Source organism: Oryx dammah, unplaced genomic scaffold (genome assembly GCF_014754425.2).
Source record: "Oryx dammah isolate SB20612 unplaced genomic scaffold, SCBI_Odam_1.1 HiC_scaffold_2, whole genome shotgun sequence".
Lineage (NCBI taxonomy): Eukaryota > Metazoa > Chordata > Mammalia > Artiodactyla > Bovidae > Oryx > Oryx dammah.
This window is the reverse complement of record NW_024070186.1, coordinates 119,223,471-119,295,559: the sequence shown is the minus strand read 5'-3', so window position 1 is coordinate 119,295,559 and position 72,089 is coordinate 119,223,471. Positions and strand designations below refer to the sequence as shown.

General features: G+C 36.4%; 1 protein-coding gene across 1 annotated transcript; it reads left to right on the top strand.

Annotated features, from left to right (window-relative positions):
* Window positions 1-13,566: 13,566 nt before the first annotated feature.
* LOC120882056 (ephrin type-A receptor 3-like) lies at window positions 13,567-69,397 on the top strand. Its single transcript, XM_040265812.1, has 4 exons — window positions 13,567-13,741; window positions 20,711-20,775; window positions 62,015-62,675; window positions 69,378-69,397. Exons 1-4 carry the CDS (start codon window positions 13,567-13,569, stop codon window positions 69,395-69,397), a joined length of 921 nt encoding a protein of 306 aa, XP_040121746.1.
* Window positions 69,398-72,089: the final 2,692 nt, after the last annotated feature.

The window sequence follows — 72,089 nt, the reverse complement described above, 5'->3', positions numbered from 1 at the left end:
TATTTTTGTATATGGTGTTAGAGAATGCTCTAATTTCATTCTTTTACATGGAGCAGTCCAGCTTCCCAGCAACACTTAGAAGAAGAAGAAATAAAACCCAGAGTTAATAGAGGGAAAGAAATAAAATCAGAGCAGAAATTAAGGAAATAGAGACTAATAAATAATAGAAAAGTTCAATAAAACTAAAAGCTGGTTCTTTGAAAAGCAAAATTGATAAATCTTTAGCAAGATTCATCAGTAAAAAAGAGAAATGGCCCAAACAAATAAAAAATGAACAAAGAGAAATTATACCACCACAAGAATACCAAGAATGATAAGAGACTACTATCAACAACTATATGTCAATAAAATGGACAACCTAGAAGAAATTGATAAATTCAGTACAATCTCCCAAGACTGAAGCAGGAAGAAATAGAAAATGTTAAGAGACTAATTACCAGTAATGAAATTTAATCAGTAATTTAAAAACTCCCAACAAATTCTAGCACCAGATGAATTCATATGTAAATTATACCCAACATTTAGAGAAGAGATAACACCTATCCTTCTGAAGGTATTATGAAAAATCCCAGAGGAAAAGAACAAACTGGAATTATTTTACTAAAGCAGGCACTGTTTTATGTCTCAACACCCTTGTTAGCATCAGAAACTCACTCAGGCTGATTTAGTCAGAAAAAGAATTTACTAAAGGAATATCAGCAGGAACTAAGTAAGAGTTAGAACTGGACATGGAACAACAGACTGGTTCCAAATAGGAAAAGGAATATGTCAAGGTTGTATATTGTCACTCTGCTTATTTAACTTATATGCAGAGTACATCATGCGAAACTCTAGGCTGGAAGAAGCACAAGCTGGAATCAAGATTGCCGGGAAAAATATCAGTAACCTCAGATATGCAGATGACACCACCCTTATGGCAGAAAGTGAAGAGGAACTAAAAAGCCTCTTGATGAAAGTGAAAGAGGAGAGTGAAAAAGTTGGCTTTAAGTTCAACGTTCAGAAAACTAAGATTATGGCATCCAGTCCTATCACTTCATGGGAAATAGATGGGGAAACATTGGCTGGATTATTTTGGGGGCTCCAAAATCACTGCCAAAGGTGACTGCAGCCAGAAACTTAAAAAGTGCTTACTCCTTGGAAGGAAAGTTATGACCAACCTAGACAGCATATTAAAAAGCAGAGATATTACTTTGTCAACAAAGGTCCATCTAGTCAAGGCTATGGTTTTTCCAGTAGTAGTGTATGGATGTGAGAGTTGGACTATAAAGAAGGCTGAGTGCTGAAGAATTGATGCTTTTGAATTATAAAGAAGTATGAGCCCTGAAGGACTGATGCTTTTGAACTGAGAAGACTCTTAAGAGTCCCTTGGACTGCAAGGAGATCCAACCAGTCCATCCTACAGGAGATCAGTCCTGGGTGTTCACTGGAAGGACTGATGTTGAAGCTGAAATTTTAGTACTTTAGCCTCCATATGCAAAGAGCTGATTCATTTGAAAAGACCCTGATGCTGGGAAAGATTGGGGGCAGGAGGAGATGGGGACGACAGTGGATGAGATGGTTTGATGGCATCACCGACTCAACAGACATGAGTTTGGGTAAACTCTGGGAGTTGGTGATGGACAGGGAGGCCTGGCGTGCTGCAGTTCATGGGATTGCAAAGAGTTGGACATGACTGAGCAACTGAATTGAACTGATTCAAATATAGGAAGGTGGTTCAGTTCCTGGAAATCCAAGGTGGATAAATATCTTTGTTGACTTAATAATATTATTATTATTGTTATTACCTCAATCATTTTAATTGTTATGTTGGATTATGCTCATTGTAATTAATAAAATATTAATTCTACATGGTGAGTTGTGAAATTTGATGTTGGTACATAAGCATGGTTCTTAAGATGTGGGCCTTTGGTGCCTTTTCCTCTCCCTCATGTCCTCTTTTCTTCTTTTTTTCTTCCTTCCTTTTTTCCTTTCTCTTTCTTTTTTTCATTCACTTCTTCCTTCCTCCTTTTCTTCTTTCTCTCTTCTTTCCTTATCTTTTTCTTTTTTGGTAACTTCTCCAAAAATAGAAACATCATACTGGATTTCTGTGTATATAAATGTATATTTGGTGGTAACACTGACATCTTAGACCTCTGTCCTAACACTGTATACACTCTAGCAGTTGGAATAAAAAATATTAAGCATCAGATTTATTGTATTCTTTCAAGAGAGACAGGTTGCAAACACAGCAAAGGAGTATAATGTATAATATATTGGAAGTTGGTAATGTTATGGAGTGATTCAAATGGATCTTACATTCATCTGGAGGTAGATAGACAACAGATATACTAAATAAGTAAATTGTCTAATCTGTTAATGTTTAATGATATTGTAACAACAATGCAGAGTATCTTGTAAGTATCAAATTCTTACATGAAATGATGGTAATATTCAGGCTGTTTCCCTTTCAATTGTTAGAAGGATAAAATGAGACTTCCATGTGAAGGCCCTATGAAATGTTTTTAGAATTATAAAATTATCAATATTTATAACTAAATAACTGTAAATAAATATCATCAGTAAATAACTCCCTATATAGAGCACTCAGAAAAGCAGCATTTGAATTGGGCATATTTTTTCCCTATACACTTTTTTTCCCTATACACATCTTTTAACTTAGAATCATGTTGCATAAGCAAGCATGTATCCTGTTTATTCCCACCCCTAATTTTGTAGCTTAAGCTTTCTTTAGTATTGTTATAAACTTGACATATCTCTTTGCCAAATATTTTCCAAGCTTTTTATACCAGATCCATCAGTGAAATTGTTTTACTTTTTGTTCTCCTCAGCTCACTAATTGCTTCCATCTCACAGCCTCAAATGTCTCTACACTACAATTTTTTTCCTTTTTTTAATTTCCTGTATCAGAGTGGTTCTTCTACATTTTTGGCCTCAGGACCCCTTGATACCCTTAAAAATTACTGAGGTTTTGTTTTTATGGGTTATGTCCATCAATAATTACCCTAATGAAAATTAAACTGAGAAATTCAAGGAAATTACTAATCCATCTAAAAATAATAGTAAGTTCACTAGATGTTAACTTAAGAGATATAATGATTGACACTCATCGAGGTTCTGGTAAATGCCTCTGAACTCTAGAGATTCAATTCAAGTGAAAAGGCAAATGCCACCTTATTATTATGAAAATCATTTTGACCTTCTTGAACCAAAGTTTGAGATCCATAACATATCAGAAATCTAGATTCAAAAGGAAAGTTTCAAATAGGCAATATATTGATATGGTTCACTCATCTCTGCTAGCAGTTTATCTAACCTTTCCAGAGGTCATTCATATTATTAGTATATTTATATGTGGACAAGAATTATGTCATAGTATATAATTTAAATCAAATGGAAGTTTTCAATTATTTTTTTTTTAACAGCCTAGTTTTTTTGAAACCTAACAATGTGTTTTTGGGATCTTTCATAAAGAGAGCTTCCTTTTTCAAAATGTTTACTTTTGCATGGTACCACATAGTATGGATGTGCCATAGTCTATGTGGTTTCCTACTGACAACGAGGCATTCATTTTTCTTTCTCGTTTCCCCCTAACACAAATGTGGCTGCAGTGAATAACCCGATATATCATTTCACAACTAGATAAATAGATCTCTGTTAAATGTTAGAATAACAGTTGCTGGGCAAATTTGTGTGCATATTAATATTTTATAAATATTTTCAAATATCCTTCAGTAGAGCTTGTACCAGTTTACTCTCTTGCTAACAATCCGTGCAGGCACAGGTTTCTGCACCCTCTTGCCTATACATACCAGTGTTAAGCTTATAGATCTTTGGCAGATCCTTAATTTATTATAATTTGTATTATTTTAAACCTGCTGTGCTTAATGCTTTGCTTAATGACCCTTTTTATCCAAGAGACACAAATCACTTAAAATCACAACAAGTAGAAGATATGCACAAGATCTGGGAATTGGTTGGATGAACATATAATGATCATCCCTGTAAGGAGGCTTGAGACTGAAGACAGGCACTACTGATAATTAAAATGAGACAACAGGTATGAATGAGATTGCTCTAGGCATTCTGGGATATCTGATATCCTAGGAGATATGCATTATGGAGACAGGAAAAACAGGAGTAAATATATGAACATGCCGTCTATAGGAGAAGTTAGATCACAAAGAATAAACCAATGAATTAAATAATTTTAGCTACAAAGAATGACCATGTTAATTTTATGGAGAACAAAACACAGTGAAGTGCATTGTTTTTTATGATCTAACTTCTGCTCAACATGTGCAGCGGTGCTTTCTTCACTGTCACTGTTCTTACTTCTGTCTTGCCTAAAACCACATGCCCAGCCTCTCCGTCTTTCTCCATTATTGTGAGTTGGGTTTCCCCAGAAGCAGACTCTGACCAGTTATGAAGAAGCACCTTGGTGATCTGCCCCTGGGGAAGGAAGAAGTGGAATCTTGAAGTCAGAAGGAGAAGTGGAGCTGGGAGACAGGCCCACCCAGCTTGCATGACCCAAAATGATCCTTTAGAATTATCTTGAATTGGGCTAAGATGACAAGGCCTTTTCATTCCTGCATGTTCAGTCTTTGGATGCATCACATTGGGAAGGGCTTGAATTCTGGAGCAAAACTCTCTGGAACACAGGCAGCCTCTGAAGGGGCTGCGAGCTGCTGCTGCCTGCTGGCAACACATCCAGCAGCCAAGGTACCAAGTCCTTCAGTGACGAAGGGCCTGGATGGCATGCTACAATGTCAGCTCTATGTATCAGGAGTCACTCAGCAATAGTTACTTACACTGTTAAGTGAACAAAACTAGAGTGCTTATAGCCTTGGAATCAGGCTGACCTAAACTTGACTTCTGCCATTGCTTCTTATTCACTATAAATTTCATTTTCTCCATCCCCAAGGTAAAAGAGTTGCTATTTATTTCATGGAGCTACTGCACAAATTAAATGTTACAGTTTTTATATATAAAGAGTTTAACTCACTACCAGGTGCATGGTGTGCATTCAGCAGTGATGACTCATATTTTAAAAGGATAAAAATAACATTGATTAAATTTTAGTTTCAAATATAATACTTTGATTTGGGGGAGCAAAAAGGGGAAGGGGGAGGGATAGGATAGAAAACTTTCACAGAATACCTCATTTTTATGGCTCTTGATTCATTAGGCTATCTCTTTCACTGTTATATTTTATTAGCATTGTAATGCCAAATCTGATACATTTGTGATTTTAAAATTAAATGTAGAATTTGTAAGAGTTCCTTAACTATATAATGTGTGCTTCTAGGGAAAGATGAGAATGAAACACTCTAAATACCCTAAATGGATGCTAACTGTGGGTATTTGAAATCTATTCCTGAACATTGGGAGACCCCAATTTTTCTTGGTTTCTATCATGGGCTCTGGATCTCTACTACTGTTGTAGGAAAAATGGGGTGTGAGAAAAGGGTCATGTTACAGGTATTGTGTGAGTCCCTGGAATGAGCCACCAAGTGAAGGTCCTTGATTTCTCACAGGACGGAATTCAAGAGTGAGTGCTACTAAAGTGAAAGCAGGTTTATTCACAGAGACACATACTCCAGAGACAGTGTGGTCCATCTCAAAAGAAAAGAGTGCCCTGAGGTGTGGGTGGTTATTTTTTATGGGCTGGGTAATTTCACAGGCTCACTAGTAGGTGGGAAGTCCATCTTGAAGGAAGGGTAAGGACTTTCAGGACTTGGTCCACCACTCACATTTTGACCTTTTATGGTGCGCCTCCTAAATGTCATGATCCCTGTGGGTGAGTAATTTAGCATGCTAATGCATTATCAGTTCAGTTCAGCTCAGTCGCTCAGTCGTGTCCGACTCTTTGCGATCCCATGAATTGCAGCACGCCAGACCTCCCTGTCCGTCACCCACTCCCGGAGTTCACTCAGACTCACGTCCATCGAGTCGGTGATACCATCCATCCTCTGTCGTCCCCTTCTCCTCCTGCCCCCAATCCCTCCCAGCATCAGAGTCTTTTCCAATGAGTCAACTCTTCGCATGAGGTGGCCAAAGTACTGGAGCTTCAGCTTTAGCATCATTCCTTCCAAAGAAATCCCAGGGCTGATCTCCTTCAGAATGGACTGGTTGGATCTCCTTGCAGTCCAAGGGACTCTCAAGAGTCTTCTCCAACACCACAGTTCAAACGCATCAATTCTTCAGCGCTCAGCCTTCTTCACAGTCCAACTCTCACATCCATACATGACTGCTGGAAAAACCATAGCCTTGACTAGACAGACCTTTGTCGGCAAAGTAATGCCTCTGCTTTTGAGTATGCTATCTAGGTTGGTCATAACTTTCCTTCCAAGGAGTAAGCATCTTTTAATTTCATGGCTGCAATCACCATATGCAGTGATTTTGGAGCCCAAAAAAGTAAAGTCAGCCACTATTTCCACTGTTTCCCCATCTATTTCCCATGAAGTGATGGGACTGGATGCCATGATCTTAGTTTTCTGAACGTTGAGCTTTAAGCCAACTTTTTCACTCTCCTCTTTCACTTTCATCAAGAGGCTTTTTAGTTCCTCTTCACTTTCTGCCATAAGGGTGGTGTCATCTGCATATCTGAGGTTACTGATATTTCTCCCGGCAATCTTGATTCCAGCTTGTGCTTCTTCCAGCCCAGCGTTTCGCATGATGTACTCTGCATAGAAGTTAAATAAGCAGGGTGACAATATACAGCCTTGATGTACTCCTTTTCCTATTTGGAACCAGTCTGTTGTTCCATGTCCAGTTCTAACTGTTGTTTCCTGACCTGCATACAAGTTTCTCAAGAGGCAGGCAGGTCTTTTATAATGAGCATCTAATGAGACTCAAAGTCTACTGGAAGTCAAATCTTCTGCCATCTTGGGCCTAATAGGTTCTAACCAGTTTTTGTAGTATTCTGTTCTTCTTAATGGTTGTGTCCTTCTATTAGTTGTGCCCTGCTTCCTTCCTTCCTGTCTCACTACAGCCATGTGACAGAAAAATACACCATTCCTGGACAAATTAGAATCAACTGAGAGGATGAAACTTACAAAGTTTAATCCCCAGAGTGATGGACTGGGGAAGGAAAAGAAGACAATTCTTTTTGAAAATGTTGAAAGGCCCCTATATATGGTCAATACAAGAAGTCTGGTTGGTTTATGCAGAACTAGAGTCAGATTAGAGAATGGGGTCTTTCAGCATCTGACTGTGCCTAGTTTGGGGAGAGAAGTCAGCAGCTAAGAGCAAACCAGTGTAGAAAATGATATCAAGTTGTATTAAACAAATAGAAATGACTGGAATTATTCCAGTATTAGTTGTGAATTGTTCAGAGAGAAGTAAGATTTCAGACAGAAAGGAGCAGAGAAAAGTAATCGATCTAGAGAAGCATGAACCTGCCAAGCAGCCTAGACAAAATCCAGCCTAAAATTAACGCCTCAAGACTTTTATATAATGGATGTCTTTGCTTGAATCAACTGGGAAATCTTTGTTGGGGGACATTTCCCAAAACTTATTCCACACTTCATCTATCCTGATTCTTGGCATTTACAGCTACCCACTGGGTCTGTTACCTCCCATATTCTCTTTGGGGTGAAACCTATTAGGATATCCTGAGTTCCTCTGACCTATCAGAAATTTTTCAACACAGATTTCTAGATGCCTCAAAGATTCTTTTCTTTCATGGAAAACAAATAAGTAGGTGATGGAAACGATCTCCAGATTATACAATGAAAACATGTGCTTTTCTTCCCATTTGTTCTTCTGTGACCATCAAATTTATGGTAATAGATATGATGGTATGCTAATGCCTTATAATACCCAGTAGAATAGCCATGAACCATATCTTAGGAACTAGATGAACTTATTTAATAGAATAAATGAAATAAACTGAGGGTAATTTAATAGAATAGAATGGAATAAACTGAAGATAATCAAGATACTATAAGTGAAATTTTATTTACACAACTACACAGAGATCATTGATAATATTACTCAAAAAGTTTCTTGAGTACAGCATTGCTAATTTGGAATTCTCATACATTTAATACTTTAAAAACTTATATTTTAGAAGTTTGTTTTCTAAAGATTACAGGAGCTCTGTATTGTTTTTCTGTCACTTCTAATCAGTGTGGGATTAGGAGCATAAAACAGACTCATAAAGGAGACATGCTGTATGTGATTCTGATTCAACATTCTATACAATCCCACAGAGGCCCATGGGAAAAGCCAGCCTAGTATTCTTTCTAGCAACAGTGAGAAAGTTGGAAGAGAAAACAAAGAAACTTCATTTAAGAATAAGACAATTTGCCAGTGCTGATCCTCAGAAATTGATCTTGAAAGTTAAAACTTCGTTAGTGTACAACCCACCCAATAAGTATTATCTGCATATAAAACTTCTCAAAAGAAATAACATATTTTGTAAAAATGATTTTTTAAATAAATGCAATATAATGTAAACACATTTCAAATTGGTCAAATTCTTTCCATCCCAGTGCTGCCACCATGGACCAGACCACCATCTCTTACCTGGTCTCCTGCATTAATACAAATGTTGCTGCCATTCCAGCTAACTCTCCCTTTAAAATCTCCACACTGCAGTCAAAGTCATCTATTTGAAAACATCCACTATATGTTAATTGTTTAATTTTTAATTTTGTTTCAGAAAAAGATGATCTTTTCCACATTGTTCCTTTCTACCCTCCATTATCTTGAACGCTGACATATACATCTTCTGAAGGAAAAGCAAACATCAGCTTTTGTACAACAAAGTCCAGCATTCTTTCCAAGGTTGAGTAGGCTTTAGGCGGTATAGCTCCTGCTGTGCTTCTCTTGAACTTCATCCCTGCCAGATCATGCTGTGGTCACACTGGCCAAGTTTCAATTTCTCAGAAGCACCAAATGCTTTCACTCATTAGGTTTCTTATTCTTGTGTTTTCATTTGCCAGGAACACTATTCCCAGTCTCTTCTATGGTTTAGAGTCTATCATCATCTTTGCTTTACAGATAATGAAACTGAAGCCAGAGAGATTAAGTTACTTGCCCAAAGGCTAATTAGCAGCAAATAAGTTGCACAACTAAAATCCCAGTGATCTAACGCCAGATCTTGGTTGGGTTCTTCATCACCTCATACGATACCTCTATCGTATCACCCTACTGGTCTACTTCTCAGCTTAAATGCCAGGCTTTCTCTGATCCATACTCTAAACTCAACCTAACAACTATCCTTGTTATCTTTTATTTTCTTCCCTTATCTTCTCCATTATGTAATTTATCACAATTTCTAATTATTTGTTATGGTAACTTGTTCATTTTTTAAAAAGTGTTCACTAAATTAAAAGATTTCAGGGAACAAGAGTGAAATATACCCAATACATGGATTCTCCTTTTGACATAAACACTGGTGACAGTTTTGCTTGAAGTAGCTGAGGCCCACCAGGAGGCCAGGTGGGTGCTGGATATGCCTGTTAACTCTTGAAATAACACAAAGTCATTTATGATATAATAACTGCTGTTTTCTGATTTTCATTCTGGCACCGTCATAACAGCCATACTACAAGGTCCTCTTTCATGCAAAAAGACTGACAACAGCAAAAACAAGCAGTAGAATTCTTCAAAATATTGAAGATGAATCAGTTATCTGCTGTCTTTAGCTTTTATCCTTTTCTTTCCCAAATTCATCTGCTTCCCTCAATTTGCGTTCTTTTTCTGTGTGTGCTTCTTGGCACCGTCCACTACCAGTTTCTGAAGCAGTGTTTCAGCAGAATCTTCAGGCTCAAAATAGTTTGGAATGATGCTTAGAGAGGATCTGAATAGCAATCACTCTAAGTAAATTGACCTGGCACTGTTGAAGGGATTCCTCAAGCAGATGACTCTCAAAAACCATCAATTAATAAAAGGCATAGAAGCATAAGCACAGAAACATAACAAGTCTGAGGTGTTATTAAAAGGAATGGAGTGGGAACATTTATCTGACTGGTCATAGCCAGGAAAAACATTCCTGAAGACTGGCCCATTTCTCCTCAGAATGTCTGAGATGAAATGGAGCATCGTTTGTTTTATATAAAGAAAATAATTCAGAAGGATGACAGTTTAGTGATACATGTCTTCGTGGCCTAAAATTCAAAGGCCTTAAAAAGAGGTTAAAATTCAAGTAAAATGAAGGACAGATAATGTAAGATATCACATTTATTTTTTCTTTAGTTCATCTTTTCTCTTCTTTCAACAAGAAGATAAAGTATAACTACAAGATAGAGCATGGGTAGGGCAAAGGGAAGAAATGAAGGGGATAATTAAGTTTGTCTATAACCTTTTCTTCATATGGGAAGAAATAACACTGAAGAGGGTAAAAAGAAATCAAAATGCTTTGCTTTCAGTTTAGTGTCATACTTTACTGCTTATTTGGAAATATTTATAGTTATTAGAAATCCTGATGTCTGTGGTAAAAGAAATGGGTATCTCAGTTTTTGTGCTAAATGAAGGTCCAAGTCAGATTGCTTTGTTGACTTTCTGGTAAATAGCAGAAAGTCAAGGTTCCGTTCTTTAAGAAAGTATAGTGATTGTCTAAGAACTGACTCTTAGGAGAAATATTGGCACATTTCTAAAACTCTTTCTTCTTTCTCAGCACAGTAGAATACCCATAAGTAGGCCATTACCTTATTTTGACTTCTAACCTCTCATCATTTTACTTTTGTGAACATATTTGAGCATTACAAAAAGTGAGCACGATATTTTCTCCACTAATTTCCATTTTTCATTTAATGTATGCATTCTTTACAAAATTCTGATGACACTTTATTTGAAGTGTTCAAACTACCAGAAAGTCCCTAGGAAGAGGGTTTGAAGTTGGCACTGGATAAAAAGACAACCTTGAACTAATTTTAAAGTTTGCAATTAGCAGAGATCACAGTGTGGCAAGTAAAAGTTTTAATGATAGACTGGCCTAGGCCTTGAGGTAAATTATGCATAATTATTCATAACTGCTATTTTTGGCTTGCCTGATTTGTCCTAGACCTCTGGCTGAGGAAACAATTTGAAATAATTAGAGTACTAGGGCATTGACAATGATGAATGAATTGAATACTTCTTTTGCCAAACATGGGTCTTGATAGGAAGCAGATAACTTTGGCAACTGTGGTATTTTGTTATTGGATCTCTGAAAGTAGAAAGTTTGTGTTTTTTCTGTATGTGTCTGTGTGTGATTTTTATAGGTTGTTTTTAAGTCGTTCTCTAAAAACTTCAGTCATCAAGGAACCTACGACTAAAACCAAACCAAAAACAAAGTTTTAAAAAATTATTTCTATAAAATTTCTAAAGTGTTTATTTATATCTAATTTTTGCATGCTTATTGTTGAGAGTTGGAACAATGGTAAATAAAGCTTATTGTTGAGAGCTGGAAATATGGTCAATATAAAGTAAATATAATGTCACATTAATTAATAAAATCCTTTAAATTTTAATCTTATGGGAAATTTTTAGTGTTTAGTATATTATACCATAATGGTAGTTAAGAAAAAGATATAATGAGTTAAATACAGTGCCTTTTGAAGTAGAAAACTTTTAAATAATTAATGCATAAAAATACTATGTAAGTTCTGCATATTCTTTTATGAAGTAAAAACAAAATGGATATTTGCTGTATGCTAAATTATTACCATTAAGTAAAGACAGCTTATCTTTATATATAATGATATTCAAATGTTTGTAATAATAATTTTCAGTAATTGTAATAGATAAATGTCTTGAAATAGGAAATGCTAAGTAGTTCTGGTGCACCATCAGATGCACTAGAGAGAAATTAAAGCAAAGGAGTCTTAGAAACCTATCATTTTTATTCATTGTCCATAAATTGTACAAAGCTCCTTTCTTAATTAAGCAAATTCAGAAACACAACATATTCACATTTTTCAGTAGAATAAACACCGACAATTGTCTCTGTCAGGAGACAATTGCCTCTTCACTGGAGATTTGGACAAACAGCCAGACAATCTTTGTTTTAATGAAAAAGCCTCAGCCCATTTAGGTCACATGAATGCAAAATTAAACTTCATTTTTTTAAAACCATAAAGTAATTTAAAAGTAGAAAAAGATTGAATATCTAAACAAACTTTGACATCTATACTAGTTGAATTTTATCACTCTACTAATTACACATATTATATTCTCTATTTTAAAATAGTTTCTTAAGACACTCAAGTTTGCAGTAAAAACAGCATAATTTTTACAGGTTGAAAATATGCATTTTTATATTGTACACAGTCCTTACACCTTAGCTTTGCTTCTTAAATACTAAGTCTAATCCGGTTTTATTACTTTTAACCATGGTGACATTATTTAAATGATCGTAACTCTTACATATAGTATAAACTACAATCTTAAATAATTTACATGTAAAATATATCTTGTTGTTGTTCAGTCCCTAAGTCATGTCTAACTCTTTGCAACCCCATGGACTGCAGGCACACAACGTTCCTCTGGCTTCCACTGTCTCCTGGAGTTTGTTCAAATTCATGTCCATTGAGGCAGTGATACTATCCAAGAACAACAAATTATGTCTACTTCTTTGCTTATTGTTGTAAATAATAAAACCATTCTGTGTAATTCTTATCCCAAATGAAGAGGAAAGATGCGTATATGTCACCATACAGTTTTTTTTTTTGTGTATTATCAGATATCATGTGTTTCAGAATGCTGTGTCCCTGAACTTGGAAAAGCAATTTTTTTGCAGAGTCATTGAGCTTTCCTGGTGGCTCAAACAGTTAAGAATCTGCCTGCAATAAGGGAGGTTGGGTTCAATCCCTGGGTCAGGACGATCTTCTGGAGAAGGGAACGGCAATCCACTCCAGCATTCTTGCCTGAAGAATTCCAAGGACAGAGGAGCCTGGCAGGCTACAGTCCAAGGCCAGAAAGAGTTGCAATGACTGAGCGACCAACATTACTGGGCCTTAAAGAAAGAGTTTTTTATTAGTCCTTTTGACAATTTGTTCTTTAGGTTACAACCCAAATGTAATACAGCTTGTTTAACTGAGATATAAATGGCTACTTCACAGTTTTCACTTTGGTTTTTGACCCACATTTTCAGATAGAAATTGTAGTATTGAGCCTGCTTTCACTGAAGAACTTTATTAGAGTATCCTATAAAGTTACTTACTGATGGATAGAAAAATAGTCAAGTGAGTGATTTTGGAAATCAGTAAACTTTAATGTTGAGATTTATATGATCTGAAGAGACACCAGAGTATATATATCAGTATACTGATGCTGAAGCTAAAGCTCCAATACTTTGGCCACCTGATGCAAAGAACTGACTCATTGGAAAAGACTCTGATGCTGGGAAAGATTGAGGGCAGGAGGAGAAGGGGACGACAGATGGTTGGATGGCATCATTGACTTGATAGACGTGAATCTGAGCCAGCTCTGGGAGTTGGTGATGGACAGGGAAGCCTGGCGTGCTGCAGTCCATGAGGTTGCAAAGAGTTGGACATAGCTGAGCAACTGACTGAATGTTGAGACTAGCCTCAAAAAAGGAAGATTTCATGACAGAAGTAGAAATGCTGAAGTTTAGGCATGGGGGTCCTTGACTTGGCCTATCTTATTTTCTTCATAAGTAGCTTATTATATTTGATTATAATAAGGAAACTAAAAGGACACCTCACTCTGGCTCTCCATCCTGATGGAAATGAAGCAGCGGTACCCGGCAGTGGAGGTGTCCCACGGTCCTTTGAATACAGCTTACCACATGGTAAAATGTGGCCAAGGAGCTGATGGCATTGCAACTACTGTTTTCTGCTGTTTCCTTCTCTGTCCCCCAGGACACCTCCCTCTCTAAAGACAGAGCAAGAGGATAGACAATGAGACTCTGAGGCCAAGTAGAAATAGTAAATGAATCCTAAATCTGAATTAAAATAAAAGACTTGAAAAATAATACATAAATCCACGTTGCTATTGTTATTATTGTTATTGTTACCTAGAATTAAGTTCAGTAGTTCACTTGCCTAATGTGTCATTAAAAATAAATGATGCTTACAGCATGAAAACAAATGTTTACTCTTCATAACCTTGTTTTCAAGGATTACATTCTGATATTTTTCTCAGCTGCTTAGGGAAGCAAAGCCTTTAACAGATTTGACTCTACAAAAAAGGGTTCCTGTTTAGTATCCTATTTGCAGACTGGTACAAATTGGACTGTTCATTACATGAAGATTTTGATGCTCCAAATTTATGAGTTGTTTCAAAACCTGTATAAGAAGGAAGCATTTTACCCTCTAAAATAAAGTGAAATATTATACCGTTTACCTATTCCTGTTAAGTTCCTTGTGACAGGATTTTAAAAAGCATATCATATTTACCAAACCCCTTCTCTCATTGGAAGTCAGGAAGATTCAATTTCATGGCAGCAGCCCAAAATTGAATTCTATGAGAACAGTAATTTTTCAAATTGATTGACTATCACTAATCAGCACTAAAGAAAGAATTGCTGTGTTTTTGTAAGGCAGAAGCAATGAATTTTGACATACAATGTGGCAGGTGGTGAATATGATAGTTTTCTCCTTATGATAACATAAAATGACTTTTAATTCTGAGACGTACATTGAATGAATATGGTGGGATTTAAAACTCCACCTCACATTTGTTTTATTCTAAGAAAATGGCAAATGATAACACAAAGGGCAAGAAAATGTGTTTATAACCTATTTCCTTCACTCATTTCTTAATTGCTTCATGCTACAACCTCAGGCAGGGCCTGTTTCTAAAATGGCATAATTTCTTCTTGAGATATGATTTTTCAGACTCCTGAAACATGTTTGTTAATTGGGCAGATGGTAAAGGTTCTACCTAGAATACTGTAGAAATTCTCCCAAAAGAGAGAGATGAGGGAAGGGTAACACACACCCTCAAAACCAAAAGTCCATAGTTGCACTGAAAAATAGTCTGCCACCTCCTGATCACAACAGTCATGTTTAAATGCAAGTCTCATGGAGATGTGCATGTCATTGATAATGTTTCCCTCGGGGCACAGTGTGAGCCTGAGTGTAATCTTTCTACAGACAGAAGCCCTCTGTTTGGGTGGAAGGCATTATAAGTAGTTTACTGTGAGATAGACTGCAATCTCTCCCATTTGCTTTTTGTTTCTTCCTCCTCCCTAACCAACTGCCCCTTCATTTCTCCTCTCCCATCGTCCCCTTTAAGTTTTGAAGGCATCAATTCATGTATTTAAATGTCCTTGGAAACTGAATGTAATCTAGAAGGTTATTAGCATATTGTTATCCATGTTAATGGCCTGACACCAAGGATGGGCTTTTTTCTTTTGTGTGTGTTGTTGTGAACATTACCAGCTTAAATGGGGAAAATCTTCCCCATTCAGAGTGTCACCATGGCCCTTCATTCACTTGTCAGGAGCCCATTGTGTGCCCAAACCTTGTCAGGGGCTTCTAGAGGGTTAGTGGCAGCAGCTTGCCATTGAGATCTGGGAAGAGAGCTGTTGTGGATGGGGGACAGACTGGCCTAGGCAGCCAGGTGGTGGCCAACTGGTCAGTAACTGACAGACAATTTAACCTAACTAGGCTGTACAGTCAGGCCTGTGTTACAAAAGGCCCACATGTGTCCTTAGCAAGCTTCATTAACTCTTTTGGCTAGGGCTATACTCCTCTGACATATTAATTAGTTGTAATGCTTTCTCTTATTCCAACTTAACCTTTCCATTGGACACTCAAGTGGATCCCTGGGAAGCTATTAGAATAATATGTATGCAAAATTACTGGGAAAAAACAACTGTAAGAGCAAGAAATATTCGCTACCACTAGACTGATTTTATACAGGAAAAAAAAGTGTAAAAGGAAAACCTGTGTTCTTCAATATTTTACTCAGAAAGGTGATCTATACCATATTGTTAATAAAAATAAGACATCAATTTACTATATAATTATGTGCTAATAGGTATAAAATTGTCATGCTTTTTTTCTGTCTTTGTAGTGAAAAGAAAGGAAAATATTATAAAACAATATTTTGAGGAATTTTAGACTGTCTTAGTGACTAGAGTAATCTGACCTTGGGATTATAAATTGATTCAAGGTTTTGAATAATTTTTGCAAGTTATAAAAGTCTTAATAAAGGAAAGTTATAGAAACTGTTTTTTAAATTATAAAAAGTTTAGAGCATTCAGGATCTGTAAAAATGTTTCATATATATAGAGGTAGATATAGATATATGTATAAATATATTTGTTGACAAAAAAGTGATGAGTTTTTGTGTCTGTATTTAGCCCTGGCTATTTTATATTACATAAACAAGTACCATATGATGTGAACTATGATAACATAGATGCATCAGGTATTGAATTTAATGATAGATGAGCCTAATTAGTATTTTTTCTTTGTTTTGCTTATAGAACACTTCTTGGCAGAGATAGTCTTATAGATATAAATTAATTTAGAAAAGTCCACAGGCCAAAGATGCATTTTATATCTCTGCTCTTGGTAAGCAATAAATCTTCAGTGATATAATACTTTTAACTCCTCACAGCAAATTAGTCACTTGTCAAGTCCATTGAGAGAGTAAATTCAGCCTTGTTTCATCATTTTATACCTTGTGATTTTTTTTTACAACTTAAGCAAAGTTTCATATTGTAGTTAATATTCTACAGAAAATAAAAATATACAAAGAAACAAGTACAATGTGTTATTTGTGTACTTGTTGTTAAATATATGAGTTTTCATATATTGCTAAGCTTTGTTAAACATATGAGTTTCCTGCCAAGCTCCCCTATCCATGGAATTCTCCAGGCCAGAATACTGGATTATGTAGCCATTCCCTTCTCCAGGAGATCTTCCCAAACCAGGGATTGAACCCAGGTCTCCTGCATTGCAAGCAGATGTTTTACCCTCTGAGCCACCAGGGAAGTAAATTTGCATTAGCTGTGTGTTAATCACTCAGTCATGTCCGACTCTTTGTGACACCATGGACTGTAGCCCACCAGGCTCCTCTGTCCATGGAATTCTCCATCAAAAATCCGAGAATGGGTTGCCATTTCCTTCTCCAGGGCATATTCCCAACGCAGGGATTGAACCCACGTCTCTTATACCTCCTACCCCGGCAGGCATGTTCTTTACCATCTGAGCCACCAGGAATGCCCATTAGCTGTGTAAAACTAGTAATTCTAAAAGTAAATTTTGCCATCCTTTTAAGTTGCATTGCTAGGGAGGGAGAAGCTATGTTCAAAATCTGGTTATGAGAACTGCCCCTGTCACTTTTCAGTCAGCGTAGTTATGTTACTCGCAGCAATAGTTACTATGACTATTATTCAGGTGGATTCTAAAATAATCATAGTCTAGGCTACTCTTGAGGTCTAAACCTAGATTATTTTTAAACTGTATGATAATTAAGTGTTTTTACAATTTAAGGAAAAACAATGTTTCCTCTCAAATATTCACTGATATTTCCTAAACAGTGCTCAGTAAAAATACCGAGTGACTTCAGAAAATGGTGGTAAGTACAGGCAGTCTGGGGGTGTCTGATTCTCAGGTGACATCACATGTATGTTTTGAGGTGTATGTTTTGGAGGAAAAGGTTTGATACAGCAGGTAGAAACAAGAAAACATTCTCCAGTTATCACAGAGAACAAACTCAAGAAGAATATTTGTAGGAAAAAATGAGTAACAGAGATGAATTATTGTCATAGTTTACATTTCAATTTATGTTTATATTTGGTAAGTGGTCAAAAATTATGTTTGCTGCTGCTGCTGCTAAGTCGCTTCAGTCGTGTCCGACTCTGTGCGACCCCATAGACAGCAGCCCACCAGGCTCCACCGTCCCTGGGATTCTCCAGGCAAGAACACTGGAGTGGGTTGCCATTTCCTTCTCCAATGCATGAAAGTGAAAAGTGAAAGGGAAGTCGTTCAGTCGTGTCAGACTCTGTGCGACCCCATAGATGGCAGCCCACCAGGCTCCCCCGTCCCTGGGATTCTCCACGCAAGAACGCTGGAGTGGGTTGCCATTTCCTCCTCCAGGGGATCTACCTGGCCCAGGCTTTTAATCCATTTTCAAGCAGTATGTTCATATATAATTTGTTCATCACTTCAGGAAATAAGATTATGGAAAAATTGGTGAGAGTATCTTTGCATAATGTTCTCACAAGTCTGTGGTTTTTCTAAGAGTGCCTATCTTGAATGTAAATTAGAATTTATCGGTCCCCTTAATTTTCAAGTTATAAGCTAGCACAAATAGTCTTGGAAATATTTATTTTGATGAAGTTCTTCTTTCTTAGGCATCATCAGATGAAACTATGAAACAAATATCAGAGTATGGTATCAATACAGGTGATAATAATTTATAAAAACAGACAATTTGGAGAGAACTTACACTAGACAATTCAATCAAAGGCTAATAATTATAAGATTTTTTTGGCCCTGCATGTTTAAAAAATCAAATCAAACTTTGTAAATCTCACAACAGCATTTGCAAAGGAAAAAAAAAAATGACAGCAGTTTGTGATACTGGTTTTGTTGTCTCAGTTTAATTAGAGGCATATAATAATAACATTCTCTAGTGCTGCCTAATTCTTTTTCAGTTAAACCAACGTTTGAAAATCTGATGACAATAGGTTTTGTGAAGGGAAAAACAGTGATAGTATTTTTAAAATTTGACCCTGAACGTTTCACCTGAAGAAATAAACATGAGTTGGTTGTATTTGGCAGTAGAATGTTGTCTTTGAAAATATGCCCTTTTTATTTGATGTGATCCAAAATAACGCTTAAACAAATTGGGTCACAAGTGCCAACACTTGATAATTTAAAGTGTTGTAGAAATGATTGGTGTTTACAAGTACAATTTGCTCCAGGAAACTTGGCTCTCCTTGGAAACGTGGAAACGTGTCAATATTTTATGATATATTTTGTACCAGTCATACTCAGGCTGCAAGATCTGTTCTAAGTACAAGCTCTAGACCTTTTGAAACTATTTATTCAAAGTTGTGATTTACAGGTGCAGTATAGTTACTGGCCATTTATTAAAGCACAATATTTTAAAATACTAAAACAAATGGGCAAATATATATACATACATATATATGTATATATATAGAGAGAGGCACTTATTTTGAACCATATTGAAATATTAATTTTTAAGATCTTTTAGTAAAATAGTAAAGTTTTGTTTTCTTCTAATGGGTTTTTATAATCACTGTTCCTAAATATTAGTTTGCAAAATTATTCCATTTTAATATTGTATCCCTACAAATTTGTTCAAATATTTTCCTTAGAGGAAAGGCTGTTTTCTAAAAATTTCCTATGGTTTCTGAACCATGCATATGATTTTATTCTGGTTCTCTTATACACTGACATTAAAAAAAGAAGAGTAGGAAAGAAGGAAAGCGGAAAGAGGGAGAGAAGGAAGGAGGAAGAGGAGGCTTAGGAGGGCATGATTTTCCACTCTCCAGGACTTAATTTTTCCTTTTAACTAGATTTAATCCTTTTTAAACTTGTTTTTGGTTTGGTCAGTACCACCTCCAATTTTTGCTAAAATGAAGGCAATTTTTTTTCTTATTTTATATGCAAGTTCCATATTAGTTTTGAGAGATATTTTAAATATTCTAACACAGAGACTAACTCTTTTAGTATTATTGCATTTCTGTGCCTGTGATGAAAATCTCAATACAATCCAGTTTAGGATCAGTAGCATGGCACAGTAGAAAGATTATGAGTTTCCAAGATAATGAACTTGACCTGGAGATATCTTTTATCCACTAGCTCTTTATTCTTGTCCTAGTCATTCAATCTTTCTAACTCTTAGTAAATTCACTTGTAGAATGAAAGTAATAACACATCTCACAGAGTTGTACGTGACAGTAGTTTGTAAAACACTTTATGTGTATTAGCTGTCTTAAATATTGCTTAGACCAAGAAGTGTTATAAATGTACTTATCTATAAGTGTATATATATATACGCATAATAAAATATTTTCACTGTCAGAATTTGTTGTATAAGTTATCTGGAATTTGTTTGGAATGTACTGTAGGAAAAATAATTGCTGCTAAGTCGCTTCAGTCATGTCCGACTCTGTGCGACTCCATAGACAGCAGCCCACCAGGCTCCCCCGTCCCTGGGATTTTCCAGGCAAGAACACTGGAGTGAGTTGCCATTTCCTTCTACAATGTATGAAAGCGAAAAGTGAAAGTGAAGTCGCTCAGTCGTATCCGACTCAGTCGTATCCCACTCCCAGCGACCCCATGGACTGCAGCCCACCAGGCTCCCCTGTCCCTGGGATTCTCCAGGCAAGAGTACTGGAATGGGGTGCCATTGCCTTCTCCAAAAAATGATTGAGGGGAATAAAAATCCAAAAATGACTTTCAGAATGTGTAATTTTGGATTTATGTGACTAATGAAATACAAATTGTGTTTTTAATTGTTTAGACACTCATGCAAGCAACAAATAGACACAAAACGCAGATGCAGGTATCTACACACATACACACTCAAGAGTTTTCAAGACATCGATGAATAATTAATTTACAAAATCAAAACATTTGCCTATATGTAGCATGGACATGACTGAAGTGACTTAGCTGCAGCAGCAGCATAGCATAAAGAGTTCCTGTGTATGTGTGTGTATGCATTTGTGTGCCTCAGGTCTACCACTTCTCATGATCATTTGGAATTTTCCTAAATATAGTGAGGGTATTTTTCTTCTTACATCTGATTCCATATCTTCTAACAGACATTTTTACCTCTAAGCATGTGCAGAATACCAGCCAGCTAGCTGCCAGCAATTCTCTGCCGCAGGTCTGTAGCAGACACTTGTCTGGGTGTTGTGCATGCCTTGGTGTGCCCTGACAACTGAGTGCTGAAATCTCAGGGGAGCTTTCAGGACCGACTGCAAGTCTGACGCCTTGGATTGCCTGTCAGCATTTGGAACTCCAACAATAAAAAATGATTTATCTCTCATGCATCTGCCTTCTCTCTTCTGACTTGATGCTCTCTCTCCCATTGGTAAGATTTCAGTCAGCAACTTCAAAGACTGACACAGGCTGACAGCACACTGCAGATGGGTAGGGTTACCTTTCTCCCTTTCTACTTTGGATTTCATTTTTCCCATCATTTTTGGGAATTGTCAATTAGGTCTAAGACTTACTTTGTTACAAAAGAGCTTTGAAAAACCACTCAAAGTGCCAGAAAATGTAGGGGGGAAAAGCAAATATTCAAGTGTTAATTCAAATGAGTAATTCCAAATTAAATGCACTCTTTTATCATGGCACCCTGTACATCTCCCTGTGGGTAACTTAAAGTGTGGTGTTGTTCACAACAGTCCACATGTTCTATATTTGTATTCTGTTTTCCACTGCTTACTTTGGTTTCTGTTTTTCCACTTTTATTTTGCTTATTAATTTTATTTTTCTCCCATTTATGAATTGTGCTATTCAAAGAAATGTTACTAATTGATTAATTTGTTCTACTCAGAATTTTCCAAATAAACTTGAGGCATAAAGAAGAAAAAAATACAATTTTTAAAGATTATGAAAACAATATTCCCCCAAAGGAGAAAAAGTGTTGAAGGAAAAGTCCAGAAGTGGAACTAGATTAATATCTAAATATTTAATCAAGTATATTTCTGTTTTGAATTTTACCACAATGTTAAAACCAATATTTTACCAACATTGAAACTTCATCTTGTATAAGGATGGTCTTGAAATATTGAGAACAATCATTTTATTAAACCACCTCAAAATGTAGTTCCTTTAGCATTATGATTGATAAATTGCTTTTAATAAGATGTGAACAATAATTTGAGGGCTTATAATAAAATGGCATGTGTAGCCTTTTTTAATTTCAATTCATTTTAAGTTATTTATTACAATTGTAAATATGTTTTATTTCTATCTGGATGTTCCATTTTTTCATTTATAGAAAGACAGGACTAATATATATGAAAGAATGCTATAAATAACTCATAATTTTCACATATACTATCATTGATAGGAATTATAAATTAAAACCTGTCTGTGGAGTCATATGTCTTTGCAAAGACACATCAGTTGTTTTGAAAGGAATTCTTATTTTGAACTTTTAGGCCTTCGAAAATAATGGCTCCAGTGAATCTATTATTTATTACTTTAGATGTTACATTATCTATGAAGTTCATGGATTAGGTCTTGCTTTAGTTTTTTTAGATGTATTGAAAAATATATTTTAAAGATTTTTGTGTTGTATTATTATTTTAATAATATAATTTAATACTTGACATAATAACTTTTAAGACTATTACATCTTAAAGGATCCACATTTTAAAAAGCATTTGAATACCTAAACTTTTATTTGCTGAGATGAATAATAATTTCATATTTAGGGATAAGAAGAATAAAGGATGTATTTTATATTAATTGTTGCTTATCAGTATCATCTGAATCTTGAGACTAAAACTTCCTCTGTATGCCTAAGGTGATAATTTTATTGCTTTCAGTCATGTGCATCATACCATAATAAGAGAGTCAATAAATGTTTATGGTATAGAAACTATAAATGTAATGTATTACATGTGATGCTGTTCAAAAATCTAAGGCTACAAAGTATAGTTTATATTTTATTATAAAATTAATTTGCATTCTCCCTTTCTTTTAACCTGAAGAAAAAATGTCTTTATCCTCTATAACTTACCATTTTAGAAATGTTATTCTGATTTCTTCCAGTGTTAAGTTATTTCATATGCATTTTCATGTTTTACCAAATATCCAAACAAAAATTGTGAAATGACATTGGAAAGAGAAGTGACTTGAGAGTCTGATTAATATGTCTCTAGTATTTTTCCTAGTATAATACTAATCTCTCGTCTCCATACCGCTGATGCTTCTCTCAATTATCACATTGGAGTGAGGTGCAGACAAGGTGATCAAAGAAGAGATTTTAAAGAGGTCTAATTAAAGAAAAAGGAGGAGAGCTTTAAGAATGAGTTACTGTCTGACTTTATTTCTGAAATAATAGAACACATACTCCATTATCTAAGAAGAAAGAATTCATATGATCCATACTGAGACTCTTTATGATCTTCAGTCCAGGCTGGTCCAAGGGGAATGTAAAAGTAAAAACTTTGAATCTTCTCTCATCTTTTGTTGTTGTTGTTGTTGTTTGGATTGAAGTCACTGATGGGTTGGAGCAGCGAACTGTGTGGTTAACCGTAGTGAAGACAGCCTTTGAGCCAATGCTAAATGTTATGTTCAAATGCTGCCAATATTTTTAAACTCTAACTCCAAAAGAGAGAGGAAAAAACAAAAAAAAACTTCAAAAAAGGTGGACAATGAAATCCTTGTCTAGCTCCTTTTTTTTTTTTACTTTTTCCTATTAACACGTAGAGTCACCAACCCGTGTTACCAAGTCAAACACACTCACACTTGTAGATACATGTTCCCAGCAGGGTTTCATTTGTGCTTAGCGCTGCAGTTTGGTGAAAAATCCTCTCATGTGTGTAGCTGTTTTCATTTTTGAGCTTGTCACAGCATGAAATCAGTGTCTCACTGAGACCGCTTTTTCTTTTTTTTAAATACCCTGAGACTTAGAGGCTAAGTGATTTGAATGTCTGAATAAGGGGAAATACAGCTCAAGTGTGGTTTATTTCTATCAATTCCTATTTCCAAAACTAGAAGAGTTACAGTAAAACAATGTGATATGTAGTTCAGGATGTTTGGGAAACCCTGTTCTTTTTGTATCCTTGTTTTTCTAGATCAGAGTGAATAATTTCTTCCTTTAAAAAATGTACAAATGCATGGTAAACCAATGATAAGATATCAAAACAGCTACACCTTGAAAAACTAGTCTCAAAATTACAGCCCTCCTGCTTCCTCCCTAGATCTAAAATATCAGCTAGGTCAGGTTGAATGTGAAAATGTTTTTAGGCATTGTCATTTATACAATTCCAATCCTGGTATTTCCTTTCTTCTGTAAGTTTTCCATTCTACCAGAAACTGAGTCAGGATTTAATTTCTCTTGATTTTCGAAGCTGTACGTCCAATTCCCCAAAGAGAAAGATGAGACTATACCCTTAAATTTATAATGTGTATATTAATATTTGCTGACTGGCATGCGACAGGAGCTTTGGTTAGAAAGTCAGAGCTCTATGTTGCTTTGGGTCAAATGTTGTTTTGACATTATGCTTACTTTGCAGTAATCAGCATATTAAACTGAGGAGAGTTTGCTCATATATGCAAAATGCAGAGTATGAAAAGCATCAGTTTAGTAGCATTATAGGGCCAATCAAGGTTAAGGTTTGCTTGCTTTGTGGAGCAGCTGATAAAACAACTGGACTGTTTCCAACATTCCTCGACTCCAGCTTTGTCATTTGTTTTTCTCTGTCATGATTTTTTAAGTGAGGGGAAGACTTATTTCCATGAAACTCTGAGGTAGTAAACCTGTACTTTACGTGAAAGAAAAACAACTTTTTTGCAAGTAAAATTCATATGGAAATACTTCAACAAGTTCAATTTGTGTAATTTGTTAAGACTTATTTATATAGGAGGAGCTAAAATAATTTCTATAGTTTTTTTTTTAATAAGGAAGAAAAGAGATTTTCTCAATACTAAGATGTGGACAAATCAAGTGAATGGTTAACCACTTTAAACAGAATATTTTTCATACTCTGTGTGTGTTCTCAGTCCCTCAGTCATGTCTGACTCTTTGCAACCCCATGGACTGTAACCCTCCAGGCTCCTCTCTCCCTGGAATTTTCCAGGCAAGAATACTGGAGAAGGTTGCCATTTCCTATTCCAGGGGATCTTCCTAACGTAGGGATTGAACTCACGTCTGTCTCTTCTATCTCCTGTGTTGTCAGACAGATTCTTTACCACTGCACCACCTCGGATGCCCCTTCCATACTCTCTTGCTTTCATAGTTTTGAAGATACTTCTTTGTATTAAACACAAATGCTCTTATATTATAATCATGCAATTTGTGCTTGAAAGACTTGAAACAATATCCTAGTTTTGTTATCTGAACTGTTCCCTTAATCTATCTCTTTTTGTTTATACTGCAGTTTATTCTTTTTTTGACTTTTAATGAATTTACATGTATTTGTTTGTGTCTATCTTGCTCAGACGGTAAAGCATCTGCCTCCAATATGGGAGACCCAGGTTCAGTCCCTGGGTCAGGAAGATCCCCTGGAGAAGGAAATGGCACCCCACTCCAGTACTTTTGCCTGGAAAAGAGGAGCCTGGTAGGCTACAGTCCATGGGGTCGCAAAGAGTCGGACACGACTGAGCAACTTCACTTCACTTCATTTCACCTTGTCCTCAAAATTGAAGGATGTATTCTGAAGAACACAGATAAATTCTGAGGAGTTTACATCTAGCTTATTAAATATAACAAAGATATATTAAATAAATAAATAATGTTATGCTGTCAGGATCTTTTGATTTTTCCTGAAGAATTTTTTTCTTACAGCAAAAGGTAGCAATTATAGACTATGACATATAGTTCAGCTTAATACACTGATTGAAATTTCTGAGGAGACAGACAAATGAATCTGCTTGATAGGTTATCAATACTCATCTCAGAAGAGGATACAATCAGATAAACTAGAAAGAAAGAATTAAAATACAAGGTGATAGAGATAGTGGAGAGGGACCTTGAAACACTTAATACTGTGTGTTGTTTTTAAGCCTGTTTGAGTTTCTAAGATTTTAGTGCCTCAGTCAATAAATATGCCTTAAATGTTGTTCTCTGGTATTATGAGGTATCAGTGCTAGTGATGTAATGTAAGAAGTACAGGGCATAAAGAAAATTCCATGTTCAAAAATTATGAACTATTTTAAATTGATGCCAGCAGGGCATTAAACTGAATGCAGACCCCTTTAAGTACAGAGGTCAATGCAGCTGCACTGGTCATGTGTCCCAAAAGCCCACCCTGAAATCATGGGAGAGTGACAGGCTCCAAAGCAAGACCTGATTTTCAAATCTTCACATTATTATTCCTTGGCAAAATATTAGTACCTTCTTTAAGGGTTGCTGGGAAGATTGGTCAAATACTGAATTTACACTATTTAAGCAGGCATGGGCATTTAGAGACCATTTGAAAAATGATAATTCTTGTTTCTGTTCTTATGTGAGCTTTATTGCACTATAATTTTTCTCTTATTTACTGACCATAGAATCCTAAATTTCTCTTCTCTTCTACTCCTTTCCTCCACTTTTCTTTTCCATGATTTAAATCAGCTTCCCCCAACTCCTCCCTACTTTGACTGAAAAACAAATACTGGTCTCGCGCCAGCCTTTATTTCCCATAGCAAGGGTGTACTCCATGCTGGTACTTGACTGTCCCAATCACATCTCCATCCTGAGAACATTTTTTCATCAAATTCTCTTGACATCTGTGAAAGATCAGTTCAGGAATGTATAATTGCTAGCGACGCAGTCTGTGCAGAACAGAAAATATGGCTGTTCATATTGGAAATTAGCCCAATCACTGAAGTTTGAATATATCAGGGTGTTCTTTAAAATTAAGAGGTATGATGCATTGATAGTTTAGTATAGGAAATTTTACAGTGTGAATAGATAATGACTTGACTCTCCATATAGTCTGCATAGACTTTTACTTCAGTAGTTTGAAAAGATACAGTATACATTATGCTGCTGCTGCTGCTGCTAAGTCACTTCAATCGTGTCCGACTCTGTGAGACCCCATAGACAGCAGCCCACCAGGCTCCACCATCCCTAGGATTCTCCAGGCAAGAACACTGGAATGGGTTGCCATTTCCTTCTCCAATGCATGAAAGTGAACATGAAAGTGAAGTCGCTCAGTCGTGTCCAACTCTTGGCGACCCCATGGACTGCAGCCCACCAGGCCCCTACATCCATGGGATTTTTCAGGCAAGAGTACTGGAGTGGGGTGCCATTGCCTTCTCCATACATTATGCTAGGAATAGGAAAATGTTGAAGTTTGTTGAATAACAAAAATCAGTGTATATAAAGTACAAAATTTGAACAGGAAAAGTATGTCTTACTTTTCAAAAAATTGCAGAGCTATTAAATTTACGTGTGTGCACATGTATAATTCTTTCGCTTCACCTGGAAATAGTATATATGTGAAAACTGAGGTAACCAATACAAAATTAGCCTGTCTCTCTACTTATGTAACAATATAAGGGAGATGAAATGTTCACTTCTTCCTAGGGAAACTTAGAAAGATCAAATCTATCTCTGTATAATGTAAAATCCACACATTACTGTTTTCAGGAACCACATGGTATATATATTACTTTGTTTAAAGTGTTTTGAATAAAATTTATCTATGATAAATAGCTTCGTCTTTGGATTAAAATACACAAAACCTGCACTGAAACATGTTAGAATGTCAGACATTTCTGAACCTGAAAGGCAAACTGATTACAAATGTGATTTTATTTTTAGGATTCAGAAAGATAAATCCTGAAGTCAGAGTCCCAGTGTAATTTAAAGCCATCGGAACTGTTTGGTGATGTACCCTGATAATTAAATCAATTTATTAAATTAATAAACACCAGTTGAAAGTCTCATATACTCCCCTGCCACACATGTTCTGAGCCCTCAAGGCGGTTCATCTCATTTTGGATAGTCCTTGCTATGGTCTGAATGTTCATGTCTCCTGAAAAAGTTGTGTGTTAAATCTGAATCCCCTATGTGAGGTGATTTGGAGGTGGGCCTTTGGAAAGTAATCAAGTCATGAGGATGGAGCCTTCTTGAATGGGGTCAGTGCCCTTTTAAGTAGAGACATGAGAGAAATGCCCTGTCTCTGCTGTCTGCAGTGTGAGGATATGGAACCAAGAGGGCTGGCTGTGAATCAGGAAGCGGGCCCTCAGTAGACTCTGCATCTGCTTGTGCCTTGATCACCAATATCAGAGTTTCCAGAACTGTGAGAAATGAATGTTGTTGAAGGCACCAAATCTGTGGTAATTTCTTGTACAACTCAAGCTAAGTTTAAGGCGTGATCTGCAAGATTTGGTCTTTCCTCAGTATCGCAGCTAGGTCTTCTATTGCTGCCCCACCCCGTCTAATACCCAAAGATATGTTAACATTATCCTGATAACAGTGTGTATTAAACCCACAGAGCTGTAGTATTTTACCATGTTCAATATTGCACATTTCCTTTTCTATAGCTTAAGTCCTTAATTATTGTCTAAATTTCTGAAATATCATATGCACACACACACACACACACACACACACACACACACACACATACACACATTCCACACACCAATTTTTTTCTGTGGTAATTTAATCCACTTTACAAAAAAAAAATTGTTAAAAAAAAAAAAAACCAAACATACATTCTAGTCCTCTTCTGTTATTATGATGATTTCTTTTCAAAGAATTTATGTTCTTTTTACTATATAAGAAGAAACTTTGAATTTTCAACCCTAAACATTTTTTAGTGCTCAAGAAGTATTTGTCATTTTTTAGGAACTGGAAAATAGCTATAGATTTTTATACCAGTATCTTATTTGAAATTTCTTTGAAAAACTCTAGGCTTGTATGTAATCATGACTGAAAATGTCTATGAGATTTGTATGTATGAGAGAAAATTATTGAAATTTAAATGATTAATTAAATATCCTATGAATATAAAAATGTTTTGTATGTAATTTTTATAGACTTTTTCATGTGTCAGTTTTTCTTGCTGTTCTTTAAAGATTTGATCTTTTGCTTTTAAAATGTTCACTTGATTCAGAGCAACATTTGAAATTTTAAGGATGTTGCTGTGCTGTGCTTAGTCGCTCAGTCATGTTGGACACTTTGCGACCCCCTGGACTGTAGCCCGCCAGGCTCCACTGTATATGGGGATTCTCCAGGCAAGAATACTGGAGTGGGTTGCCGTGCCTTCCTCCAGGGGAATCTTCCCAACCAGGGGATTGAACCCAGGTTTCCCACAATATAGGTAGATTCTTTACCATCTGAACAACCAGGGAAATTTTCACCAAATGTTTCAAGGACCAAGTAGTTATAGAGATCTCTGGCAAAAGATGATAGTCTTTCTTGCTCACCTTAATCTCAGATAGTTGGAAATTGACGGAACAACTTTCCCTAAAGGAGAATGTTATTTCCTTTTCATTCAGGAAGCAAACATGAGGATAAGCATGTAAAAGTAATTGAGTGGCTGGGTGATTTGTTTGAGTGACTTCACCAAAATGGAGAAGGAAATGGCATCCCAGTCCAGTGTTCTTGCCTGGAGAACCCCAGGGATTTGGGAGCCTGGTGGGCTGCCGTCTATGGGGTTGCACAGAGTCAGACATGACTGAAGCAACTTAGCAGCAGCAGCACAGTGTCAGACTTAATTTTTGGGGGGCTCCAAAAATCACTGCAGATGGTGACTGCAGCCATGAAATTAAAAGATGCTTACTCCTTGGAAGGAAAGTTATGACCAACCTAGATAGAATATTCAAAAGCAGAGACATTACTTTGCCAACAAAGGTCCGTCTAGTCAAGGCTATGGTTTTTCCAGTGGTCATGTATGGATGTGAGAGTTGGACTGTGAAGAAGGCTGAGCACCGCAGAATTGATGCTTTTGAATTGTAGTGTTGGAGAAGATTCTTGAGAGTCCCTTGGACTGCAAGGAGATCCAACCAGTCCATTCTAAAGGAGACCAGTCCTAGGTGTTCTCACCAGGACTGATGGTGAGGCTGAATCTCCAATCCTTTGGCCACCTCATGCGAAGAGTTGACTCATTGGAAAAGACCCTGATGCTGGGAGGGATTGGAGGCAGGAGGAGAAGGGGATGACAGAGGATGAGATGGCTGGATGGTATCAGCGACTCAATGCAAATGAGTTTGAGTGAACTCTGGGAGTTGGTGATGGACAGGGAGGCCTGGTGTATTGCAATTCATGGTGTCGCAAGAGTCAGACACGACTGAGCTACTGAATTGAGCTGAACTGACACAGTAGTGGTATCTTAGTACACTCCAAGCCACAGGGATTTTGTGGCATCAACCATTGCACTCAATTTATACTTAAAAGACCTCCATTCATTGGGTTGATGGTTTACATTGGCATTAATCTAATTACATTTTGGTTGTTTTGAATTTAGTTTAGATATGCCATAAGTGATCCTACTTTCAATAATCATATGCAGAAATTACAATGTAGTAGTCAGTAGACTACTAAAATAGACAAGCAGTGGAACAAGTGAACTCTTATGTTTTTCAGGAGTATAATTCAAAATATAAACACATACTAAAAAAACTCTTTAAAAAGTCTTTTTAAAGCTCTTTAAAAATATTTTTCATGACATTCAAATTTTTTCATGACAGAATTCCTGGTATCCATTTTTATTGCTGTACCAAAATGAAACACTCCTTTTGAAAATGATTTTTTTTAACCATTTTTCTCCTTCTTTTCTAACAAAAGATGTTTTGTAGCAAGATGATGATGGGGAGTCAGGTGGGAAGATATGGGCCTTAGGATATTAGTATTTCCAAGAGTGGAACTACTGCTTCCAGGATTAAATAATCCAAGTGCTTCCCAATTTTGTATTTATTACCAACAGGGCAGAGGTATCTCCAATTTGGAAAGCATGTGCTAGACCTTTGTGTGTTTAAAAATAGAAGAGCCAGTTTTATTATTTGCTTTATTCCTACTTCTAGATTATTCTTCTGATATGAGCTCTGTCTTTATCTGCACATATGTGTTTTGATGACTGTATATGACTTTGTATGTGCACCTATTAACAGGAGATGGCCAAGAACTTAGAAATACTAAGCTATCCTTTGATACATAATTCAAATTAAAAACAGTATCAGTATTATAAGATAGGTTAGCAAATTTGTAGCTTTTTCCCTGAAAATAACTTATTTTTTTAAAAATATATCAAACATCTTTTTTTAGATTTTCTGAGTTAGGAAAAAAAACACAAACTAAAAGTTTGGTGAACTTGCAGTTTTCTAGATGACTGTTGGCCTGTCTGATAGCTAGTCCAGCACTAGTAAATGAAATATGCGTTTAATTCACTCTGTATGAGGAAGTGGACTTTTGTTTGCTATATATCTAGTAGATGGGAAAATAAAGCCTTCAGGGTGATTAATTAATTACCAAATGTCACACAGATATTGCTAGAAATAGACTTAAAATTCAGGTCTCTCAATTGTTGAGTTTCTTACCACACTCACTTCTTGCTTCCCCAGTGTTTTACTGTTGGCTAAAAGGACTAGATTTTTTACATGTGTTCTAGGGCTAAAACCTGGGAGAAATGTAGAGTAGGTGGGATTTGAAGAGTGAGTTTCTCCAGTGAGAGTCTCTCATTCTTCACCTCATGTGAGTCCTCACACTTTTCACCCAGTCCTGCCCTTCTGCTCCCTATGCTTTCAGAGCACTCTTGGTTTTCAGATCATCATACTATGGTGCAAGTGGCAGTTTGGGTTTTATATACTGTCACACTCAGGGATGCAGCCATTTGCAGGGACAGGCAGTCTGATTTAGATGAAATAACAACTGGAGTGGAATTTCTGTTGTCTTAAGTAGGAGTTTTTTGAAAGGAAGATCACTTTCTTGTCAATTAGTCAAATTTAAAGCATATAAAAACCTGCTTATTTTGTTTGTAAGACAGTTCTTTTTCTTTCTCCCTTATTCCCTCCCTCCCTCCCTTCCTTCCTTCCTTCTTAGGGGCATGTTTCTGGAAATGAAAACCTGAATCACAACATTGCATTTTTGATTAGCACTGTTAGTAGCTCGATCTTACTTTCATATAAACCTCTCTTGGTAGGACTTCAACTCTGTTATCATGAGATACTAATTTATCTTGACACTAGATTGTGACTTCCTCAAGGGTTTAACAACGTTTACCTTGTCTGAGAGGCCCAGGGACCTGTCTAAATAACCCTATTCATTTGTATAATGATGCAAGCTTTACCTATCAATAAATGAGCCTCCTTTAATAAAATGTAGACCAGATGGTAAGCTTATGACTCACCTACAGCTTAGTTTACATTCTCTTTAAAAAGTTTTAAAAATTATTTCTAAAGAGAAACTACTTAAACTTATTTTCCACTGTCACAAATTCAATTATATGAAATGAGAACAAGTCAAACTTCACATTGAGAAGTATTTTTTAATATTTTGTTAGTTGTGCTTATATAGTACTGCCAATTACATTTATTAGTCCTAAATATTAAACAGATGGCAGAATTCCAATGTATATAAATAAGACATTTGAAACCTGGACAAGTGCCATTTTGAATACAGCCAGCTGGTGCTTTTTACAGTTTCATTCAGCCTGGCAGTACTGACTCCACAGGATGCTCAGTGTTTAGGTGAATGACAATAGAAAAACAGGTTGTGAATAGGGAATTCTCTAGGAAATTCCACTGTGTAGAAATATAGCATTTCAAAGACTTATTAAACCAAGAAAATTATACTTTATGCACCTGTTCATTTAATTTTTGCCTTTTTTTGTTATCCGAGCTATGTTTTAAATCTTTAATTTTCTATGTACCCATTTTGTAGCGCTCTGAGTGATACCATGCAAAATGATTACTGCTTTGCTTTTCTCATCCCATAATACTAGATTTTTTTCCATATTTATTTTAATCATGAGAGTGTATTGAAGTTAACTATAGTGTACAGTTTAGATTCTCACTTCAAATGTTGAATTTACATTTGTGGTAATACAGACTTTAATTTTTATTTTCACTAATATTTTCATGTGAATGCCCTATCTTTGTTGAGTTACTATGTAGTCTTTTATCCTGTTATTACATCAAATCAATGTTTTATAATATAAATATGTAGTAGATTTACACTGAATAAAAGACACAGATAAATATTGGCAAAATTACTTGAACATGTTAAATTAAAGTAATATTAATTAAATAAAACTATGAGCTTGGACTTATTAGTACAAGTGTAAAAGTATTTCCTTGTTTTGATGGACTATGTATATTCTCAGAATTAATTGATAAGTATTGTAGAAGGTATTGATTGGTATATACTGTGTGTGCCCATTTGTATGTATATGAAAAGTCTAAGCAGCAGCCATGTAACTGTAGGCACTTATCTGGAAAAATTGGCCATGACATAGCTCCGTGGCATCACTTAAAGGGTTGGGTTGAGGAATCTTTTGTCTTGTTAGAAAATAAATCTACTACATATTAATAGACATGAAAGTCCTTAGTACCTCAGTCTGTTTTCTTTGACAAGCTTAAATATATTTTAAATTATGTAAGAAGTATATCCTAAGTAAAAATAAATAATCTGAAGAAATACAAAATTTTAATGGGCGATATAAACAACTTACTTTATTTTAATAATATAAATGAGAATGACCTGATGTGTGACATTTTGTTTTCAGTTGTTTTGTGATTTAATGAACCGTATTATCAAAAGAAAGGAATCATTCCTTTTCATAGTTACCCCTTTAGTACTCACATATAATATTTCTTCTATAAAATGTTGGATAAACAAATAGATGAAGCACATCCACACTGGGATAAGTCAGCTAACATCACATCCTATAATGGGCTCACAGATAACGTTGAAGTGAAATTCACTCAGTCGTATGGACTCTTTGCAACCCCATGGACTATATAGGCCAGAATACTGTACTGGGTAGCCTTTCCCTTCTCCAGGGGCTCTTCCCAACACAGGGATGGAACCCAGGCATCACGCATTAAAGGCTGATTCTTTACCAGCTGAGCCACAAGGGAAGCCCAAAAATAGTAGATGGATTCAGTTCAATTCAGTTCAGTCGCTCAGTCGTGTCCAGCCTATATAGTTCCAGAAAAACAGTTTATTGTGATCCACACAGTCAAAGGCTTTGGCATAGTCAGTAAAGCAGAAATAGATGTTTTTCTGGAACTCTCTTGCTTTTTCCATGATCCAGCGGGTGCTGACAATTTGATCTCTGGTTCCTCTGCCTTTTCTAAAACCAGCTTGAACATCTGGAAGTCCACAGTTCACATATTACTGAAGCCTGGCTTGGAGAATTTTGAGCATTACTTTACTAGCATGTGAGATGAGTCCAATTGTGTGGTAGTTTGAGCATTCTTTGGCATTTCTTTCTTTGGGGTTGGAATGAAAACTGATCTTTTCCCATCCTGTGGCCACTGCTGAGTTTTCCAAATTTGCTGGCATATTGAGTGCAGCACTTTCACAGCATCATCTTTTAGGATTTGAAATAGCTCAAGTGAAATTCCATCGCCTCCACTAGCTTTGTTCGTAGTGATGCTTTCTAAGGCCCACTTGACTTCAAATTCCAGGATGTCTGGCTCTAGATGAGTGATCACACAATCGTGATTATCTGGGTCATGAAGCTCTTTTTTGTACAGTTCTTTTGTGTGTTCTTGCCACCTCTTCTTCACATCTTCTGCTTCTGTTAGGTCCATACCATTTCTGTCCTTTATCGAGCCTATCTTTGCATGAAATGTTCCCTTCAGTTCAGTTCAGTTCAGTCGCACAGTCGTGTCCGACTCTTTGCGACCCCATGAATCACAGCACGCCAGGCCTCCCTGTCCATCATCATCTCCCGGTGTTCACTCAGACTCACGTCCATCGAGTCTGTGATGCCATCCAGCCATCTCATCCTGGGTCGTCCCCTTCTCCTCCTGCCCCCAATCTCTCCCAGCATCAGAGTCTTTTCCAATGAGTCAACTCTTCACATGAGGTGGCCAAAGTACTGGAGTTTCAGCTTTAGCATCATTCCTTCCAAAGAAATCCCAGGGCTGATCTCCTTCAGAATGGACTGGTTGGATCTCCTTGCATTCCAAGGGACTCTCAAGAGTCTTCTCCAACACCACAGTTCAAAAGCATCAATTGTTCCACGCTCAGCCTTCTTCACAGTCCAACTCTCACATCCATACATGACCACAGGAAAGACCATAGCCATGACTAGGCGGACCTTAGTCGGCAAAGTAATGTCTCTGCTTTGGTTGGCAAAGTAATGTCTCTGCTTTTGAATATACTATCTAAGTTGGTCATAACTTTTCTTCCAAGGAGTAAGCATCTTTTAATTTCATGGCTGCAGTCACCATCTGCAGTGATTTTGGAGCCCCAAAAAATAAAGTCTGACACTGTTTCTACTGTTTCCCCATCTATTTCCCATGAAGTGATGGGACCAGATGCCATGATTTTCATTTTCTGAATGTTGAGCTTTAAGCCAACTTTTTCACTCTCCTCTTTCACTTTCATCAAGAGGCTTTTTAGTTCCTCTTCACTTTCTGCCATAAGGGTGGTGTCATCTGCATATCTGAGGTTATTGATATTTCTCCCGGCAATCTTGATTCCAGCTTGTGCTTCTTCCAGCCCAGCGTTTCTCATGATATACTCTGCATGTAAGTTAAATAAGCAGGGTGACAATATACACCCTTGACGTACTCCTTTTCCTATTTGGAACCAGTCTGTTGTTCCATGTCCAGTTCTAACTGTTGCTTCCTGACCTGTATACAGATCTCTCAAGAGGCAGGTCAGGTGGTCTGGTATTCCCATCTCTTTCAGAATTCTCCACAGTTTATTGTGATCCACACAGTCAAAGGCTTTGGCATAGTCAATAAAGCAGAAATAGATGTTTTTCTGGAACTCTCTTGCTTTTCCATGATCCAGCGGATGTTGGCAATTTGATCTCTAGTTCCTCTGCCTTTTCTAAAACCAGCTTGGTATCTCTAATTTTCTTGAAGAGATCTCTAGTCTTTCCCATTCTGTTGTTTTCTTCTATTTCTTTGCATTGATCATTGAGGAAGGCTTTCTTATCTCTTCTTGCTATCCTTTGGAACTCTGCATACAGATGCTTATATCTTTCCTTTTCTCCTTTGCTTTTCGCTTCTCTACTTTTCACAGCTATCTGTAAGGCCTCCTTACACAGCCATTTTGCTTTTTTGCATTTCTTTTCCATGGGGATGGTCTTGATCACTGTCTCCTGTACAATATCATGAACCTCCATCCATAGTTCATCAGGCACTCTGTCTATCAGATCTGGTCCCTTAAATCTATTTCTCACTTCCACTGTATAATCATAAGGGATTTGATTTAGGTCATACCTGAATGGTCTAGTGGTTCTCCCTACTTTTTTCAATTTAAGTCTGAATTTGGCAATAAGGAGTTCATGATCTGAGCCACAGTCAGCTCCTGGTCTTGTTTTTGTTGACTGTATAGAGCTTCTCCATCTTTGGCTGCAAAGAATATAATCAATCTGATTTTGGTGTTGACCATCTGGTGATGTCCATGTGTAGAGCCTTCTCTTGTGTTGTTAGAAGAGGGTGTTTGCTATGACCAGTGCATTCTCTTGGCAAAACTCTATTAGCCTTTGCCCTGCTTCATTCCATACTCCAAGGCCAAATTTGCCTGTTACTCCAGGTGTTTCTTGACTTTCTACTTTTGCATTCCAGTCCCCTATAATGAAAAGGATATCTTTTTTGGGTGTTAGTTCTAAAATGTCTTGTAGGTCTTCATAGAACCATTCAGCTTCAGCTTCTTCAGCATTACTGGATGGGGCATAGACTTGGATTACCATGATATTGAATGGTTTGCCTTGGAAACAGAGATCATTCTGTCATTTTTGAGATTGCATCCAAGTACTGCATTTCAGACTCTTTTGTTGACCATAATGGCTACTCCATTTCTTCTATGAGATTCCTGCCGGCAGTAGTAGATATAATGGTCATCTGAGTTAAATTAACCCATTCCAGTCCATTTTAGTTCACTGATTCCTAGAATGTCGACATTCACTCTTGCCATCTCCTGTTTGACCACTTCCAATTTGCCTTGATTCATGGACCTGACATTCCATGTTCCTGTGCAATATTGCTCTACAGCATCAGACCTTGCTTCTGTCACCAGTCACATATACAACTGGCTGTTGTTTTTGCTTAGGATGCATAGCCTATCCCTTCTCTAGCAGATCTTCCTGACCCAGCAGTTGAACTGGGATCTCTCGCATTGCAGGTGGATTCTTTACCAACTGAGCTATGAGGGAAGCCCCTCACCAAAGACATGCATGCTACTAAATGTAGTGGTTCAGTCCTCAAACCTCAACTTTCTCATCTAGCAGGAACATTTGACAAAACTCTTCATTAATTGTCTTCTTCTAAAAACTTTTTATTCATTTGGTATCAGAGCATAATTTTTATAGATTTTTGCTTTATTAGTCACTTTTCTTTTGACTCTTTTGCTTGATTCTCCTACTATTCCTGCTTTCTAATAAACTAAGAACTCCAGAATTCACTCTTCAAATCTCATCTCTCCACGGTTATTTCCTCATCAGTCTCACCATCTGTGTATCACTACATCACATCTCTGTCTCCATCATGCTTCCAAATTCCAGACTCACAAGGACACAGGCTTATTGCTATCTTGGCTTGGATGTCTAGCATGCATTTATAACTAATATATCAAAGTACCTTCATATTCCCCCCTCAGACCTGCTCCTCCTACAGTTATTCTTCTTGTCTTGACAAATAGTTTCCTTCCTCGTATCACTCAGATCACTGCCCATAACAGTTTGTCAGTATAGTGATTCTTGACCACTGTATCCCTTTACCATCTTTGATTTTTCATTTTCTGCTCTCTTTCTTCCCCTAGAAAATAATCTCCATGGAACATACTCTTTGCCATTCATTTTTTCCCCTACTGGCTCTATACCCAGTATTGAATAGTGTCTGGGCCCTCAATAATAGGCCCTCAATAAATACTTTTGAATTGATTGAATGTAAACCTGTAATAAGTGTTTCTTTCATGTTCCACTTTAAACCAGATGCTTGTGCCTGGAGTGTAGTTGTTAAGTGGATTCCTGTCCACTTAGAAAATGTTTATAAAAGTACTTGAAAGGGATAAATTTGAGCCTTTCTCAAGAATATAAAGAGAACTAAACAAAAATAATTGATTCTACATTATGAAATAAGAAGTATACCATAGACCATAGTGGATATAATATAGGATTGCTATTAAATTCTGAACTTTTATTGCATTAGTATTAATACTCAAACTTTCATTCTAAGTATAGTATTGAAAACTGTATGTATGTGTGCTGAATTATGTCTGACTTTGTGACGCCATGGACTCTTGCCTACCAGGCTCTGTCCATGGATTTTCCTGTCCATGGATTTCCCAGTAAGAATACTAGAGTGGGTTGACATTTCCTACTCCAGGAGATCTTCCCAACTCAGGTATCAAGCCCGTGTTTCCTGCATTGGCAAGTGGATTCTTTACCATGGTACCAGTGAAAACTATACTAAGAAACATCTCTATTCTGAATAGCACATCTTTTCTTGAAAAGTCCGATTTTCAGAGATATTTCTTTTAGTGTTCATTGTCCCAAATCAAGTTGCCAGATACAATTGCTTTTATTCCAGAAAAAGAACCTTTGTTTTAATTTGCAATATTTTTTCCACATCAGCTGCTCCATTTTAAAAAATCACTGTAATTACTCTATTTTTAACAATAGAATTAGAAAGAAGACATTAATTTTGTTCAATATGTTCTGCAATTTATTATTAATATATGTCTTCTTTGTGCAATACCCTAGTTATTTTCTACCCAGATAATAATGGAAAAGAAATTTTAAACTCAGCTCCTTTTATTTGGAAGCATAATTTCAACATTAGGTCTGAAAACAGGTCTCTCATTGTGCAGAAACTTGGACTCTAAGATATTTCCTGTGCAACACCATTAAACATCCTCCATCTGTAGCTATTGGAGGTTTTGCTGTTAACTGTTTCATGACTACTTAATTTAAAAGCTATATATGCTTCTTTGATATAGTTTATTTATCTTATTGAAATCAGGTCGCTATTTTCTTATCTTTTTAACCCTTGCTAGAAAATGCTGACAAAGGATACTTAATTTTTCTAGGATAGTTCAATTATAATAAAAGGTCTTATATTGTTTTCATTTTTCTCTTTGAAATTCTGTTTGCCAAGCGTATCTATGAAAACATTTGAACCAGGAGTTTCAGAGAACAATATAATAAACCAACCCATTAACTAAGCAGCAAAAACATAGCCTTTATTTGAGTATTACACTCTAAAACTTTGCATAACTGTTATTACATGGTATATCCTTTGCTTTCAACAACTGTTATTGTTCAGTTGCTAAGTTGTGCCCTACTCTTTCACGACCCCATGGACTGTAGAAGGGCATGCTCCTCTGTCCTCTGCTGTCTCCTGGAGTTTGCTCAGATTTGTGTCTATTGAATTGATGATGCTATCTAACCATCTTATCCTCTGCTGCCCCATTCTCCTTTTGCCTTCAGTCTTTCCCAGCATCAGGGCCTTTTCCAATGAGTTGGCTCTTCACATCAGGTGGTCAAAGTATTGGAGCTTCAGCTTCAGCAACAGTCCTTCCAATTAATATTTAGGGTTGATTTCCTTCAGGATTAACTGGTTTGGATTCCTTGCTTTCCAAGGGACTCACAAGAGTATTCTTCAGCACCACAATTCAAGTATCAGTTCTTTGCGCTCAGCCTTCTTTATGGTCCAAGTCCTCGCATCCATGCATGACTACTGAAAAACCATAGCTTTGACTACACAGACCTTTGTCAGCAAAGTAATGATTCTGATTTTTAATATACTGTCTAGGTTTGTCATAGCTTTCCTTCCTTGCTAGGGCTGCCAGGTTGGTGCAAAATTTATTGTGGTTTTGCTTTGTTGAACTTTGCTGTTTGATATTCAAATACATTAAATAAAAGTGGTTATCTTATACATCATTGTAATGCACAGTTCTTGCTTCATGTTCTTTTTGCTAATGACTTATTGCTTACTGTTTATTTTATATTTATTTTACACTTGAAATGATGTTAGACAAAAAGCAAATTCTAGTGATTTTCTTATTTGAGTTCAGAATAGGTCATAAAGCAGTGGAGACAACTCGCAGTATCAACAACACATTTGGCCCAGAAACTGCTAACAAATACACAGTTCAGTGGTGCTTCAAGAAGTTTTGCAAAGGAGATGAGAGCATTGAAGATCAGAAGCACAGGGGCCAGCCATTGGAAGTTGACAGTGGCCCATTGAGAGGATCACTAAAGTTGATCCTCTTACAACTATATGAGAAGTTGCTGAAGAACTCAGCATCAACCATTCTACAGTCATTTGGCAATTGAAGTAAATTGAAAAGGTGAAAATGCTCGATAAATGGGTGTCTCATACAGTGACCACAAATGAAAAAAATCATTTTGAAGTGTCATCTTTTCTTATTCTGTGCAGCAACAACAAACCATTTCTTGATCAGATTGTGACATGTGATGAAAAGTGGATTTTATATGACCACCAGCAATGGCCAGCTCAGTGGTTAGACCAAGAAGAAGCTCCGAATCACTTTCCAAAGCCAAACTTATGCCAAAAATGTCATGGTCACTGTTTGGTGGTCTGATCCACTGCAGCTTTCTGAATCCTGGCAAAACCATTACATCTGGGAAGTATGCTCTGCAAATTGATGAGATGTACCGAAAACTGAAATACCCTGAAGCTGTCACTGGTCAACAGAAAAGGTCCAATTCTTCTCCATGACAACACCGGAGCACACACTGCACAACCACGCTTCAAAAGTTGAACAAATTGGGCTATGGGGTTTAGCCTCATCCACCATATTCACCGACCTCTCACCAACCGACCATCACTTCTTCGAGCATCTTGACAACTTATTGTGGGGAAGATGCTTCCACAGTCAGTGGGAGACAGAAAATGCTTACCAAGAGTTCACTGAATCCTGAGTCATGGATTTTTATGCTACAGGAATAAACAAACATTTCTTGTTTGGCAAAAATGTGTTGATTGCTATTGTTCCTATTTGATTAATAAAGATGTTTTTGAGCTTAATATATATAATGATTTAAAGTTCACAGCCTGAAAGCGTAATTACTTTTTCACTAACCTAATATCACAGACTGTCTGGCTTAAGCAACAAAAATGTATTTGCTTACAAACTATAAGTCTAAGATCAAGGTGTCAGAATGCTGGTTCTTTCCAGGACCATGAGGGAAGAATCTGTTTCAGGCTTTTCTCCCTAGCTTAAACATGGCTCTGTTTTTCCTGTGTCTTCACATAGCTTGTTATCTATACCTGTCTATGTCCAAATATCCTATTCTTATAAGACCTTCCCGGTCATGTTGGATTAGCATTTTACAACCTCATTTTAATTGAATTGTCTCTTTAAAGACTTTATCTCTGAATATGGTTACATACTGAGGTACTGGAGGTTAGGACTTCAACATATGAATTTGGGAAGTGCCCAATTCAGCCCATAACACATGGTTACATGCTTACCTGTTTCATTTTGGTTATTTTATTAGAAAAATAAAATATAATGTTTCTCCTTCATTGGTTGAGCAAATATGACCCTACTTAGATATGGTGACAGATTAGGAGATAACAGTATTTAAGAAAAATTAAAGTGGAATTTCTTCAGACCATTAATATACTCTCTAGCTTACCATGATTCTCTTGAGACCTCACCATGCCCAACCAGCTTTATGCTTTATATGATCTTCCCCAGCAAGTATATAAATTTTCAAGCACTCTGCTGGATTCTTTAGCTACACAAAGAATTTGTATTCTTAGAGATCACATAAATTTACCTTCAGGGAAAATATAGCCTCTTTGGAGAAAAATACTTTTGCAAGTCAGTGCAGTAAGAAGTAATATATGCAAAGAGGGAATTATTTAGGAAGTGATAGAAATGTATAGCTAAGGAATCAGTGACTCGCTCAGGTTAGCTGGGAGGGAAGGAATCTCAACAGACCAGGTGCCATATGAATTGGGACTTAACAATCAAAGAGTAGCTCACTGTGCAGGCACTAGGAAGCAGTAGAACAGGGAAAAGAAGAATTTTAATTTTTATGTGATTAGAAGAATGACATAGAAGTGCCTTTTGGAATTAACTCCTCTAAATAAAAATAATAATACCAAACACTAGAAAGAAAAGTAAAACAAGCAGAGCCAAATCAATGTAGAAAAATGATTAAGAGTACTGCCTGTGACTAGAGTGCCTAAATTCAAATCTCTCCATCGCTTCCTAGTGTGTTGACAGGATCATACTTAGTATTTAGGTAGCTTAGTGTCCTTATCTATTGTATAAGATATAGATTATCATTTACCCTATAGGTTAGTAATGAGGATTATATTAGATTATACATATCAAAACTTGGAAAATTATCTGCTCAATTGAAAACTGTCAGTGCATGATTATGTTGGGGACTAGGCAAGCCTATGGAGAAGGCAATGGCACCCCACTCCAGTACTCTTGCCTGGAAAATCCTATGGACAGAGGAGCCTAGAAGGCTGCAGTCCATGGGGTCACTGAGGGTCAGACACGACTGAATGACTTCACTTTCACTTTTCACTTTCATGCATTGGAGAAGGAAATGGCAACCCACTCCAGTGTTCTTGCCTGGCGAATCCCAGGGATGGGGGAGCCTGGTGGGCTGCGGTTTATGGGGTGGCACAGTGGCACAGAGTTGGACACGACTGAAGTGACTTAACAGCATCAGCAGCAGCAGGCAAGCCTAATGAAAGAAGACCAAAATCTAAGGGCAGAAACCTAGGCACATTGTTCTAGAAAGCACATTATGCAATATGGTATTCATTAACTTAGGCTGAGCCATTATATAATACTATTGGTAGATTGCTGATACTGAAAATAATACAGCCTGGACTTTTCTCAGATCCAGATTTATAGGAATAAAGGGTTACTTGTCTTCAAAATAACAAGGCTGAAATTTTAAAGCAGTAAATTATGACAATGAATGCAAATAAATGTAAAATATTCTATATATAAAATCACAACCAAATATATGTTTTTGTGTATATACACATATCATATATAGTGTAAAGTGGTATACATTACATATAATACATATTATATATGTAAAAGAAAATAGAAATAAATGCTAAATGGCATTACAACCAAATAGTTGTAGATTTAGGAATTATTTCTCAGTTAATCAGAGTATAAATTTGACTAGGACATCCTATCAGAATATTTTCTTTCCAGTTTACTTGTAATGATCGTAGTTAATTAATATTATAGTTAATTTTCTTCAATATAGTACTATAATCCTCCTTAATCCCCCAGAAACTACATGGGTTCCATATTTTAAACAGGATCATAATATAGCAAACAAACTAGTATAAGTTATCAGTTTGGGTGCCATATAGTTCTAGATACTGAAGAATTCTGGAGGCATGAAATATTAGGAAAATAATTCTAAGAGCCATCCAGCTGCTAAACCAGCGCAAACTGCTTTGAAATATACCAGCATTAGCCACATTTGATCAGGAAAGCAGAAACTGATCATCAATTTCTGTAAAATTAGAAGCAGAATTTAGAAAATTATTTTCTACTAATTGTGTATTGGCACATGTTATTTATACCTAAATGTTGAATTTATCATTGAATATTCTCTACAATATTTTGTAGACAGTTGAACTAAAATTTATTTGGATAGTGAATAGAGATATAATAACAAAGTTGTAGTTTATATTATTATAATATTCAAAACCACAAAATAATATATGTTGTTCAATGCCTTCTCTTTATGTGGAGCATTTATAAGATAATTTGAGATACCATAAATAAACAAATGGTCAAACTATGAGCAAAGAAAACAAGAATTCTGTAGCATGTAGTTGGCTATTATTTTGGGGTATAATTCTTTTAACGTTCAAATTGCTTTCAAGATAATAACTGTTTTTTCAGTTGATAGTGGCCTTGGCATTACTGTGGTAACAATTGTTGTAACTTGATAATTTATTGTGCACAATTTAATTTGTCATTAGAAAAATGTCCTTGATCATTTTATATTAGGTCATTGCTTTTTCTTTGTAATATTTTTTATACAAAATACTGTTCTGAATACATACTACTTAGCTTGATAGATTTATTCCAGTGTGTTTACTTGCTATCTAAATATTAGCTAAATAATATTGAACCATTTTTCCAAGCTCAAAATGTTTAAATTTTAATTCACCCCTAAAGTTTTATGGTTAAAACTTTATGTGTTAACACTTATTTCTAATTCTGGATATGTGAATATTTAAGATCCCAACTTATTTCATTGTTTTTGATTATAATCATATTCACTTTGGGCTATGAAACTGAATACACTATGTTATAGAACAGTTATAATCATGATAATTTTCACAGTGGAATGTTTACCACTTTTGATTTGTTTACAGTTTTCTGTAAGTCAGGACTGACATAAGGTTAAGTCCATTCTCAAATATTCTCCCAGATATGTAGATTTTCTTTAAAAATATATCAGTATTTCAGATCACGTTAAAACATGGTATAAAGAAGATAAATTGATATGCTTAGAAAATGAAAATCTAATAAAGCAGTGAGTTTCATCTAAAAATACAACAGAAATGACTGTTGAATGAGTTGAGAAATGAATGTTGCTGAATGAGTAAATGAATGGGTTAATTTTTGAGGGCAAGTAGTATTTTGGTGGTAAAACTCAGACTTGGCAATTGATGGATATTTGCTTTGAAAAAAATGAAAACCTGATAATCCCTGGCAGTCCAGAGCTTAAGTCTCCATGCTTCCACTTTAGGGAATGTGGGTTCCAACCCTGCTTGAGACCTTAGATCCCTCATACTGTTTCAAATTCATCAATCTTTGCCCATAACTGAGGGAAATTTCTAGTTAAAATTTCATATACGTAACTAGTGAACCAGAGTTCTATCCAAACTGACATTAAGACTAGTCTTTTCTCTCTTGCAAAAATATAGTGTGGTATATGAGCACTAATGCAGGACTGAGAATAAGACCAGGATCTTGTGTGGTCTATGTTGGTCCCTAATTAGCATTGTAACATTGGACACTTGTATTTCTCCAGATGTCAGTTTCTCACCTGTGAAGAAAGTCTCTAGGTCTCTATATGTGGTAAAATGCATTACAGTAGGCTCATTCTTTGAAGAATCACTGAATCTTTTCTGTTCAATTATATTGTTTTGTAAAAGACTACAATTGCTACTTCAACGTGTTCTCTGCTGTCTGCTCCTTAATACCAGAAAGTTTTATAAAAACCTCTGCTACTTAAAAAAAAAAATCTTTGTAAGTCACCTGAATCCTTCTGCTAACAAGTTCATTCTTTTCAGACCATATGCTGTTATGTTAAGGTATTCTTCATATTAAAAACAAAGTTCTTGAAATTCTCTGATCTGCTATCTCTGACTTGTTTTCTTCTTGTTCTACTTCTACCTCTGTAAATGCTCCTTTTCTAGCAGTATTTACTATACTTAACTTGAAAAAACTTTTTTAATGTAGGAAACATTTCAACATGAATGCTTTGAAAAAGCAATTTTTATAATATTTCCATTTCTTTCATCAGCTCATCATTTTCTTTCTAAGCTCTAAATATAAGCATTTCAAAATACAGTTTCTAAAATTCCTTTTGTCTTATATATTTTAAAAATCATCTCAATCATTTCCAAAGCTTTGATTATGCAACTCCAAAGTCTGAATGTCTACTGACTTCTGGGTTACGTGCCAACTTTTGCAAACTTCTTTGTTTCTCACTGACACATCAGGCTCAGCTTATGTTAAAGACAACTGTTCCTCTTCTTCACATAACCTGTTGCACCTATGTTGCTGCCCCTCTCTGCTGATGACTTTCATTTCCAGGTCATCAAAACAGATTAGTGGAAAATAGGAAAGGCTTTGGAATGGAAGAGTTCTGGGTTTGAATTGAGGCTCCACCATTTACAGCTGTGTGATTTGGGGTGAGAAGTTGAGTCTCTTCCTCAGCTTCCTTTGTTTCCTCTGTAGAATTAATTGATGATAGAACCTGCCGCACAGGGGTTTTGCAGGATAAAATGATGCATTGCTGGGAAAGCCCATTACTGTAATGGCCTCATAAAATGGTCAATATGATTATCAAATGTTAACTTGACTCAGAGTCATTATCAGGTTTTCATTTTTTTCAAAGCAAATACCCATCAAGTGCCAAGTCAGTTTTACCACCAAAATACCACTTGCCTTCAAAAATTAACCCATTCATTTACTCATTCAGCAAATGGATTATGTGGAACTGTGTTGCTGCTGGGAATCAGTAATGGGTTAACTACAATTTCTTCAATTCATCTCCCTCCACTCCTCCTCCAACCCATCCTTAATATTCTTGTCAAAGTAATGTCCCTAAATCTCATATTTGTTTGAATCTCTTGAGTGATGAGAAAATCCTCTGTTACATTCCATACTATCCACACAATCATTGTCCACTCCTCCTCTAATTCTCTGCTGTTCTCTTCATAGAAACCAGAGTGATCCCATGGAGAGGCTGAGTCTTCTTAGTCCTCTGCTCATATCGCAGGATTGGACTTAACTCCACCAATTCTTCCCCATGGGCTTCCCAGCTGGCTCAGTGTTAAAGAACCTGCCTGCCAATGCAGGAGACAGAGGAGATGTGGGTTCAATCCTGGGTGGAGAAGATCCCCTGGAGAAGAAAATGGCAACCTCACTCCAGTCCTTTCTGGCTCAGCTGGTAAAGAATCTGCCTGCAATGTGGGAGACCTGGGTTCGATCTCTAGGTTGGGATGATCCCCTGGAGAAGGAAAAGGCTACCCATTCCAGCATTCTGGGCTGGAGTTGCAAAGAGTCAGACACGACTGAGTGACTTTCACTTTCACTTTCCAGTATTCTTGCCTGGGAAATTTCATGGACAGAGAAGCCTGGTGGGCTACAGTCCTTGGGGTTGCAAAGAGTCGGACAGGACTGAAGCAACTTCGCAGGCACTAGAATGTAAGCTTCCTGGGGAGACAGATTTCTGACCATTTATTCACTGCACTTTATTGCAATGAATAAAGAGTCTAAATATTTAGAGTCCCTAAACAGAGTCTCTAACAGAGGAAATAGAGTCCTAGTATATAACAAGTGTATAATATGAGTCAAATTAATCAAAGAAAGACTAGCTCCATCTTTCACTTTAGCAGCTTCATGACACCCAACTCAGTGGATGTTTTTGTGTTTCTATGTCTTTTTACACATTGCTTCCCCTGCCCAGAATGTGTTATTTTTCCTCTTTCTAACCATCATCACCCATTCTCACTAGTCAAAATTCCCCTTACATTTAAGTTTCTCACCTAGATGCCAGCTCCTGGCTTCTGTTCTCTTTCTCTGGTATCACATCAGCTGTTGCCATTCTTTGAGTGAGTGTTTGTGTTGCGGTCTCCACCTTTCTCCAAAGTCCTGCACTCCGCCTGTCGTCAAGCCCTTTGGATCTGCCACCAAAAGAGTTCCAGAATCTGTTCTCTCCTCTTTTACTGGAAATGTCCAATCCTCTGTCACTGTAATAACCTCCTAATGATCTCACATCATAGGTCTTTGATCTTTACAATGTATTTCTCACACAGTAGGCCTATATGTGTCAAATCATGTCACTCCTCTGTCCAAACCATATACTGAGTTCCTTCTTGTCTGACAATAAAATCCAGAGTCTCTCACATGGCCAACATGGACCTACTTGATTTTGTAGTCAACTTCCTTTCAGGTCTAAGGTTAGGTTTCACCACTTCACTCCTGGATCACTCTGTTTCAGCCACAGTGGCCTCCTTGCCACGCTTTAATTATACCACCATCCTCAGTCTCACAGTTCATATTCTTTCTGTTCTCTCAGTCTGCGATGCTGTATCCATGAGTATTCTCTATGCCTGGTTACTCATTTCAAACAAGTGCCTACTAAAGTGAGAACTTATCTCTGGTTACCCTATTGAAATGTCATTTCATCAAGCCACCTATGTCTTCCATTCTGTCTTTGTTTTTCTTTATAATAATTATCATCAGCTTACCTTTCATGTGTGCGTGTGATTATTTACTCTTTGTTTTCTTTCAAGGACAGAATAAGCTCCATTAAGACACTGATGACTTTACTGTTATTCTTCCCATGGAGAAAGTGGTCCCCAGGAAATAGAAGAGTGCTTGGCTCTCAGTGGATTTCTATTCAATAAATGAATGACTGTCTAACATTAAGCTTACACAAACATATTTCCATTCTTATGATTAAGATTTATCAAGGTCAGGAAACCATGACTTCTGCACCATTATCATAATGGTAGTACTAGAAAACAAGTTTACAACATGTATGTGCTTAATAAATATTTGTTTTACTTAGCAGGTGACAACTATGTAAGCACTTATTAACTGCCAATATAATCTGCTAAGAAACTAAGCAATACTGTAAGAAAGGTACTATTATCATCTCAATTTAGACATGACATAACTGAGACAACACAGTGACCAGTATGAATGAAAAGCATAGTATGATAATAATACATATTTTTGTTTTATTAAAACATGTCTCTTAATATACAGATAGATCATATACTTTCCATTTAAAAAAATAGTGAAAGGAATTGAACTCAATTGTCTAAAAATGTTACAGAACTATAGTACCTAAGAAAGTGTGGAATAATATTGGCAAAACTTTACTCCACATGGAATAGCATATTTATCATAGATAATAGACAGCAGGCTCATTTACAATATAGTCAGTTGACTTCTGTCATTAATTATATTTATTGAATTTCGAAAGAGTAAAACAAATTACACTTGTCAGAAACTGTGGTGACCTTAAATAAATTTGAAAAATCTCTAGACTAGTGAAATAAGAATAGAAAATAGATAAATCTTGAATTTAAAATACACTTCTATTATTTTATAAGAAAAAAAATCCATATATCCCAATGACATTTTTTGTTAACTTTAGCAGAATAATAATATTTGTTTACTGCTTCCCAAGTGCCACGCACTGTTACAATTGTTTTAAAATGGATAGTCTACTTTTGTTCACGTATCTAGAAAGAGTTTACTATGATTTTTTGCATTTTAGAGTTGTGTGAATTTAATCATAGGCTCTCAAACCTCCTATTAACTAGCAAAGGTAGGCTTCAAACCTAGGATCTGCCTGTATCTAGAGCTTAGACACTAAGATAGCTGGCCTTCCTAAGATACTAAATGGATAAATGATGAAAAATGTTCCTATAAAACAGGGTTGCCACCCAGCACCCAAAGATGTGTCTGCAGCTTTAAAAGTGTTGCTATAAAGCAGGTTACATTTCAGAAAACTGCTTTCAGGAATTACACACATTGTGTTAAAAAATAAGCTGAGTTATCTGAAAACGTGTAAGCTTAGCGTATGTTCCACAGTGACACGAGTTAATTTCATTTCCGTCACTGTGAGTGCTCCACAGGTACATCGTAAATTGCTATGAATTACCGTGTCTGTGACCCGTTATCATAGCAGGAAATTACATGAATCTCACAACTGGTATGAAATGCACTGCTGTCACTGCTATGCATTAATTTCTAAGTAGTTGGCCGTTTGTAATAATTCTGTAAATGTCCATTTTAACACAGTTTTCAGTCTAGACAAGTTAAGCCAATGTGCGTGGAACTTTACCCCACATTTTCAAGCAGTTATACTGAATTCTAAAATTACCTTTTTATTGGGCAATTTCATATTAAATATGTTTCCAAGAATTGGAAACATGATAGTCTCATTGTTTTACTCCCTGACATTAAAGGGGAATTTAAACTATGAAAAGTGTAGTTATTTGACTATATAGCAACAGAAAGAGTGAAAAATTTCTGATAAATATGAACAATTTCCCCCAACTTTATGGAATACATAAATAGTTAATTAATGATTTTTAAACTATTTTGGCTTTCTCTTTACGAAAGTAATTTTCAGATTAATGGTAAATTTTTTCATGGTTATACTTCTAAAAATAACATTTTGCAATTATGTTTCTTTTACATTATAAATAGAAATATTTCACCATTAAAATCAAACCTCTACAGTGAAAATTTTACTTTTCCTGTCTTTCATTACATTGATACTTTTCCCCTCACAGGAGAAGTAAATTCAAATAGCAGGTTTAATTGAAAACTTTTGACAATGAAGAATGTAGACATGACCTTCCCATGGTATATTTTATATTTTAATGTATTATATCTTTTGCAAGCTCATTCTTCTGGCTAGAAATTCACTTTTTGATAGATCTTTAAGCATTTTGCATTATTTTGAAAAGTTTTTTTTTCCTTGCCACCCACCATCTTTCAAACTTTAAGACTGTTTTTCATCTTTCAAAAAATTTTCATTATACATTCCAAAATCTTTATCATAAATTTACTAACACACATTTTGTAGAAACTAATTTCCTGATTCTTTTTTTTATTTTTATTTTTACAAAACTCTTATAGACATGGTATGTGTCTTATATTTAATTGGTTAAGGTCACTCTTTAACACATAGTTAACCAGAGTATTTATTTTTAAAAATCAATGCCTTCTGCACCCCAAAGCATACTTGCTTTGTTAGTTATGTGAGTTTAACATTTAGCTCATCACGTGATATCTGATTTTAGTAAAACTGTAAGAGGTATTTAGTTTTAGGCACAGAGCGAAATGCTGGGGGGCTTCCCCTGTGGCTCAGCTAGTAAAGAAACTGCCTGCAATGCAGGAGACCTGGGTTCGACCCCTGAGTTGGGAAGATGCCCTGGAGAAGAGAAAGGCTACCCACTCCAGTATTCTGGCCTGGAGAATTCCATGGAGTGTATATATATGTAGTCCTTGGGGTCACAAAGAGTCGGACACAACTGAGCAACTTTCACTTTCACTTAAATGTTTGGGAGGGAAAAATAAGTCAAACCAGAAACCATGAAGGTGAGAAAGAATAATGAGCAAAGAAATAAATGAAAATGCATCTAACATACAAATGGATACAAAATAAAAATGGATATAACAATGGATTTAACATAAATACGGTATGTTCCTTAAAGATAGGTACCTTTCCTATCTTCTTCATTAAAATGTTATCACTATAGAGCTTGGTTCAGTTCAGTTCAGTCACTCAGTCGTGTTCGACTCTTTGCGACCCCATGAATTGCAGCACACCAGGCCTCCCTGGCCATCACCAACTCCCAGAGTTCACTCAAACTCACGTCCATCAAGTCGGTGATGCCATCCAGCCATCTCATCCTCTGCTCTCCCCTTCTCCTCCAGCCCCCAATCCCTGCCAGCATCAGAGTCTTTTCCAATGAGTCAACTCTTTGCATGAGGTGGCCAAAGTACTGGAGTTTCAGCTTTAGCATCAGCCCTTCCAATGAAGACCCAGGACTGATCTCCTTTAGAATGGACTGGTTAGATCTCCTTGCAGCCCAAGGGACTCTCAAGAGTCTTCTCCAACACCACAGTTCAAAAACATAAATTCTTCCATGCTCAGCTTTCTTGACCATCCCCTCTCACATCCATACATGACCACAGGAAAAACCATAGCCTTGACTAGACGGACTTTTGTTGGCAAAGTAATGTCTCTGCTTCTTAATATGCTATCTAGGTTGGTCATAACTCTCCTTCCAAGAAGTAAGCGTCTTTTAATTTCATGGCTGCAATCACCATCTGCAGTGATTTTGGAGCCCCGAAAAATAAAGTCTGACACTGTTTCTACTGTTTCCCCATCCATTTGCCATGAAATGATGGGACCAGATGCCATGATCTTAGTTTTCTGAATGTTGAGCTTTAAGCCAACTTTTTCACTCTCCTCTTTCACTTTCATCAAGAGGCTTTTTAGTTCCTCTTTACTTTCTGCCATAAGGTTGGTGTCATCTGCATATCTGAGGTTATTGATATTTCTCCAGGCTATCTTGATTCCAGCTTGTGGTTCTTCCAGCCCAGCATTTCTTGTGACGTAATCTGCATAGAAGTTAAACAAGCAGAGTGACAATATACAGCCGTGACGTACTCTTTTTCCTATTTGGAACCAGTCTGTTGTTCCACGTCCAGTTCTATCTGTTGCTTCCTGACCTGCATACAGATTTCTCAAGAGGCAGATCAGGTGGTCTGGTATTCCCGTCTCTTTCAGAATTTTCCACAGTTTATTGTGATGCACACAGTCAAAGGCTTTGGCATAGTCAATAAAGCAAAAATAGATGTTTTTCTGGAACTCTTGCTTTTTTGATGATCCAGCAGATGTTGGCAATTTGATCTCTGGTTCCTCTGCCTTTTCTAAAACCAGCTTGAACATCTGGAAGTTCACAGTTCACATATTGCTGAACCTGGCTTGAAGAATTTTGAGCATTACTTTACTAACATGTGAGATGAGTCCAATTGTGTGGTAGTTTGAGCATTCTTTGGCATTTCTTTCTTTGGAACTCGAATGAAAACTGATCTTTTCCAGTCCTGTGGCCACTGCTGAGCTTTCCAAATTTGCTGGCATATTGAGTGCAGCACTTTCACAGCATCATCTTTCAGGATTTGAAACAGCTCAACTAGAATTCCATCACCTCCACTAGCTTTGTTCGTAGTGATGCTTTCTAAGGCCCACTTGACTTCACATTCCAGGATGTCTGGCTCTAGGTGAGTGATCACATCATCGTGATTATCTTGGTCATGAAGTTCTTTTTTGTACAGTTCTTTTGTGTATTCTTGCCACCTCTTCTTAATACCTTCTGCTTCTGTTAGGTCCATACCATTTCTGTCTTTTATCGAGCCCATCTTTGCATGAAATATTCCCTTGGTATCTCTAATTTTCTTGAAGAGAGCTTGGTAGATAGTAGTTATTCAATAAATATTAATTAGATGTTCTTGAAATCAGATATGTGGGATCTAATGAGAACACTATTTCAGAAAAAAAAACACATGAAAGAAACATTTATTTACATACATGTACCTTTAATTGTTTTTCTGTTGTTGTTTGCAATGTTTCAGTACAAACGGGAATTTTTCTGAAATGTTTTAGTAGTCACAAAATTATAGTATAATGAGCTGTGTTCCTTTCTGCACATGTAGCTGTATCGTATATAATTCATAAGCAAAAAATATATCTCTTTATAATCTTTGGGAAATGTTCAATGGTCATAAATTCAGCAGCGGTGATCTTCAGAATTCTCTTCTGGAACTTGCAGAGGTCTTTCTGAATTCCCTCTTTCTCCTTTGGAGAACCAACTCCCAGTCTGGAGCAAACCATGTGCCTCTTTTCAGGAGTTTTTCATGTTAGCAAATGAAGTGAAGTCACTCAGTCATGTCCAACTCTTTGCGACCCCAGGGACTGTAGCCTACCAGGCTCCTCAGTCCATGGGATTTTCCAGGCAAGAGTACTGGAGTGGGTTGCCATTTCCTTCTCCAGGGGATCTTCCTGACCCAGGGATCTTCCCGACCCAGGGATCGAACCTTCACTTCATCAAATGAAGTAAAGATATATCAGCTGACATTCCCAAATTTTCCCAGTCCTTTCTAAGTAACTGTCCACATCCCAGCTGCTCAGTGCCCCAAATTCCAGTCATACTGGAACCCCACTCCTTACACAGGTTCTGTCCTCACGGGTCTTCCTGTTTGCTCATACTCTTTCTTTCAGTGAACCCTGCTATTTCCACCTGTAGAGATTCTAGTCATCCTACCTTTCCATTTATTCTTCTTTAGTGATTTTCCAGAACCCCCTTCCACCAGTAATCCTTTATTTCCCCACAGCTTCTTGCAACACCTCAAATGGACCATGTATCATCATCTGCCTTGTGTAATACTCATGCCCTTCCTTCCAGCACCAGTTTCCAGATAGCAAAAATCACATTTTACTTATTGTTTTACTGTCTACTGCTTCTAACCTTAGCTTTGCATATAGAAACATTCAATAAATGCTTGTGAAATCAAATTAAACCACTATTATACTGCTGCTGCTGCTGCTGCTAAGTTGCTTCAGTTGTGTCCAACTCTGTGCAACCCCATAGATGGCAGCCCACCAGGCCCCCCCATCCCTGGGATTCTCCAGGCAAGAACACTGGAGTAGGTTGCCATTTCCTTCACCAATGCATGAAAGTGAAAAGTGAACATGAAGTCGCTCAGTCATGACCAACTCTTAGCAACATCATGGACAGCTGCTGCTGCAACAGGTTGGGCTGCCGTCTGTGGGGTCGCACAGAATCGGACACGACTGAAGCGACTTAGCAGCAGCAGCAGCAGCAGCTGTCCATGAGGTCACTAAGAGTCAGACACGACTGAGCGACTTCATGGACTGCAAACCACTGTTATAGAGGCATCTTAAAAAAACACAAATCATTTCAGAAATCACAGTAGGAGACAACCAAATTATAGTGAACTCTAAAAACTGTAGCATATCTAAAACCAGTTGTCTTGCATTCACACCAAGAGAGATATGTGACTGAAGGTAGCCCTCCCACACACACTGTTTACATTTTTTTGTAATGCACATATTTTGCATTTACCACCAGATGTGAAATAGAAGAGCAATATGATTAGACTTATGCTGTTTATTATAATAATATCTTACAAATCTTGGTGGGAGGTAGAAGATGAGGTTATTCAGGTGAGCTTCTACATAAGGCACATCTGGGCCTCAGCAAATCGGGCATCAACAACATATGGGATGAGGGCCGAGCAATAGGGCCTTCGATAGAAACAGAGGCAGACTATCTGGAAAAATAGACATGGAAACAGTTTCTGAGGAGATTCAGAGTCTTGGGAAGGAGAAGGTAGAGAAAATTGAGAAAGTAGTATTGACATATATGCGCTGCTGCTGCTAAGTCACTTCAGTCGTGTCCGACTCTGTGCGACCCCGTAGCCGGCAGCCCACCAGGCTCCTCCGTCCCTGGGATTCTCCAGGCAAGAACGCTGGAGTGGGTTGCCATTTCCTTCTCCAATGCATGAAAGTGAAAAGTGAAAGTGAGGTTGCTCAGTCGTGTCTGACTCTTTGCAACCCCATGGACTGCAGCCTACCAGGCTCCTCTGTCCATGGCAGTTTCCAGGCAAGAGTACTGGAGTGGGGTGCCATTGCCTTCTCCAAATATATACGCTACCATGTGTAAAATAGATGACTAGTGGGAGACTACTGTATAACACGGGGAGCCCAGACCAGCACTCTGTGACAACCTAGAGGGGTGGGATAGCGGGGAGAAGGGAGGCTCAATAGGAAGGGGATATATAATTATCACTGTTTCACATTGATGTACTGAGGTCTGTCTAGTCAAAGCTATGGTTTTTCCAGTAGTTATGTATGGATGTGAGAGTTGGACTATAAAGAAAGCTGAGAGCCAAAGAACTGATGCTTTTGAACTATGGTGTTGGAGAAGACTCTTGAGAGTCCCTTGGACTGCAAGGAGATCCAACCAGTCGACTTTTGAGAGTCCCTTGGACTGCAAAGAGATTCAACCAGTCCATCCTAAAGGAAATCAGTCCTAAATATTCATTGGAAGGACTGATGCTGAAGCTGAACCTACAATTCTTTGGCCACCTGATGTGAAGAACTGATTCATTTGAAAAGACCCTGATGCTGGGAAAGACTGAAGGCAGGAGAAGGGGATGACAGAGGATGAGCAGTTGGATAGCATCACTGACTCAGTGGACATGAGTTTGAATAAACTCTGGGAGTTGGTGAAGGACAGGGAGGCCTGGTGTGCTGCAGTCCATGGGGTTGCAGAATCGGACACAACTGAGTGACTGAACTGAATTGAACTGCAGAAACCAACATAACACTATAAAGCAATTATCCTCCAATATGAAAAAAAAGGAAGTCTTGGAAGCTGATAGTAGAATATGCTGCCAGGTGAAGTTGAGGGCAAAAGTTGTCCAAAGGGCATAGAACATTGGTTCCCAACCTTAGGGAGTTGCCTACTCAAATCCAAATATCCTAGGGAATGTAAAATAAAATATTTTGGATAGACACCTATGAAGTAGTATTTTTCAAAGGGTCTCTGGTTAATGCTTAGCCAAAAATAAGAACCTTTGATGTAAGGAAATTAGACAGACTGTAGTCAGAAATATGGGATGTTTTTCCACAGATGCAAAGATGTGGCAACAGCCCTGAGATCTCAATACTGTACCACTAAACTAGCCCCAACATGGGGGAGAATTGCTAAAATCAAAGGCCTAGAAAGGTGAAGCTGAGGCTGCCCTTGTTCTTGCCTCAGTCTAAGGGTAGCAGGAACTGAGAAATCCTGAGGCTGAAGATGGATGTATATTTGGCTGTAAAGTGCTGAGTAAAGACAGAGAATCCAAAGTAGGCACTGATGGGGACCCAAGCACCCCCACGCATGCTCAAACTTTCAGAAGACATTGCCTTGAATAGCCAGCATCTTGTTCTAACTACAGAATGTACCAGGGCCTACCCAATACCCAAGCAGAGATGACACATTTTCCTGGTCCTAACTCTTTCTCTTATCCTCTGAAGTCAGTTCAGTCACTCAGTTATGTCTGACTCTTTGTGACCCTATAGAGTGCAACATGCCAGGTTTCCCTGTCCATCACCAAATCCCGGAGCTTGCTCAGACTCATGCCCATCCAGTTGGTGATGCCATCCAACCCTCTTGTCCTCTTCTGTTCCCTTCTCCTCCTGCCCTCAATCTTTCCCAGCACCAGGGTCTTTTCCAATCAGTCAGTTCTTCGCATCAGGCAGCCAAAGTATTGGAGTTTCAGCTTTAGCATCAGTCCTTCCAATGAATATTTAGGACTGATTTTCTTTAGAATAGACTGGTTGGATTTCTTTGCAGTCCAAGGGACTCTCAAGAGTCTTCTCCAATACTACAGTTCAAAAGCATCAGTTATTCTGCTCTCGGCTTTCTTTATGGTTCAACTCTCTCATCCATACATGACTACTGGAAAAACCACAGCTTTGACTGGGTGGACATTTGTCAGCAAAGTAATATCTCTGCTTTTTAATATGGCTTTCCTCAATAATAATCTCTGGTCTTTCTTTCCTTTCCTGGTTTCCTATCTCTTTTCTGTATACTGTACCCAAACTGAGACATTGTCCTCTCTTTTTTCAACAAGATATTTGTAATACCATTATCAAATTTCTGCTAATTACTTAGGAGTTAAAGATGGGTGGGACGATGTATAGTAGTCATTATTATTAAGATTGCTGGAAATGCCATCTCAGGCATGTACCTTTGGGCATCATTATCTTTAGACTTTGGCCTGCACCTTGTTGCTGATACTGAATTTTCAGTATCAAATCCCCATCTTCTCTCTCCTCAGTCCTCTGGTTATAAATATATTTCTCTGATTTGACCCCAAATCATCACCAACAAAGTCTTTCAAACCCCCAAATTCTGTTTCTCATTTGTCTCAATTGTTTTATTTTACTCTACCTTTTAATATAATACTATTACAAGTATGTGTGTGTGTATATATATACTTTTGAGGCCTATTGGCTAAGAAAATTCTATTTAATAATAGATGGAAATATAGTGAGTTTGTTACATACGTCTGGGTCTGACACTTGCCAGTGACATTTTCCTGTAAGTGATTATGCCTTGCCAAGCTTATGCTGATGTGTGATAAGTGTTCAAATATTTCTAGGATGAACACTGCATTCTGAAACAGCTATGATATGTGCAAAGGGAAAAACATGTAAGAGTAGAAACAGGAGAGGAGAAAGAATGACATGAATCAACTTTAAGATCACTTACAGTTATTAAGAGGACTTCCCTGGTGGCTTAGAGGGTAAAGCATCTGTCTGCAATGCAGGAGACCTGGGTTGGATCCCTGGGTCGGGAAGATCCCCTGGAGAAGGAAATGGCAACTGACTCCAGTACTCTTGCCTGGAAATTCCATGGACGGAGGAGCCTGGTAGGCTACAGTCCATGGGATCACAAAGAGTCGGGCATGACTGAGTGACTTCACTTTCACTTTTCCCTTTCACTTTCACAGTTGCTAAGGGCAGCATTAGTCACATTAGCATTTTCTAAAGTGCAGAACTGTGTGCTTCTTATTCACCATTGAAATATAAATGTAGTATTACAAACATAAGAATATTGGTATCATTTTCTTTTTTAATATCATCTGCAAATTTCTAGGAAGTGATTTAAACCTTATAAAGTAAATCACGAAGTTGTTTCTCACTTTCTAAATATTTAAGTTAGCCTATGCACTAACTGTATCGCAGGTTCTCCCTCTTTTAAAGAAAATGTAAACACTTTCCTCCTACTCTCTATTAGCAAGTAGCAAAAAATGTATCCAAGAGAGTAATTAATGTTAACAATGAGTATAAATCCTTTATTACTATAATTGAGGTTCATTAGAATGAGAGTTATTAGGTTAAATGCTGATTAATTGTTAAAAATATGTTTCCCTCAAAATATATATTTGACTCAGTGACAAGAAGCCTGTGCTATCTAAAAAATATAAACTGAATCACATCTTACACTGTATTTTGTTGATAAGGAGACTCATGGTGCTAATGTTACAGGGAATAGAATTCTGACTCATCCTTCTAGGGAAAAGAAGTCTGGGCAAATGTTTTTCTTACAGATGTAATAATCTGGAAAAAAGAAGAAAAAAACAAAACAAGAAATTCAACTCTGGTCTCTGTGGTCTAATGATAAAAGCTTGTATAGTGAGAATCTGGGAGCCAGGCTATTTTCCTGGAATTATCTATTTTGAAGAATTTGAGCTTTAGAAGGAATTTGTGTTCTTACTAGTCCCTAGTTCTGTGTCTGTGTTATTAGTTCTGTTCTTACTAGTTCTGTGTCCCTTTCTGCTGGACAGTGTTACTGCTGGACACCCCTTGAAGAGATTCTTCCTTAGGATTAGAAAAATGAAGCAATAAATGCTTTGTACCTCCCAGTTTTATGTCACTAATTCTAATTCACCCATTTTATTTGTTCACCTTGGCCTTGGCACAATGACTATGATAGTATATTATCTCTAATAATTTATGAATGTACACATTAGTTCTTGGAGTATGAAGATTGGGTAAATATGAGTATTCTTTTATAAAATGGAAGAATTACAACAGCACTTTAATGATTTCTGTTGCTGCTGTTGCAAAACTGCTTTTTTAGAAATTTTATTTCCACTCTCAAGTCCTCAGCAATTTCCTAGGTGGCTCAGTGATAAAGAATCTGCCTACCAAGCAGCACACATGGGTTTGATCCCTGGATCCGGAAGATCCCCTGGAGGAGAAAATGGCCACCACTCCAGTATTCTTACTTGAGAAATCCCATGGACAGGGAGTCTTGGTGGCTACATACAGTCTATGGGGTAGCAAAAGGAGAGGACTGAGCAACTAAACAAGTCTTCACCAGATGCTAGAGTTAGAGATCTGCTGTTTTTTTGCAAATGGTCTGAGATGGCAAGTCACCATCACTTACAGGCAATTTGGTTTTCATTACAAATTAATGAAGTGATAATTGCTCTCTGCAACCTTTTTATGCACAGAGCATGCTGGTGCTGTTTGCATTATCTTCTTGCAATTTGTACCTCTGCATTCAAGGGCTTGTGATAGCTTGCCAAATTAGCATTCAAAGGAAAATGTTAGACTACATTGATATCTCCATAATTAAAATCATATTTTACATCAAATTGTGAAAATCTTTACATGGTGTCATTTCTGTCATTTCTGTTTGGTGTCTAACAAAATGCTGTCCAGAGCAGGAGAAAATTGCAACTGATTCATCAAATTACAAACGTATCTATTCTGATAAGAAAGTTCTGACCTAAAATTTCTGAAGTCAGTTGGCTAATTTTTAAATAGGCCTCTCATCTAACATTCTGTAAAATGCCCACAAAAAGCATTTATTCTCTGGCGTTTTTGTTAGCTCTATACTTTACAGTGCCATCATAGAATCAATGTAATATTAATAAAGATGCAACATAATAATACTGTTTAACATTACAATTTTTTTGAGCTTCAACTCAGTTCACAGGTTTTAAATTTTCTGATATTAAAGTTATACATTAATTTTGGTTTTGAGTATGACTTTACTTTTATAGGCACCTCAGTGTAAAATCCTCAGAAATGAGACTCTCATATATACTTTTGTTCTTAAAAGCTGTCCATATAATGTATTTATAGAGTGGTTGTTTGAAAATGATAAATTGGTGATTATTAAAAATACATTATGAGTATTTTCTTGTATATTATTCTAGGGCTTTCTAAAATAACAAAATGGGCTCCTTTGTTGGATGTTAGGCATGACAATAAAGACAAGCCAATTTTGCCTCCAGAAAATGAATGCTTCTCAAATATTTCAGACCCTGAATGATCCAAGTTACTGAAATAAGTGGTGCTGTTTAATTATTTGCTTTTGGTTTGTTCTTAGATTGGTAGGAGTGCTAAGGAGACTAAAGAGTTTTAAAACTGTGTTTCTCACCTTGGTAGTGGGGAAGGGTGCAGCTTGGATTTGATAATTCAAACACTTTAATGTAAATAATTATTTTTTTGGCTAATGAGGTTCAAAGGCCAGATAAATGCCATATTTCTTTACTTTGGTTATTGTGAATTTTGAAAAAATAGCATTTTTATCTCACTTTGTAACTAGAAGTTGTGGATTGGATTTCCTATGTGTATTTAATAAATATAAGTAGAAAATACATTAATACTTTTTAAATGCCATTGATTTAGTTAAAAATTATTTAAAACTTATTCCTTATGAAAATAAGTAAATCTCTTAATGGAGAAGATTTTAGGAACCTATTTATAATGGGCATCACAAGGATTTCATTTATTTATTTACAAAGTTAAAATATATTCTCTAATATGAACTTTATTATTTCCTTGAATTATTACTAAATATATTATAAAAATATAATTTTATGCATTTTATGCATTTTATTCATCTTTTATTCCCAAAAAGTGAAGTTGTGTGCTGCATATTATAAAGGATATAAAGAGCTCTAAAATCTAACAAATGTATTTGAAACAATGTTAAGCTAATCTAATGATGTATCATGAATTAAATCTAAAACTGAAAAAGATATTTAATAAGTGTTATACGAAACAGAAAGTGTCTTAAGCACGTTAAGGTTATGGGAGGCATCACAGAGAAATGAGCAGAGACCAATGCTCTTTTTTATACCATAACAAAAGAAGATCCAACATTTCTTTTGAAAACATAAAAAAGAGTTCACAGAGACAAGAACAGTATGTGCATAAGTGAAACTTATAATTCTCTAATCTCAGTTCAAACTTTTAGAAAAAAATAAATGTAAGTTGGGAATAGTTTTTGGAAAAGCACAAATGCCAACTGAAGAGTTTGAAGTTCTTACATGAGTAACGGGGAGCCATAGAAGGTTAGAACTCTAATATGACATGGAAAACGATGTATTTTTCTAGCAGCAATAAGATAACTAGGCATAGTATAAACAGAGTGTAGACACAGGTGTAACAGTTAAATAGAATAATAGTTTTAGAATCATAAATAACATAAACAATGTGATGCTAACTTGAAAGCTTCTCAAAACCTGTACAAGGATCAAGAAAACACTGCTTAACTTTTCTAAAAAGTCTTGAAAGTTTTGAGTGTATTTACAATGAAAAAAAGTTTTATTACCATCATAGCCCAACTGCTATAACAACAACTTAAGTAGCTGTGTATTTCTTTCATGTGGAAAATTTAATGTGGATAAAAGATATTAAGAATTGAAATGTTCACTATACTTAAATCTTCTGTTCTACATGTATAACTATTTGTTGGATTTTGGAGAGATGGGAAGGAGACATGTTCATGTTTTTACTTCAGAAATTCAAAGTTCTCCATCGTGTATTTCTTGAAATGACCAAGTATGTTAATAATGTCATGCATAAAGCTACCTGGTAATGAAATAATTTAGATTCACTTTCTTTGTGATATACTGACTTTACCCAAGTCTGGCCCAAATTGGGGAAAGTTTAATAAAGAGAAGTGCTAAGCAGTGGTATTTTCTTTTTCTTTTTAAAGAACAAACCAAAAAAATAATAATAATAATCCCCTAAAATATACAACAAAACAATTTTTATCATGTTATTAGAGATGACTGATTTAACATTTTTATCCTAGGATGTTTGTCTAGGTTCAATCAATTGCTAAGCAACTTCTTCCTGAATATCACACAAACTCCAGTAAAATTCAAATGTGTTCATCAAAATTTTGAATTATTTTGTGTCCAAGAACTCAGAGAACCTTGTAAATAATAAAAACTGCAAACAAGAATGTTACAGAGTTGCTGTACATCTTGATCTTTAATGAGCAACAGTGAAGTTTCTGCTTGTTTTTTATTTCCTGTGATGTCATTAACAACTTCATCTTGTATTCACAGCTATTCATCATGCTTAACTCGTTAATTCTGTCTTTCTTTTCTTCTTCGTCTTTCATTCTTCAAGTGGGAGGAGATCAGTGGTGTCGATGAACATTACACGCCCATCCGCACTTACCAAGTTTGCAATGTCATGGACCATAGTCAAAATAATTGGCTGAGGACAAACTGGATCCCCAGGAACTCAGCTCAGAAGATCTATGTGGAGCTGAAGTTCACTCTCCGGGACTGCAATAGCATTCCATTGGTTTTGGGAACTTGCAAGGAGACTTTCAATCTGTATTACATGGAGTCTGATGATGACCATGGAGTCAAATTCCGAGAACATCAGTTTACAAAGATTGACACCATTGCAGCTGATGAAAGTTTCACGCAAATGGATCTCGGGGACCGTATTCTTAAACTCAACACTGAGGTTAGAGAAGTAGGTCCTGTCAACAAAAAGGGATTTTATTTGGCTTTTCAAGATGTTGGTGCTTGTGTTGCCTTAGTGTCTGTGAGAGTGTACTTCAAAAAGTGCCCGTTTACAGTGAAGAATTTGGCTATGTTTCCAGACACAGTACCCATGGATTCCCAATCTCTGGTGGAGGTTAGAGGTTCTTGTGTTAACAATTCTAAGGAGGAAGATCCTCCTAGGATGTACTGCAGTACAGAAGGTGAATGGCTTGTACCCATCGGCAAGTGCTCCTGCAATGCTGGCTATGAAGAAAGAGGTTTCATGTGTCAAGGTAAGAGTCTTCTCTATTTTCCCTAGAGTGGTACTTCTTACTTGTGAATTTATGGTAGAGTAATTGAAATAAATGAAACCACATTTCACTTAGCAGCAAAATGTGGCTCAAACTAAACAGAGACTATTTATAGACTAAATTTATCCCTGTTGATGTGTTGATTCATAATTTTGTACAAATATTAGCATATTTGATTATGTGGCACTAACCTACATACTACTAGACCAATTGAAAGGGGAAAAAAATCTCTGTCTCTTTTATGTAGAGGGAAGAAATGGCATTGGAACTAAGGTAATCTGATTCTAACAGAATTAGATTCTCCACTGACTATTTATGGTTGTGCTTGTCAATCTCAGAGTAATACACAATTCATTGCTATAAGATATATTAATAGTGTCTCTTCAGTGATCTGTGCATAAAATATGGATTTACTTATAAAACATTAGTGTTTTAATAAAAAATAGTTTATTTAAAAATCCAGAGTTGATGCTTCAGTTTTTGGTATTCAGAGGAATAATTTAAATTATTTAAAATTTTGATCATGGTAAGTAAAATCAAATAAAAGATCATCCTTTCCACAAAAGATTATATTAGATGATAATTTCCACTTAATCCCAAAGTTTGTTATTTAGCATTAGTCAAGGTTTAGTGTTTAAGAACACACAAAAATTATCATTAAAATTTTAAATGTTTCAATACATGGGAGAACTTAAATTTATAGTCTTTGGAATCTAGTCTGTTTTAATACCTTTTTGTTGCTGTTAACGTAATCAAAAGAATTGAGTTTGGTATTCTACTTGTGGTCATTTAGTAAGTCTCAAGTCCATGTGAAAGAGATGAATCTACTTTATATATAAACTGACCTTTCTCAGAATCTGAACAGGACATAGCATTTTGCTTTTAACTATAGATAGTTTATAGATTTTTTTTTTAATGACAGCAAATGATATACCCTAGTCTGATACTTCTCCACGTTATTTAGATCCTTGGCAAGAGATCAGAATACTGTTACTAAATATGGTTTTGAAAATTCTAAACTGGAAACAACATACTAGCTACTACTTGCTTGGAGAGAAGAAGTCTCAGTAACCTTTATATTCCACTTTGAATTATATTTTATCACTGTGGTACTGTTTGTGTTATCTTTGTGGGATTTATTTTAAATAAAATAATAAAAGCTTAGATCAGGGAGCCTTGGAGGAGGAAATGGCAACCGTCTACAGTATTCTTGCTGAGAAAATCCCATGGACAGAGGAGCCTCATGGGCTATGTTCCATGGGGTCACAAAGAGTTGGATGCAACTGAGCAACTGAGTACAGGTCAGGAAAAATTTAAAAACTATTTCCTCCAGTTTGTTTTCTACTGACAATCTCTGATATCCACACCAAGAAAGGAATAGATGTGCCTCTGTCTCAATATCATTATCAGTATGCGCCGAACTATCTCACACAATTTTTTCCATTGAGCACAAACCTAATCATTGTTTGGATTTTAAATAATTTTTATATGATGCTTTGTGTCTTATTTAAAAATATAATAGAAAAATGTGTCAGCCAGATAAATAGGATCACATAAAATATTAATATAAATAAATAAAACATTCACATAATTAACCAGTATCACATGCTGCCTTGAGACAAACTTTAGCAGAAGGATTTTTAAAAAGAAAGGAACATAAATTATATTCAGAAAGTTTACAGTGGATTCAGAACTGCTTCTGTTTTTTAAACTTATTTTAATTTACCGAACAACTTCTTTAAAGTAACTTTTATGTTACTCAGTGATATTCTATGGCAAAATTACTCTTAGAGATAATATTTGTATCAAAGTTTTATTTCCTTGATTATTATAGTTTATTATATTGAAGACATTATTAGCACCTCCTCGACATAGTGATGATATATTATCAGACTTTTTTCAACATTTAAAAATACTAGTTGCAGCATTAGATGCATATGCATAATAGCAAATTATTTGAAGAAAAATATACTGAATAAGAACTAATTATAGTAGAATTAGAGATAGAAGATAAAATGGGATATGATTGGAATTTACAGGTGTAGTGACTTTTCAGTAATGTAACTTAAAGGTGCACCTTGTTCTTAGGGTTATATCTTACCATTTGCTTATGTTGCCAGGTGAATTTTAGTTCAGTTCAGTCCAGTTCAGTCACTCAGTTGTGTCTGACTCTTTGTGCCCTCATGGAATGCAGCATACCAGGTCTCCCTGTCCTTCACCTACTCCTGGAGTGTACTCAAACTCATGTCCATTGAGTGGGTGATGCCATCCACCATCTCATCCTCTGTCATCCCTTTCCCCTCCTGCCTTCAATGTTTCCCAGCATCAGGGTCTTATCTAGTCAGTTCCTCACATCAGATGGCCAAAGAATTGAAGTTTCAGCTTCAGCATCAATCCTTCCAATGAATATTCAGGACTGATCTCCTTTAGGATGGACTGGTTGGATCTCCTTGCAGTCCAAGGGACTCTCAAGAGTCTTCTCCAATGCCACAGTTCAAAAGCATCAATTCTTCGGTGCTCAATTTTCTTTATAGTCCAACTCTCACATCCATACACGACTACTGGAAAAAACATAGCTTTGACTAGATGGACCTTTGTTAGCAAAGCAATGTCTCTGCTTTTTAATACGGGCTCTAGGTTGGTCATAACTTTGCTTCCAAGGAGCAAGCGTCTTTTAATTTCATGGCTGCAGTCACCATCTGCAGTGATTTTGGAGCCCCCCCAAAATAAAGTCAGCCATTGTTTCCGCTGTTTCCCCATATATTTCCCATGAAGTGATGGGACCAGATGCCATGATCTTCGTTTTCTGAATATTCAGTTTTCAACCAACTTTTTCACTCTCCTCTTTCACTTTCATAAAGAGGCTCTTTAGTTTTTCTTTGCTTTCTGCCTTAAGGGTGGTGTCATCTGCATATCTGAGGTTATTGATATTTCTCCCGGCAATCTTGATTCCAGCTTGTGCTTTATCCAGCCCAGCATTTTTCATGATGTACTCTGCATATAAGTTAAATAAGCAGGGTGACAATATACAGCCTTGATGTACTCCTTTCCCTATTTAGCTTCCTCCTATTTCACAGTAAAAGTAATTTTGTATATTCCAATTATTAGAGAATGTGTCAACATATTCTACTTCATGCTGATTTACATGTAGTGTTGAGTCTAAATCAGCTGTATATTAGCAAATTTTTTAAATATGTTAGTTTAAATGCATAGCTTGGGGCTGGTACACGGGGATGACCCAGACAGATGTTGTGGGGAGGGGGGTGGGAGGGGGGTTCATGTTTGGGGACGCATGTACACCCGTGGTGGATTCATGTCAATGTATGGCAAAAGCAATACAGAATTGTAAAGTAAAATAATAAATAAATAAATAAAAATAAATGCATAGTCTACTATGTTTTAAATATCTAATATACAACCAATTAATTTACAGCCTGTAATATAATAGGCCAACATGGCTTGTGGCTTGTAATTTTGCTTTTGTTGTCAATGGTGGTGCTGGTGTGTGTTATGGTTTCCTTTTTTAATTTTAAAAATCTGGTTGGTTTTTAAGTTTGTGAACTAGTAAGGATCATTTGCTATGACTCACAAATCATTGTTTTATCAGCAGGGCTTCAATTCAGGCACACAAAGGAATGGTATTACTTAGAATTGATATAGAGGAAAAGATAACTAAATACATTTCATCTATTTCATGAGCTTATTTTTTGTTTTGTTTTGTTTCATTTTACAGAAGGATGGAACAATACCTTGACATACATATGTGGCTAGATTTTAAACACCTCAGGGTAATTTTATAACACAGTTATCAGCAAACAGAGGTTTACAGTTTTCTAAAACAGGAAAATAAGACTCAGTCACTTTATTTCAAGAAATATTTAGAGAGAATCTACTTAATTATAAGAAGCATAGGAAGAATGCAATGAATTTTTTAAAAATATGCATTAAGCCCTTATTGGATGCCAGAAACTGTGCTCATTTGCTAAGTTATGTCCATGAGTTATCTTATCTCTCAAAATAGCCTATGAGTATGTCCTATTATTAGCTCCATTTTTAAAATGAGGAAGTTAAAAAAAGTTTTGAAAGATTAAATATCTTGTCTTAGGTCCTTTAGGAGTGTTGAACGTGAGATCTGAAGCTAGGTAGTCTGATTCTGAATGCTGCAGTTGAAACCGCAACCCACACTTCTTCCCCATTTTTCAGTCCAACGGTGGCAGAGACCAGGAAGCCCCACAAGGACACATATTCTACTGAAGTTAGAGTGTTGTGTATTAAAGGATGAGCAGGGCCATAGGCAACTGGCGCAAAGTAGCCAAGCATCTGTCAATATAAGGTCCATCTCTTTCAGCTTATGTATCACAGCTCTCTGTTTCTAGCTTTTTAAGAAAGAAGAATTACTAGACAAAATGCCATGGGAAGACCAAGATTAGCTCAGGCGATATCTAACAAAACTGGATAAATGAGTTGTCAAGCAACTTAGATATGCCAAAAAGTGTAGCAAATTTAATTCAATATCTCTAAAAATCTCTAAGTTTAAACAATAATGTACCAGACAGTGAGAAAATGTAGATAAATAAGTCAGTGTACCTCCCTTCTCAGAGCTTACAATCTAATATGAAAGACAGATAATAAATGAATAATTTTAATGCAACACAGACCAATCAATCTACTAGGTACAAACTTTCTTGACAAGGACACAGAAGGAGAGATTAATTTAGAGCATTTCAAAATTAATAATGGAAATTTTTCATTAATAGTGAGAAGACTCTGCATTGAGAGTTTTGAACCTATCATTATTGTCCTTAGAAACTTTTCGTTAGGGAAAAAGGAAACTATCTTACTCAGCTTATGCATTCCAGAAGGAATGGTTTATAATTTGTTTATCAAGTTATTTTCTCAAAAATCCCAAATGTGTAGAAGTTCCATTAAAGTTTTTGTGTTCTGAGCTTATTCTATACAGAAGTCTTATAAAGGATCTAAATTTCATTAGTAGGTCATTTTCCAATGTTAGTAATGAAATACTCCAAATTATCTATTCCCCTCTAGCTGGATATTTGGGATAAAGTTCATTGAACTAAATGATGAAAATGAGACAATCTCTGATAGGAAAAATATTTTGTAGACAAAAAGGTCATCGATTTCAGAACTATAAGTAAAACCAAAGGTATCTTTATGCAGGATCACAATTTTAGCCATATCATTATATTTGTCTTGTACTTGATACAAACTTTTAGCTCAATTCATGTTTCCTGGAATGAGGAAAAGTAGTAAAGTTATACTTTGACCATGGATTCAGTTATTAAATATATATCAAGACTCTACTATATGCCAAATCCTGCCAAGGATGCTAGAAAGAGAAAGATGAATACTATCACTGCCAAACTAGTTTGCTTTATAGTGCAAAAATGTGTGTATGTGTTTTAAAATATTTTGGTTTCTGCCTCTAAAAAAAACATATTTTTAAGTGAATTATTAAACGGAGCTAAGTCAATAGTTTACACTTTAAAATAAGTCCTGTGTTGAGGGAAGTGTATTTGTATGGAAGGGGATGAGTGCGAGGAAAACAGAATTTTCTATACTAAGATGCTTTATGTTTCTGGCTTTTTTTGCTAGGGGAGCTTGAACACAGGAAACGTAAGAGTGGAAAATTATGAACCTTTCTATTTCACATACTGGTTAGAGGGAGGAAATACAGGAAGATTGTAAGAAATGTTAATAGCTAAAGAATTAATCAAAAATTGCATACCAAATAAATTGAAAATGCAAAAAAGAAAACTTTCAGGAAGGTTCGGTTCAATTCAGTTCAGTCGCTCAGTCATGGCCAACTCTTTGCGACCGCATGAATTGCAGCACACCAGGCCTCCCTGTCCATCACAAACTCCCGGAGATCACCCAAACTCATGTCCATTGAGTCGGTGATGCCATCCAGCCATCTCATCCTCTGTCGTCCCCTTCTCCTCCTGCCCCCAATCCCTCCCAGCATTAGAGGCTTTTCCAATGAGTCAACTCTTCGCATGAGTTGGCCAGAGTACTGGAATTTCAGCTTTAGCATCAGTCCTTCCAAAGAACATCCAGGACTGATCTCCTTTAGGATGGACTGGTTGGATCTCCTTGCAGTCCAAAGGACTCTCAAGAGTCTTCTCCAATACCACAGTTCAAAACCATCAATTCTTTGGCACTCAGCTTTCTTCACAGTCCAACTCTCACATCCATACATGACCACTGGAAAAACCATGGCCTTGACTAGACAGACCTTTATTGGCAAAGTAATGTCTCTGCTTTTTAATATGCTATCTAGGTTGCATAACTTTCCTTCCAAGGACTAAGCGTCTTTTATTTTCATGGCTGCAATCATCATCTGCAGTGATTTTGGAGCCCCTCAAAATAAAGTCTGACACTGTTTCCACTGTTTCCCCATCTAATTCCCATGTAGAGAGTACTTATTAAGATGAATTTGGTAAAACAGAAATGCACATGTAAATAACTACAAAAACTTAAACTAATGGTAACATAATTATTTAGTAAGGGAAGTAAGAAATCATGCATCCGATTTGGTTTTCTAGAAGTTTCTCTAATATGTCATTTTAAAATATGGTTTTTCTTTAAATGTTATCTCTTATAGTATCTTTTTTATTTTACCATGTGTTTGTGTGATTTACACCTTTTTTGGGCCATGTTCCTCAGATTTTGACAAACTTGCTTGATGTTGAGACTATTGTCAAATTACAGGTTGAGATGTTATTATAGTATGTTAATAAACCTCTTTTTAATAAGATAGCATTGAAATTTTTCAATTATAAACCTAAATCCTGTGCTATTTGTTTTCAGTTATTGACAGTCAGAGTTTACTTGGTTCATTTCATTTGGGAAATCCTTCATAGTTCTTACATCCCAGGATAACACTTTTGTGTTTTGAAGATTGGAGGTGTGAGGAAATTTCACATTAATACCAAGGGAGCCTTGTGATCTTTACATATGTATTTTTACTCCTGGCAAATGAATTGTTTTATCTATTTTGATTTAGTTGGAGAGAAGAAATGAGAATGCTAATATCTTTTTATTTAGTCAGTTAATTACATTTGAGCCAGAGACCCGGGAGTTACTATAAATATTCCTCCTACAAACTTTGTTTAGACTTAATGTACCAAATACCTTATTAATGTCACTGAAGAATCTGTTGCTCTGTGTTTTATCTGTGTACATTCATTGTGGAATGCTAACTTCATTCCTTATTCTTGTACATTAGCAGCTGCGTAGAAAAGTGTGTTTGATGTGAAGTATGAAGATATCTAGAATTCTCGATGATTTTCCATAATTATGTTTATTTAACCTACCAGCTCTTGCTCTTTACTCATTTCTCTGTCTGTTCAGAAAGTCTCTTAAAGAAGCAGACACATTTCAGTAACAGAATGCTCGCTTTGACAGAGGCACTAGAGAAAATCAAAAACCTCAGAGGTTTTCCAGCACCTCTTAGTCTGTGTGCATCTTCCAGAAGTACGAGATGTTCATATGTTTTAATGAATTCAGAAGTATTTCTTTACAGTTGTTTTCAGACTGGAAGTGTCTTGAGGGGAGAGACTATATTATATCTGCTTAAAGGACATTGTGCCTTCAACCTAGCAGATTATAACTGAAGATATTTTCAGTTAGATAGGAACTAGATGGATAATTGGGCTTCCCTGGTGGCTCAGAGGTTAAAGCATCTGCCTGCAATACGGGAGACCTGGGTTCGATCCCTGGGTGGGGAAGATCCCCTGGAGAAGGAAATGGCAACCCACTCCAGTATTCTTGCCTGGAGAATGCCATGGACGGAGGAGCCTGGCAGGCTACAGACCATGGGGTGGCACAGAGTCAGTTCACTTAGAAATGACAGACTCACCCATTCATTAGTCTCTATCTAACCTTAAACATTAGAACTTAGAGATAACTTGAGGGAGAGAAATTGTCTAATGAATGTATATTTGTTGTTCAGTCACTCAGTCATGTCCAACTCTTTGCGACCCCATGGACTGCATAATGCCAGGGTTCCCTGTCCTTCACCATCTCCCAGAGCTTGCTCAAACTCATGTACACTGAATAGATGATGCCATCCAACCACCTCATCCTCTGCCATCCCCTTCTCTTCCTGCCTTCTATCTTTCTCAGCATCAGGGTCTTTTCCAATGAACTGGCTCTTTGCAACAGGTGGCAGGAGTATTGGAGCTTCAGCTTCAGCATCAGTCCTTCCAATGAATATTCAGGATTGATTTCCTTTAGGATTGACTGGTTTGATCTCCTTGCAGTCCAAGGGTTCTCAAGAGTCTTCTCCAACATCACAGTTTGAAGGCATCAGTTCTTCAGTGCTTCGTATTCATTATTCTCTAATTGGTTCACCACCTTCTTTTAATTAGAGGTTTTCCAAGATGACTTCATTTTTAGTTCCATTAAACCTCTAGTCTGTTCAATCATAGGTGATATTTCCTGTATTCTTTTATAATATCATTAGCTTTCATTTTTCTTCTTCTAAACACTCCTGACCTTTGATTTTTCCCATCCAGTATTTGACTCAGTCTCTAATGTTCTTTAGCACAGGTTTTTTCCACTGATTTTTCAAAAGTGTCTTTGAATTTACACGTGGACATTTTTTTATTGTGTAACCAGAGGGAATTACAGATTTTGACTGATTTAAGAAAATGCAGTTTAGGAAATAAGCAATTACAATAGTAAAATAAAATTGCTAAATTTCAAAAACATTAAACCTAAAATTTTTGCTAACTGTTTTATACCCTAACATTTATTGTATACAAGACTATCTTAGATAGTTGGTGAGGATATAATAATAAATATTGTTCTTGCCTTGAAGAAATTATCTGAGTCAAAAATAAGTAATCAAGTGAGTCAAAATATTTGTCAAACCAATTTACTTTATATAGAAAATAACTATATCTATTTGATTTATTTTAGGTATTTATGTTCACTTGAAAATCACACAAAGAGAAAAAAAGAGCCATAGAGGAAACAGCGTAAATTTTATGAAGTAAATGCCAAATATGCTTACATGAATTATCATGTGCTATTACTAGAAACTTTCAATCCAAGCATGTCAACATACTATCTGAACAGTAATTAAGTAAAAACTCTTTTCAAATCTGAAGAGAGGAAAAATAAGGGAGTGTATTTGATTTGTGACTTAAGTATTATAGTTCATTTTTAGTCTATACAAAAACAAACAGTATAAAGTTAAACCATGAATTTGCATGTTTAAGATACTAGAAAGAAATATGAAATCTTTGTTCTGTATACACTACAAATCAGATTATTTTGAGTAGACAGAGACGATTTAATTGCAAACATATTAGTGGAGATATGACCATCATTAAATTTAGAGAGTAGAACAAAATCATATCTAATCATTTA

Excerpts from the sequence above, each read along its gene's own strand:
- LOC120882056 (XM_040265812.1), top strand. The coding sequence starts at position 13,567 with ATGGGGGTCCTTGACTTGGCCTATCTTATTTTCTTCATAAGTAGCTTA. Across the intron at positions 13,742-20,710 it reads TGAATACAGCTTACCACATG|ACATTTTTACCTCTAAGCAT; the intron begins GTAAAATGTGGC and ends ATCTTCTAACAG. Across the intron at positions 62,676-69,377 it reads AAGAGGTTTCATGTGTCAAG|ATTTTGACAAACTTGCTTGA; the intron begins GTAAGAGTCTTC and ends CATGTTCCTCAG.